At 38.9% G+C, this 62,959-nt stretch overlaps 4 protein-coding genes and 1 pseudogene across 4 annotated transcripts; 1 reads left to right on the top strand and 4 right to left on the bottom strand.

Annotated features, from left to right (window-relative positions):
• Positions 1–5,722: 5,722 nt before the first annotated feature.
• Positions 5,723–6,273, bottom strand: LOC121465062 (annotated as a pseudogene).
• A 7,741-nt stretch (positions 6,274–14,014) lies between these two features.
• Positions 14,015–15,004, bottom strand: LOC121464822 (olfactory receptor 2AJ1-like). Its single transcript, XM_041677913.1, has one exon. It carries the CDS (start codon positions 15,002–15,004, stop codon positions 14,015–14,017), a length of 990 nt encoding a protein of 329 aa, XP_041533847.1.
• A 20,615-nt stretch (positions 15,005–35,619) lies between these two features.
• Positions 35,620–36,594, top strand: LOC121465087 (putative monooxygenase p33MONOX). Its single transcript, XM_041678270.1, has one exon. It carries the CDS (start codon positions 35,680–35,682, stop codon positions 36,592–36,594), a length of 915 nt encoding a protein of 304 aa, XP_041534204.1. The 5' UTR covers positions 35,620–35,679.
• A 6,485-nt stretch (positions 36,595–43,079) lies between these two features.
• Positions 43,080–44,018, bottom strand: LOC121464823 (olfactory receptor 2L13-like). Its single transcript, XM_041677914.1, has one exon. It carries the CDS (start codon positions 44,016–44,018, stop codon positions 43,080–43,082), a length of 939 nt encoding a protein of 312 aa, XP_041533848.1.
• Positions 44,019–56,927: 12,909 nt separating this feature from the next.
• LOC121464824 (olfactory receptor 2L13-like) lies at positions 56,928–57,866 on the bottom strand. The gene has a single exon (XM_041677915.1). The coding sequence runs from the start codon at positions 57,864–57,866 to the stop codon at positions 56,928–56,930; it is 939 nt and encodes a 312-aa protein (XP_041533849.1).
• Between the last annotated feature and the right edge of the window lie 5,093 nt (positions 57,867–62,959).

Genomic DNA, 62,959 nt, shown 5'->3' on the forward strand with positions numbered 1-62,959 from the left:
GATGAGCTTGAAATCTGAGAAGGCAGAGAAGGGAGAATAAGTAATGCTACATATATATATATGAGTTGGCTATCCACATTAAATAGTGTACTATATGATTGTGAGAGAAAATACTAAAATAGTGGTACTTTTCAATGAGCACATACAAATTGACTATAAATGTTCACATAATTTACAAAAATTTTTGATACTTCAGTTTCTTTAGTGTGCCTAAGGATGGAATTGGCCTCAATAAATCAAAGGCACAAAAAACATTTTAACAAAATCACCAATGAAAACATATTTAGCAAATTTCTTTCCACTGACTAGAACATTTGACACTAGAGTCAAAACTTTAGTTTGAACAGAGTTTCTACATCTGAGAGGACAAAAGGAATAATTCATGACACAATATTCAAATAAAAATGTAAAGAAACAGAAAAAAACTAATGTAAAAACAAATTAACAGAGCTGATAAACACTCCTCAATCATAATTATTAATATTAATGGTCTCAGTCCCTCAGAAATGGAAGACTAATTCACTAGATTAGAAAACCAGATTATTCCTTTGTCTACTTCCAAAATAATACATCTTTCCACCTGAGATAGACAACACCATAGGGTAAAATCAGAGAAAAGGATATCACAAAAGGGAACCAAGAAATGAAGATGTATTATAATTATGACAAAATACACCTAAAACAGCCCCCTCCCTTCAGCTCCAGATTCCAACCTGAAACATTAAAATACCTCTCTTAACCTAATGTCAGTCTAGTTCTAGAAACCCAATGTACAGTACTGCTTATAGCCAGCGAACACTCCCTTAAGCTGGCAAAAAAAAAAAAAAAAACCCAAGTGTCAGATATTTAGTGCAGAGTTCTACCGGACCTTCAAAGAATAGCTAGTACCAATACTCCCAAAATTATTCCACAAAACAGAAACAGAAGGAACATTGTCACATTCATTGTATAAGGTCACAATCAACCTGATACTCAAAACACAAAGATTCAACAAATAAAGAAAATTACAGGTTTAGGTTAGTAGCCCATGGAATGAAACATCTTTCTGAAGTTATCTCATTCATGTCAAAAAATTCAAAGAAAATATAATAAAATGCATAATTCAGACTCTGTATATTCCATATTTATGTGGCACTTTTTACTCTATACCTTTTTAATATTTAACTATCTTTACTCCTTTAATATATGACTTTCTCTACTCTCTTAAATTAAAGGACTATTTCTTTTTATAACTTTCTATACTCTTTTTCCTCTTGATGACAAGCCTATGTACATTTTTTAACATTCTGTGTCTCATTTAGAGGTTTATTTTTGTCTGAATCTGTCTCTATTGCATATCTGTAATCATTTTCTGACCATAAATGCTATTTTTAAATGCTAAATAAGTATGGCTAGGACTAATGCTGCAGCTTTGTCTGTTGCTTCTGCTCCTTCCAGCATAGTGGGGTTATGCTAACTGCCTCTGTAAGCTATGCTCACTGTGCCAGCTTCAGACATACAGGGGATTTATGTCTCCATTAAGCAGCTTGTAGCACTCTGCTCATAAAACTCCATTTAAGTGTCCCATAGCCTGAACCCCCAGAAGAGACAGAGCCATTCATGCTGCCAGGACAAACCAGTAAGCTGTCTCTTAAAGAAGCTGCTCCTCTACTTGCAGCCAGCAAACAGAGCCTATCAGAAAAAAAAATGCAGCTACCAAGAAGTTGCACTTGGCTCCCATTTTTGTCCATCTTGAAGCCCTCTTCTTTTTTTTCATAGGTTTTTTTCCTAGGTCTTATGTGAATCCATGTCCCACGTGGTGGGCACCATTATGTAAGCAGAGGCTGCTCATTGGTTTCCCAGCTGCCCAGACCCAAATAATCACACAGAAACTATATTAATTTCAACACTGTTTGGCCAACAGCTTAGGTATATTGCTAGTGAGCTCTTACACTATAAATCAACCCATTTCTATTATTTTATATTCTATCACAAGGATCAGTCTGCTGCTCAGGCTCCAGCATTGTTCTCCTTCAGCAGCTACATGGCATCTTTTTGACTCTGCCAACTTTCTCTCTATATCTCTGTTAAGGCTTGTGGTTTCAAGCCCCAGGTTGGGCACCATTATGTAACCAGAGATTACTCTTTCACTCCTGGCCACCCAGACCTGAATAATCATACAGAAACTATATGAATTACAATGCTGTTTGTCCAACAGTTTAGGCATATTACTACCTAACTCTTATATCTTAAATTAACACATTTCTTTTCATTTCTGTTTCCAGGCTGTAGCTTATCAGTAAGGTTCTGGCATCCTTCTTCTTCTGCAGTTATATGGCATCTTCCTGACTCCACCTACTCTCTCTCCATATGTCTGTTTGTATCCCCAGTAATAGTCCCTTTGAGATAACTAAATTTCCATTGCAAGTAGTTATCAATTGGAGATAGCTTCTGCAATGGTAATGTAGATATTGGTTCACTATCTTTTTCAGTTTCAGTACTCAGTCTGGTACAGATTCCTGCTGGGCTTGTGGATTCTGACTCAAGCTCTGTGAGTTCTTCTCTGCATTGTTCATGTTTACATAGATGTCTTCCATCCCCTTTGGCACTTACAATATTTCTGTCTCCTCTTTCTCACAGTTCCTTGAACCCTGAGGGTGGGTATTTTGTTGAGACATACAATTTATGGCTGACTTTTCCAAAGTTTCATATTCTCTGCATAATCTCTGGTGGTGGGTCTTTATATTTGTTCACATAGGCTGAAGGAGGAAGCTTCTCTGATGATAGCTGAGCAAGGTGGTGCTCTATGTGTATAGTAGAATGTTATTATGGGTTCTTTTATTTCAACATTCTTTTAGTAGAATATTTTTCAGTTTACCCTCTTTTAATGGGCTCTCTAGTTTCTATATTGTAGTAATCCTAACAGTGCTATATTTGGGTTTCATCCTGTGGTGTGTCAGGAGCCGTTTTTCCCCCCAAAATTATTACAGGAACCATCACCCTGGGGAGTCTGCAGAGAACCCCACTTCCCAATTGTATTAAGAATTGTTCTATTGACAGAGCCTACCCCACACCCAGTTATCTGTTAATAGAGAGCTATCTGTTAGCGGAACCCTCCCCACATTCCAAACTATCTAGAGAACTAGGTGTGTCAACTTGTGACTTCCTGGCCTATGTGACCTGACCGGACCTAACCTCCTGGCCTACGTGACCAACGAGAACCACGCGGCAAGAGTCCAGGCCCCCGTGCCCCCCTCCAATTCCTTATCCTATATAAGCTGTAACCCTGTCTCTAATAAACGGAGGCTCTGACAAACCTAGCATGGCCTTCTTTCTCTCTCTCAGCCCATATCTTACAGATAGCACCTCTCTGGGACCCTGGAATCAGCCAGGCGGGTTACACCCCTAGACTGAGTGACCCGCCAAGGCAGTCTACAGTGGTGTGGAACTTAAGTGAAATAAAAGATGTTGGTTAGTTACTCCTTCAAGTTTTGTACCACCATTGCACTAGCATATCTTTCAGGCAAAATACAAATATAAATCAAACGTTTGTGGCTATTTAGTGTTTTGGGAGCTTGCAGGGAACCTTCTCGTACCAAAGACTCTAGTACACAATGGTAAAAGGGTGACAGAGGCACTAGACCGAATTCTCCATGTTCAGTGAGTTCTGTATATGGTATCTTCAGGAATAAGTCCTTGCTGTTAGTTTGTGGAGAGCAATCTTAATCTAGGAAAACTACATATGTAGTTTGGGTGTTCCCATTTGGCCAACAATTCCATTAGATGTAACACATCCCGCTAAACAACGCTTCATTTGGTGACAAGACATATACAGTTGAGGCTCTCTCTCCCCCATTTTCATCATCATATTACTTAATTTTGATCATCTTCATAAATGTATATATTTTAGGAGGTTCCACTCTCTTAGATTTCCATATTACCCTTCAAATATCCACTAATTTTAGCTGTTTTCCCCATAGTCCTCCCTTGGTTCACCTCTTCTTTCCCCTCCCACCTGTTCCTTAATGAAAATAAAACAGAGCAAACCCAAACCTGTGGGACATAATGAAGGCAGTTCTAAGAGACAAGTGCAGAGTGACAAGTGCCTATGTAAAAAAAATGAAGATATTTCATATCAATAGCATAATGATGCATTTAAAAACTTTAGAAAATCAGGAATAAATGACACCAAAGAGTATACAGAAAGAAATCGTTTAGCTCATGACGGAAATCAGTGAAATAGAAACAACAAAACTAAAAAAAATATAAAGAATCAATGAAGCAAAGAATTGGTTCTTTGACAAAAAAAATCCCAGATTGAAAATCTTTAGCCAGATTAACCAAAAGTAAGAGAAAGAGGGGTCCAAATTGATAAAATTCGGGATGAAATTGTGTCATTATAACAGACAATACGGACATTTAGAGAATCATAAAAGTCTGTACTCAACCAAACAGAAAAACTAAAAAGAAATAGATTAATTTATTAATGTATAAAACCCACCAAAGTTAAATCAAAATGGAATAAACAACTTAAACAGATCTATAATCCCAGTAAATTAAAAGCAGTAATCAAAAAAAAATCTCACAACTAAAACAAGGGCCAGATTATTTCATTTTTATTTAAAGATGAAGTGTATTCCATAGTGTATACAAAGTTTCCGATTTCATTTTTATTTACAGCTGGAATATTCTATCTCATCTATGTCTTGCAATTCTACTATCCTTTGATCAGCTGAAGAATATTTAGTTGTTTCCATTTCCTAAATCCTGTGTATAGAGCAGCAAAGAATATGGATAAGCAAGGATCTGTGAAGTAGGATATCCAGTATTTTAGGAATACACCGTCTCTGTAGTCGGTTGTACAGTACTTTAAGAATATGTCAAGAAGTGTCATAGTTGTATCCTGTGCCAGATTTACTTTCGCCTTTTTCAGAATTCTCCACACTGATTTCCAAAGTAGCTGCACTAGTTTCCAGAGCAACCAATAGTTAATCGGTACTCCCTTTTACTGATATTCCCTTTAGCATTTGTTGTCAAATGTTTTGTTCATCTTTAACTTTCTGATGAAGGTCAGATATCTCAAAATTGTCTTGATTTGCTCTTTCCTAATTGCTAGTAGTGATAAACAGGTTTTCACATGTTTCTAATCATTGTTTCTTCTTTTCAAGTCCATTCAGGTTGCAGGACAATTTTATGAATGAGTCATTTTGTTCATTTGTTTGTTTTTATTGTTCATTGTTTTATTCAGGTTATCTATATTTTTTCTCCCCTAAATCAATCATCACTTTCAAAGATTCTCTTCCATTCTCTGGGCTTCCATTTCACTTGACTGATAGTTCTCTCTCTCTCTCTCTCTCTCTCTCTCTCTCTCTCTCTCTGTATGTGTGTGTGTGTGAGAGAGAGAGAGAGAGAGAGAGAGAGAGAGAGAGAGAGAGAGAGAGAGAATATGTGTGTGTGTTTGGTTTTTGAAGTCCTATATGTCAACTATTGACTTTAATTCTAGGACAAATGGAGTCTTATTCAGGAAATATTTCCCTACACTATACCCTGTAAAATACTGCCTATGTTTTCTTCTCACAGTTTCAGGGTTCTGTGTTTCAGATTTAGGTCTTTGATTCGGTTGGAGTTAGTTTTTGTACAACGTGATAGATACATGTCTGATTTTATTCTTCTGCATGTGGACATCCAATTTTCCAAGAACAATTTTTTTTTTACTTTTCTCTGCATTTATTTCACGTTAAATTTATTCCCATGCCATAAGTTTTTGTTTCTTCAGTTTCTTCTGGGATATCTTTTTCTTCTGTGCAACCTCCTCTTCTGGCTTTGGAACAATCTGTTCCTTTTAGTGAGGATTATCTCAATGTGGCAGGGAGAGCTCATGTATGTGTTAATCCGGCCATGAGCTCTGTAAGTTCGTCAGGGCATCTTAGGTGCTTTGTTCACCTGGATGTGCTCAATGACCAGAGAGTCTACATCTAAACCCTTCAGTTCAGCATTGCTCTCTGCATTTTTAAGCATGGACAGCAAAAATTCAGCACTCTTTTTTGGCCACCGACCCTGTGTCCAGCCCCACTGTTTGGCCTGGGCGCACCTACAGACTCCACCATTGTACCGTCGGAATGGCACACACTTCTTCAAAGTGGTATCTTTCAGATACTTGGTGGCTTTTCAGATATGCATACCCTTGATGGCCTGGGCCGTTTCAAGGGTGTTCTTAAAGTGAACCCGAGGGTTTGATACTCTCGATTTGCATGATTTTGTAGGGTTTTCTGGGTCAAGAGAGTAGCGAACCATCTTTACGGGTCACCTCTGGCTGCTTACAGGAAGAGCTCCCAGAACAATTTTTGGTGATACTTTTTTTTCAGTTTATGTTTTTTGGCATCATTGTCAAATACTAAATTGCTGAACTTATGGGTACTCATGCTTTGGTATCTGATTTTTGTTCTATTTGTTTACATGTCTGTTTTTGTGTCAGTACCATATTGATTTCATTACTTGGGCTTTGAAATATATATTATGATATGGAATGGTAATCATTCCAGAACTGTTCTTTTTGTTCAGGATTGTTTTACCTAGTAAGGTATTTAGTCATTTTTATGAATATTAGGATTGTTTGCTCTATCTCTGAGAATAAATGGATATTTTTTTATTGGGGTTACATACAATTTGGAAATGGCTTTTGGCAAAATGGTTTCACAATTGTTCTACCAATATACAAGCATAAGATGTCTTTCCATTTTCTAGTGTCTTTCTCTGTATTATTCATAAGAGGTTTACAATTTTCATTGTAGAGGTCCTTCACTTCCTTGGCTAAGTTTATTCTTAGAAATTTTATTTTTATGAGGTGATTGCTATGAAAATTTACCTATAATTGCCTTATCTATATGTTTGTTGGAGGCACATAGAAAACTTATTGCTTTGTTTCAGTTGATTCTGTATCCTGTCACATTGCTGAATTTTTTATCATTTGTAGAAGTGTCTGGTATAATTTTTTAAATCTCTAATGTATAGCATCATGCCATCTGAAAATAGATATAGTTTTACTTCTCCATATTTCTATTCCTCTAATTTCTACCTTTTTTCGTGTTACATTAGTTAGCACTTCAAGCACAATATTGAAAAGGAGTTGGAGATAGTCAACATTCCTGTCTCATTCCTGGCTTAGGTGTGATGTCTTCAAGCTTTTCTCCATCTAGGCTACAGATTTCTCATATATGGCATTTATTATGTTGAAGGATGTTACCTCTACTCCTTTTATTTAAACATTTGTTTTTATAGATGAGATCTCCTAGATAAATTGTGGTGAACATAGAGATCAGGTTGGTCAAGTTGGGGGAAGGACAAAGGGAGGAAATAATGAAAGAGAATAAAATTAAATTTAAAAAATAAGTATTTGCTTTTATTTTGGGAATGTGGGCATGACTGTGTGTGCATGTGGGTGTGGGAATGCCACATGCATGCAGGTACACATAGAAGCCAGAAGACAACATAAGAACCAAGAAGATGGAGTTAGGCAGTTGTGAATGACCCAATGTAGGTGATAGGAAGAGAGCAAAGTCCAAATGAAGACAGTTAAGCATTCTTAACCACTCCATCTCAAAACACTTTTCTCTTAAAAAGATGAATTTTTGAATCATAATCCATAAAGCAATATTAAGCCTTGGAATAGGGAATTTAGATTTCTTTTCCAAAATTAAGCAATTATCCACTGGGGTGGGGAGTTGCACCCTAGAGTAATCATCTGTTGAAAGCCAGTCATCTTCTTGAGTAGTCAATCCCCTTGGAATGTCCTTCAGGAACTTCCCAGACCAACTTGCAGAAGGAGAATTGAGACAGGAATTGATGGGATAACACATTGGAATTTGTCTTAAGAAGCTAGTTTAGCCAGACAATGGTAGCTCACGCCTTTAATCCTAGGACTTGGGAGGCAGGTGGAGCTCTGTGAGTTCAAGGCCAATCTGGTCTACAAGAGCTATTTCTAGGACAGGCTCCAAAACTACAGAAAAACCCTGTCTCATCTGGCAATGGATGGAGATAGAGACAGAGACCCACACTGGAGCATTGGACTGAGCTCCCAAGGTCCCAATGAGGAGCAGAAGGAGGGAGAACATGAGCAAGGAAGTCGGGACCACGAGGGGTGCACCCACCCACTAAGACAGTGGGGCTGATCTATTAGGAGCTCACCAAGGCCAGCTGGACTGTGACTGAAAAAACATGGGATAAAACCGGACTCTCTGAACATGGCAAACAATGAGGGCTGATGAGAACCCAAGGACAATGGCACGGGGTTTTGATCCTACTTCATGTTCTGGCTTTGTGGAAGCCTGACCAGTTTGGATGTTCACCTTCCTAGATATGGACGGAGGGGGGAGGACATTGGACTTTCCACAGGGCAGGGAATCCTGACTGCTCTTTGGACTGGAGAGGGAGGGGGAGAAGAGTGGTGGGAGGGGGAGAGGGGCGGGAGGAGGGGGAGGGAAATGGGAGGCTGGGAGGAGGGGGAAACTTTTTTTTCTCAATAAAAAAAAATCCAAAATAAAAAAAGATCCACCTTAAACTTACAGCTTTTTTTTAAGTACCCAAAAGACAGACTAAGGTTCATCAGATTCCTCATTCTTTCCATGAATGTGGTAACATAAAATTTTCATTCTGCCCTTCATCATTACAATGTGTCTATATTTGAATATTTGACCGGTATCCAAACCTAGCTAGTTAGGCTTGTTGAAACTGAGATCTTTTCCCCATAAAGCTCAAGTGACAATGTAAACTGAAATGAATTTAGGCTAAGTTTGGTGATGGTAATTTACATGAGCACTTACTTGTAAATCCACTGGCTACCAGATAAATGATATAAAGACTCAAGTATATGTAAACAATACTTATATACACATACAAATATGAGTGTCTATAACCTGAGAACACAGATTTAGGTTGTCCCAATGTCTATGAGATAACATTTTCAAGAAATTTTGGTAGCAACAGAACAAAGTCATAAATCAACATACTTTTCAAGTATATCAGTCGACAGGGTGGCAAAGCTAGAGATGACCCAAGAGAATATTGATTTAGACTCAGGGCCTGAAACCTTTAAATCTCTGCAGAATCATTGAAATTCTGACTTACCATCCTCTTCAAGATGATCTTCTTTCGAGAAGTTTTCATTTACAAGAGACATTAAATTATTTGTAATTTGTTGTTTTGACTTTGTTTTTTGTTTATTATTTTAAGGGAACATGAAGATGGGTTGGAAGGTCAGGAGGATCTGGGAGGAGGTGGGTATAAGAAAATGTAATCAACACATACAGTGTGAATTTTTTAAATTAATTTTTAATTATTTTTTAATTTACATATATACATATATATGGATAGATAGATATGTGTATATTTTCTAGAATAGTCTTCCTAAATATTTTATGTTATGTTTCCAATCTATGCACAAAATACATAGTCAAATTCACAATATATATGTACATTTGCTATATATATACATGTATATATATATATATATACATACACACACAATTTAGGGCTTTCCATTTAATTTTTAGTTTCTCCAGCAATAGTATGTATTTCCTGTTTTGCTAATATGTTTTGCATGCTTTCTACTGAAATGCACTCATTAATATAAGGACAGGAAATTACAAGGAAAAAAAGTTGAAAATTCTACATTAATGATGGACTGTGGTGGTGCACGCCTTGAACCCCAGCACTCACGAAACAGAGGTAGGTGGATCTCCATGAGTTCAAGGCTAGCCTGGTCTACAAAGTGAGTTCAAGGCCAGGGCTGTTAAACAAAGAAACTCTGTCTCAGAAAAAAAAAAATCTTCATTGACATCACAAAATTTTATTAAAAGTGTAATTGCTTATTTTATAGCTATGTCATCAAGCATTTGAAGTTCAATTATTATAAGGTAGTTTTATAGGACATTTAATGATCTAAGTATATTTTCCAGAATATCTTTATATTTTGTGCTATATTTCCAGCCTATGCACAGTATATGACAGTCAATTTCACAATAAAATAACTTGTGCTAAATTTTACGCTATTTTACTTTTCAGACTACAACATAATGATATCATCTCCCCCTCTCCTTTCCTCCTTCCACATTATCTTATATACCTCTCCTTACTCTCATTCAAATGCCTGCCTCTTTTTTTTCCTTTTTTATTAACTTTTTGTCCTTTACTTTTTTACATACCAAACACAGTTCCCCTCCCAACTTACCTCCCGATCCCTCCCTTTCACTCCCAGCTACTCACTTCTCCATCCACTTACTCCTTCTCCTCTCCATTCAGAAAGGGGCAGGGCTTCTATGGACTTGAACATAGCAAACATTGCACAGCACGTTGTTGAAGTAGAATCGAGCAACCAGGCTTTTTTTTATTATTATTTGTTGTTCCTTGCTAAAATGTTTTGTTTCTTTCTTTTGATTTTTCTCAAGCAAATTGTTATTGATAAAAATGGATTTTTTCCTGATGTTATTTCAGAAAAATTTATTTATAATCATATTCCCTGTAATCATATTGACAATAGTTTCACTGTAACATATGTGCTTCCATAATCATTTTGCATACTGAGAGTTCTTGTACAGAAAAGGTATTTAGGCTCAGGCAGAGTCTAGCCAGCTGGGGTCCTCAAGGTCCTGACTGGTGAGAAGACAGCCATGGGCATGCTCTAATGCACCAGGCATGTGGCTTTTTATGATAATGAAATATGTGGTAGAGAAATGGGAGAGAGAAGCAGAATGGTTCATGCACTGTGGAAAATGCGGGAAGGAAGAAATGAAGACAGTGAGGAGTGAGGACAGTCAGAAGTGAGCAGATGTTGGAGGCTTGTTTGCCACCTGGGGCCATGGTGAAGGTGGTGGGGAGTAGATTGAGAGGTAGGTATGCTTTACACCTGGGACAGGCTGCTGCCAGAGGCCATATCTGGGTCCTTGATCTAAAGTAGCTAGGGTCTGTGTTAATAGCCATGGCTCCTGTTTCTGTCAGTTGCCATGCTGATTTCAGTGGGCTGGGCCGCCTACTGGGGTTGTGTTTGGGTCCACAAGCCATGCTGCTACTGGACACATACCAATCTGAGTGACTGTTGTAGCCATGGACTATGTCTGGTGGTCTACTATAACCAAGGTCTATGTTGATGCCCTGTCCCATGGTGTCAATCAAAGACCACATGAACCCTGGGGTATGGGCTACAACCTGTGGCCTTTTTGGTGTTCAGCTGCCATGCTGCTGCCAGAATCATCTTGATCTGGGTGGCCAGGGCTACCATTTGTAGCTAGGATGTCAACCAGGCCAAATTGCTGCCTGGGACTTTGTCTGGTCCTTGGCCCAGCTGTTTCTGGACTATGTGTTGAAGTCTGTGGTCCATGATGCCACTAGGGCCTAAATAGAGGCTCAGGATCTCGAAGAGAGCCTACTCTTGGTTGGAGACTAGGAGGCACACCACAGCAGAGGCCATACAGATATGAATGGCCTGTGTTGACCTGGTACCATGGTGTCATCTGTGCCCAGGCTGCTGCCAAGGGCTGTGTCTAGGTTCATGGTTCTATACTGGGCAGTGTCTGGGTTGATGTGTGTGGCTCCTGTTGCCACCTTGCCCATGAGAATGCCCAGGGTCAGATTCTCCACCTGAGTCCAGGTTGGTATCCGATAGCCAGAATGCAACCAGTGCATTGTGCTGTTATACAATGTCATGGTGAGGTATAGGCCAGAGCTGCAGCTGAGGATCATATCAGGGTCCATGGTATTACTGCAGTCAGGGTATGTGCTGATGTCCAATGGTCCTGTAACCATGGAAGGCTGTGAAGACACCTGAGATCAAGGGCGATGTTGGTGTCTCAGGTCCATACAGCCACTGGGGCAATGGTCACACCCATACCCATCTCTGCTAAGGACCATGTAGGCATCAATGGTCCTACTGGGCCTGGGGTCTGTGCTGATATCTGGGCTCTGCATTGACACCAAAGGTCACACAGAGGTAGAGGGTTGGGACTGCAAATTGAGGTGTGTCTAGGGACCAAATGACCACCAGAACCATTCCCACCTATGTGACCATTCCTTTCACCAAGAGGATATCGTCCTTGAACAAGCTGTTTCCAAAGGCCATTTCTGGGTCAGTGGTCCAGCTGAAGCTGGGGTCTGTATTAATGTCTGTGGCCTGTGTCACCTCAGAAGTCCTTAGGAACCATGTGAGATGAAATCATCTGAGGGCCATGCTGAGCCAGCTCTGTCCTTAACTGGCCCTGGAAAAGCAGAGCTTCCCCCTTGCTGAATACTACAGCAAGAGAGCTGGCCCTGCACTCAGGAGATATGGCCCCCACCCCTCCCCATAAGTGAGAGTGAATCAACCCTAAGGTTATAGATGTAGGGGAGTTGACTCCACCCCCTTGGCTGAGATCCCAGTAGCCAGACTGACCAGCTTGTCTACCATTAAGGCTCACAAACAGGCCTTGAGTTGACCCACCCTAGCATCTACCCCATATAGGACCTGCTGGAACTGGTGAAAGGGCTGGTCCTGTGGAATGATTCATGAAAGATCTCCAGGAATCGGAGCAGCACCAGAATATCCCAGAGGCATTCTGGTGAGGATCCAATGGGGATGATGTACCAGAAACCAGAGGCCTTGAACCATAGAATTTACTCACTGTAATCAACATTTGCCAGTAAGGCTAATGGGACAAAAGCATAGACTACATGGCACACTGAAGCCTCCAAAGGCACCAGGATAAAAAAAAAGGGGGGGGGTACTGTAGAAGCAGGAAAGAAGGAAAAGAAAAGAGATTGCTCTGTTGTTTTGTTTTCATTTGGTTTGGTTTGGTTTGGTTTGGATTGGATTGGTTTGGCTTGGTTTGGGGGTTTGTTTGTTTACTTTGCTTGCTTGCTTGCTTGCTTACTTAGTTTTGTTTTCTTTTGTGGGAAGCAGCAGGAATAAGGAGAGGATATGGGGGAACTGGGAGGTGGGCAGAACTGGGTTGCATGATGTGAAACTCCCAAAGAGTCAATAAAGACGTTAAATTTTAAAAATGATAGAGGTGGTATTGATGACACTCAACACAGGTTTGCGTTTTAGATTCAAATCAATTCCTTAGTAACTGTGTTGCGTTGGCAAGTAATTGAACTGTGAGCAGCAAAGCGTTCAGTCATAAAATTCTGATATAGCTCATTAAAACAGAGAGAGTAACAAATTTTTCATTAATTAAAATCAGTGGTATAAATGGCAATAATTTATCATCATCGCAAAACATATTATACTCCAATCAGAGAGTATGAATGTTAAAAGCACTACAAAGTGACAAAGGTTATTAAAATAAAGCAGTATGAAATCAACAGAATCATGAAGCTCAAAACCCCACATTGAGGTCTTTACAAAAAAAACTTCTGATACAGAGGAGGAATGTACTGCACCCATCAATCCTGGACCACACCTAACCTACAGTAGAATTATGACATGCTAAAATGTATTGTGGTCATTTTAGAAGATGCTACTGCAAAGACAAATTAGCACATTTCCAGGAATTATAACTTTATATGATGTCTTCTTTTAAATTACTTATTGCTTTTTTATTCATGCAACATTGATTATTCAAAATATTGGTTGTGATATGATTAAAATTTTCCTCAATTAAAATATTTCTACCCTGTTGCTAGTAGGAAAATAAATTAATCAGCTTTAATAGGAATATTTATTCCTTTGCTTTATTATTATTTCCTTAGCTTTAAAAATTGCTAGAATATTTAATCCCAGCACTCGGGAGGCATAGGCAGGCAGATCTTTGTGAGTTGGAGGCCAGCCTGGTCTACAAGAGCTAGTTCCAAGACAAGCTCCAAAGCTACAGAGAAACCCTGTCTCGAAAAACCAAAAAAAAAAATTGCTAGAATAGTTTGTAGACAACATATACACACCTTCTTAGATGACACATTTTGTTGTCTCATCACAGCATAGCGTGACTTTACCATGGGGCATCTGAATATGGATATTGATATATACCTGTGCACAATTACACATTTTTCTCAAGTAAATGTATGAACCAAGCTAAGAATGAGAGTTTATAAAAGACAAAGATTGCAGGTATTTTTCTATTCGTTTTTTATTCAGAAAATTATTTTGGACAATGTTTTTCACGGCCACGAGGACATCTTTATTCCTAAAGCTGTAGATTATGGGGTTGAGACTGGGTGTCAAGATGGTGTAGAATATTGCCAGAAACTTATCCTGGCCTGGAGTGTGGTATGAGCGAGGTCTCATGTATGTGAAAATGAAGGGCCCATAGTACATTATGACCACAACCATGTGGAAGGAGCAGGTGGACAAGGACTTCTGTCGAGCCCCTGATTGCATTTGGAAGACTGTGAGGAGAATTTGCACATAAGATATAGAGATGATTGAAAATGGAATCAGTAGGAAAATGATGCCACTCACATAAACTCCTCGCTCATAGCGTGCTGTGTCTACACAGGACAACTTCAACATGGCAGGAATTTCACAGAAAAAGTGATCAATGGCCCTTGAGTGACAAAAAGGAAAGCGGAGTGTTAAAGATATGTGGACTATGGAGTTAAAAACCCCCACAAGCCAGGAACCTGAAGCCAGGAACCCACTGGTGTTGTCCCTCATCAGCACAGGATAACGAAGTGGATGGCAGATGGCCACATATCGGTCATAGGACATGGCTGCCAGGAGAAGGCACTCGCCACCTAGCATAGTGAGGGACAGAAATATCTGGAAGCCACAGCCTGCGAAGGAAATAGTTCTGCTTCCTGAAAAAAAGTCAGCAATCATTTTCGGCACAATGTTGGAAATGTGCAAGATATCCATGAAGGAAAGATGGCTGAGCAGGAAATACATAGGGGTGTGGAGTCGAGAATCCCTGTGGATTAGGAAGATGAGGAGGGCATTTTCTGTTATAGTCATAATAAAAATGAAAAATATAAATGAGAAAAACACCTGACTTGTTTGGGAAGACGAGAACAAACCCAAAAGGATGAAGTCACTGCTGAAAGTGTGGTTCTCATTTTCCATCATGTCTCCTCCTATTTTACCTATAAAGAGATGGTTATTTAATTAGAAAAAAAGTAGCAAAGTCTTATGCTTACTTTTATATGTGTTTACATAAAAAATTAGTTGACATATAATTTGTATTTACTACTAGGTGTCTCATAGAGGGTCTCCGAGTGGGTATATTATGATAGGTATAAATTTATTTGGTCGAACAAATCATAATATTTAGTATGGAATGAACCTTTATATATTTTTTATCTCATAGCTACAATTACTTACATATGCTTTTCTTAAGTCCAGTCATTTCTAAAATATACCTTTTACATCTGCACAACACATGTAGGCTACACTGGGGATTCTTGTTGGTTAGATTCTCTACCAAAGCTCTGTCCAGAACCTGGGCATTGTAAAACCATTCATTAAATAACAGAAACCCAGACTTTCCTGCTGTTTTACATTCTGCTTCACCCTGATATTTTGTGTTTAAAAAAACCTGGTATCAAATTATTGAAGAAAAGAACAAAGAATAACATGTGTATAGATTGCCTAGGTGGTTTCATGTTAAGTTTAACACAATGAAGGAAATTGTTCACAATTAGTTTTCCAAACATTCAATACTGCTTTCAAATATTCTGTGATTAACCATCAGTGTGTATGTGTGTGTGAGAGAGAGAAGCAGAGACTGAGACAAAATTCTCAATATCTATAAAGTTCTTTTCATGAAAAATTATTTTGAATCTTTAACTTACATAGTATATTATTAAAACAGCTAGCCTGAGAAAGTGGCTTAGCTGATCTACATGGGAAGCCACATATATCATTCATTGTTCTTAACAATTGGTGATTCAGGCTGCACATAGCTTGTTACCAAACACTGTGCCACAAAACAGCACTACACATATAATCCTGTGTTTCCTCATTCTTCCTGAACCCAGGAGAATGTGACAAACTGATGCAGTTCTCCAGCTATAGTCCAGGAAGGTGGGAACTAAAACAGCCTACCTTTCTCACTCCCCTTATATTATGTTCCAGCACACTATGAACACATTCAAATGAAAGGTTATAGGAGCATAAAACTGTGAATTCAGACCCCAGCCAAATGAGTACATTCTCCATCGCAGGACCTGCTCCAGATCACCAACAGCAGCACCAATTATTGTATAAAAATTTAAAATGTTGTTTTATATTAATTACTTGCCTGTCTCATTGATGAAAGATTCTTATGTCTGTTGTACACCCTATAACTCCAATTAAAATATCATTGCAATATTTCCTCATACAGTAATCTTGGCTAAAAGAAAAGGGATTCTTGGAATCTAGAAAAATGCCTTTCAACTTTGTTGGTTCCATATATTTACTTTACCATAAGAACAAAAGCTGCATCAAGTGAGGTTTTGTTGCTATTTCAAGATGAAAAAACTGCAAAATACTGATCATGCACTTGGAATTATTAACATATTCCAGCTAGTGTAACAGAAAGTCAGGCTAAAGTTAGCAGAGAACAAATGAGTTTTACTGGTAAACAAGTATGTGTTTTACACAAAAAAAGATATTACACAAGTCTTCTGACTAAGAGGCTGGTAAGAATGAAAATCTTACTGAGAACAATTCTTACATAAGACCAGATGTGGAGGGTGAGCACTACAAGAAGAGCCCCACTGCCTACCTTCTTAAGCACTGAGCCTTGAACACTCTTGCGAAGATAACTTTACTGAAAGGTAAAGTTTCTTACTCCTCCAACTTATTATAATAATATACAGTCAATTCAGCCCACATTTTACTAATTCTTGGAACATCAAGAGATTAGATTTTCTACTTTGACAGCCCCTTAGATTGATGTTGCTTTAAGACGGAGAAGGTGAAATGTCTACTGTGTTTGAAGCCCAGAGATAGGTCTGGCTATCATCACTCTGAACTCTAAATGGTAAATACTCCCCAAAAGTACCATTGACAGAAATGTAGCTCTACAGTCTGTGGTCTCCTAAATGTCACATGAGTAGTAGTAGTAGTATTGACAAAGAGCAGGAACCCAAATCCAATGGCAACATCAAAGTAACATCATCATATGGACACCAGAGTGACTTCAAAAGTCCAGAAGGGCTGCACAGTTTCACCATGGCAACCAAGATCTGTGACTGTCCAACAAGAATCTAGAAATAATTGCTTTTAGGTGTAGCCGTTTTTTGTTAGAATAACAGTTTCATTAATCTTTGCTTTTCTAGTTCTATTTATTTCTCAGTTTTTGTTAACAAGCAAACACAGTGAGTAGCATTGTCGTTTACATTTCTCCAGTTAAAACAAATAAAAAATTTAAACTTTAATGTTCACATTTCTTCTAAGTTATTTCAAATAATTGTGTTTGGCTTTGTACTTATCTAAATTAAATAATTGCATTAATCAATTTCAGAAAGTCCAGGTGCTTATGAGAAAATTATAAATTAGTTTTAAAATATGTATAGTACACTATATAGATAATTATGACAGAATGGGATACATTTGTGAACAGAATTAATAGTAATAAAATATTATTAAGAAAAAAATCACTAAAGTAGGTTCAAAAGGTCGTAAGAGAATAGCTATCAGTACCGATTATAATTGTTCACTCCTCTAAACACTTGCATTAGTGCATATACTTGGATGGTTTTCAGACTGATATCGTTCTAGTCTGTTGTACTCAAACCATGTAATTCTCATTTTGATAAAGTAGAAACTAAAGATATTATATTATACAATGAATTTCCTGCCTCTGGAATCTTCACATGCTTAGTCCTAAAAGTCAACACTTCTTTTTCTTAGTATGAAAATGAGTTTTGTTACATCTTATAATTTAAAAAAATCATGGAATCTCCGGTCTTTATTTACTATTTCCAGTGAGTTATTTGTATTTTAACAATTTAAACTATGTCCTGTCTTTTCCATAGTTTCATTACTTCTCCAGAAACTGTTTACCTTAATAATTCCAAGGAATTCCAGGTTTTTTTCTAAGTTTACATTAGAAACCCGTCTTCTCATAGGGCTTTATGCTTTCTGCAGAGAAGGTAATTCTGTTCCATTCAGAAGCAGCCAACTTCCTCAGCACATGACACCCAGGCTGTAGGTGAGGAGTTTGCATGAGTTCAGTTACTGCTGCAGTCCAGGATTGGGGCTTAACATAGCATATTCTAGCACATGGTGAATCAACCCATGAATTCTACAAGACCTAGTCCTCCCTCTTGCCCTCACAACTCGGGGCTTCAGAATAGACCTGGTTTACCTCACAAAGCACACTTTATGCTGTAGGTATGCGGTATAGGGGCATCCTCACTCTGTATGCTGATCACTTGCATGTGTTAATAATAATACCTCTGCATACATGATGGACGATACCTCAATTCCAACAACCCCTTCAGATCAGCTTGAACTGAAGACTGCCTTTTGGATGCAAGGCAAAAAAAAAATGGAAGACATCTAATCTTCTTGAAGTTCTTGGTGTGTGGTTTCTGGGAGAGAAAAAATGCCATCTTTTGATTGGGGAGCATTGGGAATTGGATTCCCTAAGAGTAGGCTGGCCAGGCAAATGTGGCTTGTGTGGGAAAAATGGCTACACTGTAGCATTCCCTATGGTAAAACAGAGGGGTCTGAACATCACATCATCACAAAATAAACTATATATATATAAACTAATATATAATTTTGGTAATATCACTGATTTAGTCATACAATTATGATCAAAATTTCTTCAGCATGTTAGAATTTCAAGCAATATTATAAACAACTCTTGTTTCTTAAAGTCTTACAGGATTTCTTCTTGTTGTTATTGCTGTTAGAAAAATAGCCCAAGATTAGTAACCCAAAATTACCTAGAACACACTTTATAACCCAAGCTAGATTCAGCTTGTGACAATCTCCTGCCTCAGCCTCACAAGTACTAGAATTACAGGATGGCCACATAGAATCTTACAGCCATTATTTCACTTTTCAGAGTACAACATGAGGCCCACAGAGACTAGGCAGCATTCATTTCCAAGGCTGTCGGGCTTTCTCCTGTGCAAGCTGGTCCTGTTTTCAGCAGTTGCAGTCAAAATGAAGCATCATGTCCCCACAAACTTCGCTGGATCTTTCAGCAAAGGAGTCCATTTGTAACACCTTGTTCTTTGGAGCATGAGAGTAATCTGCTCCACTCAAGTGTGTGTTGTGTGAATGCTGCTGCATGTTGTACAGATATGTGGTTCTCTGGCTATTAAAATTGCTCTTCTTTTTTTAAAAGAAAGCCTTTTAATTCCAGCTCCCAACAAGCTGTTCTCAATTTAATTAACAGTGACAACCTGTATGCCATTGCAGCCTGCTGAGTCTGCCTGACCTGAGCTTGACAGTGCCATTCGAACACTTTAGGCTTTTCCAAGGTCAAACATGTGAGGTGCCTGAGTGCAAGGATCCCCCAAGAAGACCACTGTAGTAATAAGGGCGGCGGGGTTGCGTTCCCAGCACCCCGGCCGCCTGCTTGGCTAGCTTATGCTCCGAAATAATCACACGGACACTGTATTCTTTTAAACACTGCTTGGCCCTTTAGCTCTAGCACTTACAGGCTAATTCTCACATCCCGATCAACCCATCTCTAATAATCTGTGAGAACCGGTCTTACCTGGGTTGGAGCTTCATGCAGGGAGCGGGGCACGGCGTCTCTCTCAGGCGTCTGCTCCCAAGAGGAGAGCTGTGGAGTGTGACCTCACTTCCTCTTCCTCCCAGCATTTTGTTCTGTTTACTCCACCCACAGGGCCAAGCAGTTTCTTTATTGCTTAACCAATGAAATCAACAGATTGATATATGACACTCCCACATCAGACCACCAGGGAGCCACACTTTCCAATGCAAAAGAAAGGTTTTGTTTATTAAGTATGGGCTAGCATAGGACCTCTGCCTCACAGTCTGACACAGAAGATGGAGGGAGAAAGACCCTATCTATTTTTGTAAGGGGTTTATAAAGACAAAAACTACAAAGCAGTCACAAAGTTACAGTCTCAAAATACAAAATTACTTATCCAATATCACAATTGGCTGAAGGTGAGGTAAAGCTCAGCTGTTAGTTTTTGATAGGCTAATGATACCAAATGGAGATAGCAACAGCCACCCTTGGTTACATCCTCCGGACATCTGCTGAGCCTGCACTAACTGCAAGGGCAAAACAGTGGTTAATCAGGTACCTACAAGGACGTTTGAAGCAAGCAGATGAGAATAGATGTTGTTTGAGTACCCTGGGTGGGCCACTTTAAACAGGGTAGGCACAGTTTCTTGGGAATGTTTATGACTTTGCTGGACTGCATTCAACCCCCTAGTTAGGTCCTGTCTAAAATAGAGTTCTTTTTCTTTTTTCTTTCTTTCTTCCTTTCTTTCTTTCTTTCTTTATTTATTTAAGATTTCTGCCTCCTCACCTCCACCGCCTCCCATATCCCTCCCCCTCCCCCAATCAAGTCCCCCTCTCTCATCAGCCCAAAGAGCAGTCTGGGTTCCCTGCCTTGTGGGAAGTCCAAGGACCTCCCACCTCCTTCCAGGTCTAGTAAGGTGAGCATCCAAATTGCCTAGGCTCCTACAAAGCCTGTACGTGCAATAGGACCAAAACCCAGTGTCATTGATCTTGACTTCTCAGCAGTCCTCATTGTCTGCTACGATCAGCAAGTCCGGTTTTATCCCATGATTTTTCAGACCCAGGCCAGCTGGCCTTGGTGAGTTCCTGATAGATTATCCCCAATGTCTCAGTATGTGGGTGCACCCCTCGCAGTCCTGAGTTCCTTGCTCGTGCTCTCTCTCCTTCTGCTCCTGATGTGGACCTTGGGATTACAGTCAGGTGTTGCAATTTGGGTCTCTGTCTCTGTCTCCTTTCATCGCCCGATGAAAGTTAATCTCCAGGAGGATAACTATATGTCTTTCTTTGGGTTCACCTTCTTATTTAGCTTCTTTATGATCACCAACTATAAGCTCAATGTCCTTTATTTATGGCTAGAAACCAAATATGAGTGAGTACATCCCATGTTCCTCTTTTTGGGTCTGGCTTACCTCACTCAGGATAGTGTTTTCTATTTCCGTCCATTTGTATGCAAAATTCAAGAAGTCATTGTTTTTTACTGCTGAGTAGTACTCTAATATGTATATATTACATACTTTCTTCATCCATTCTTCCGTTGAAGGGCATCTAGGTTGTTTCCAGGTTCTGGCTATTACAAACAATGCTGCTATGAGCATAGCTGAGCATATACTTTTGTTGTATGATAGGGCATCTCTTGGGTATATTCCTAAGAGAGGTATTGCTGGGTCCAGGGGTAGGTTGATCCCAAATTTCCTGAGAAACCGCCACACTGATTTCCAAATTGGTTGCACAAGTTTGCATTCCCACCAGCAACGGATAAGTGTACCCCTTACTCCACAACCTCTCCAGCAAAGGCTATCATTGGTATTTTTGATTTTAGCCATTCTGACAGGTGTAACATGGTATCTTAGTTGTCTTGATTTGCATTTCCCTGATCGCTAAGGAAGTTGAGCATGACCTTAAGTGTCTTTTGGCCATTTGAACTTCTTCTGTTGAGAATTTTCTGTTCAGCTCAGTGCTCCATTTTATAATTGGGTTGATTAGTTTTTTACAGTCTAGTTTCTTGAGTTCTTTATATATTTTGGAAATCAGACCTTTGTCAGTTGCAGGGTTGGTGAAGATCTTCTCCCAGTCAGTGGGTTGCCTTTTTGTCTTAGTGACAGTGTCCTTTGCTTTACAGAAGCTTCTCAGTTTCAGGAGGTCCCATTTATTTATTGTTGCCCTTAATGTCTGTGCTGCTGGGGTTATACGCAGGAAGTGGTCTCCTGTGCCCATCTGTTTTAGAGTACTTCCCACTTTCTCTTCTATCTGGTTCAGTGTGTTTGGACTGATATTGAGGTCTTTGATCAATTTGGACTTCAGTTTTGTGCATGGTGATAGATATAAATCTATTTTCATTCTTCTACAAATTGACATCCAGTTATGCCAGCGCACTTTGTTGAAGATGCTCTCTTTTTTTCCATTGTATATTTTTAGCTCCTTTATCAAAAATCAGGTGTTCATAGGTTTGTGGAATGGAATCTTCTATTTGATTCCATTGGTCGACTTCTGATTTTATGCCAATACCCAGCTGCTTTCAGTACTGTAGCTCTGTAATAGAGTTTGAAGTCAGGGATGGTAATGCCTCCAGACAATCCTTTATTGTATAGGATTGTTTTAGCTATCCTGGGTTTTTTGTTTTTCCATATAAAGTTGATTATTGTCTTCTCCATATCTGTGAAGAATTTTGATGGAATTTTGATGGGGATTGCATTGAATCTATAGATTGCTTTTGGTAGAATTGCCATTTTTACTATGTTGATCCTCCCAATCCAAGAGCAAGGGAGATCCTTCCATTTTCTAGTGTCCTCTTCAATTTATTTCATCAAAGACTTAAAGTTCTTGTCAAATAGATCTTTCACTTCCTTGTTCAGAGTTACCCCAAGATATTTTATGTTATTTGTGGCTATCATGAAGGTGATGCTTCTCTGATTTCCCTCTCTGCTTCCTTATCCTTAGTCTATAGGAAGGCAACTGATTTTTTGGAGTTGATCTTTTGTCCTGCCACATTACTAAAGGTGTTTATCAGCTGTAGGAGTTCTTTGGTAGAGTTTTTGGGGTCGCTTATGTATACTATCATATCATCTGCAAATAAAGAGAACTTAACTTCTTCCTTCCCAATACGAATCCCTTTGATCCCCTTATGTTGTCTTGTTGCTATTGCTAGAACTTCAAGCAATATATTGAAGAGGTATGAGAGAGTGGACATCCTTGTCATGTTCCTGATTTTAGTGGGATGGCTTTAAGTTTTTTTTTTCCATTTAATCTAATGTTAGGTGTTGGCTTGCTGTAAATAGCTTTTATTATATTTAGGTATGTCCCTTGTATCGCTAATCTCTCCAAGACCTTTATCATAAAGGGGTGTTGAATTCTGTCGAATGCTTTTTCAGCATCTAATGAAATGATCATATGGTTTTTTTCTTTTAGTTTATTAATATGGTGGATTACAGTGATAGATTTTCATATGTTGAACCATCCCTGCATCTCTGGGATGAAGCCTACTTGATCATAATGGATAATTTTTCTAATGTGTTCTTGGATTCAGTTTGCCAGTATTTTATTGAGAATTTTTGCACAGAGGTTCATGAGTGAGATTGGCCTGTAATTCTCTTTCTTGGCTGGGTCTTTGTGTGGTTTTGGTATCAGGGTAACTGTGGCTTCATAAAAGGAATTTGACAATGACTCTTCTGTATCTATATTGTGAAATACATTAAGGAGTATAGGTATTAGCTCTTCTTGGAAGTTCTGGTAGAATTCTGCATTGAAACCGTCTGGTCCTGGGCTTTTTTTGGATGGGAGATTTTTGATAACAGTTTCTAATTCTTTGCAACTAACAGGTCTATTTAGATCGTTCACCTGGTCTTAGTTTAACTTTGGTATACGGTACTTATCTTTAAAAATGTCCAGTTCTTTTGCATTTTCCAGTTTTGTGGCATACAGGCTTTTGTAGTAAGATCTAATGATTCTCTGAATTGCCTCTGTGTCTGTGATTATGTCCCCCTTTTCATTTCTGATCTTTTTTATTTTCGTGTTCCCTCTCTGTCATTTAATTAGTTTGGATAGGGGTTTGTCGATCTTGTTGATTTTCTCCAAGAACCAACTTTTTGTTTCATTGATTCTTTGGACTGTTTTCTGTGTTTCTATTTTGTTGATTTCCACCCTCAGTTTGATTATTTCCAGTCTTCTACTCCTCCTGGGCGCGACTGCTTCATTTTTTTCTAGAGCTTTCAGGTGGGCTGTTAAGTCCCCAATGTAATCTTTCTCCGTTTTAAGTGGGCACTTAGTGGTATGACCTTTCCTCTTAGCACTGCTTTCTTCGTGTCCCATAGGTTTGACTATGTTATCTCTTTATTTTCATTAAATTCAAGGAAGACTTTAATTTCTTTCTTAATTTCTTCCTTGACCCAGGTGTGGGTCAGTAGTTGACTGTTCTGTTTCCATGAGTTAGTCAGTTTTCTGGAAGTAGTGTCATTGTTGCCTTCTAACTTTAATCCATGGTGATCTGATAAGACACAGGTGTACACTGATATTTCTCTGTATCTGTGAAGGTTTCCTTTGTTACCGAGTATGTGGTTGATTTTCAAGAAGGTTCCATGAGCTGCAGAGAAGAAGGTATATTCTTTCCTATTTGGGTGGAGTGTCCTATAGATGTCTGTTAAATCCATTTGATTCATTACCTCTAATAATTCTCTTAATTCTCTATTAGGTTTCTGTCTGATTGACCTGTTCGTTGGTGAGAGAGGTGTGTTGAAATCTCCCACTACTAGTGTGTGTGGTTTGATGTCTGCCTTGAGTTCTAGTAATATTCCTTTTACATAAGTGGGTGCTTTTATGTTAGGGGCATAGATATTCAGGATTGAGACTTCATCCTGATGAATTTTTCTTGATATGAGTATAAAATGTCCATCTCGATCTCTTCTGATTGATTTTAGTTTTAAGTCTGTTTTGTTAGAAATTAGTATGGCCACAACTGCTTGTTTCTTTGGACCATTTGCTTGAGAAACCTTTTCCCAACCCTTTACTCTGAGTAGATGCCTGTCTTTGTGGTTGAGATGTGTTTCTTGTAAGCAACAGATAGTTGGATCCTGTTTTCGTATCCAATCTCTTAGCCTGTGCCTTTTTATAGGTGAATTGAGTCCATTAATATTAAGTGATATTAATGACCAATGGTTGTTTACTCTGGTTATTCTTATTGTTTTTGGTAGTAGAGTTTGTGTGTCCCCTTCTTTGAGTTGTGCTGGTGAAGGGTCGCTAGATGCCTGAGTTATTGTAGGCAGTGTTGGCAATTTTGGATTCCTTGGGTTGTGATTTTCCTTCTAAAACTTTCTGTAAGGCTGGATTTGCAGCTACGTATTGTTTAAATTTGTTCTTATCCTGGAATGTCTTGTTTTCTCCATTGATAGTGAACGATAGCTTGGCTGGGTATAGCAGTTTGGGCTTGCATCCATGATCTCTTAGTGTCTACAGTACCTCTATGCAGGACCTTCTGGCTTTCATGGTTTCCATAGAGAAATCAGGTGTAAGTCTGATCGGTTTACCTTTATAAGTTACTTGGCCTTTTTCCTTTGCAGCTCTTAATATTCTTTATTTAATCTGTATATTTTGTGTTTTGATTATTATATGGCAAGGGGATTTTTTTTGATCCTGTCTATTTGTTGTTCTGTATGCTTCTTGAATATTCAAAGGAATATCTTTCTTTATGTTGGGAAAGTTTTCTTTCATAATTTTGTTCAAAATATTTTCTGGGCCTTTGATCTGTGACTCTTCTCCTTCTTCTATCCCTATTATTCTTAGGTTTGGTCTTTTTATTGTGTCCCATATTTTCTGAATGTTTTGTGATGAGATTTTGTTGGCTTTGCTGTTTTCTGTGATCAGTGCGTTAATTTTCTCTATGGTGTCCTCAGAATCTGAGATTCTTTCTTCTATCTCTTGTATTTTATTGATTATGCTTGTTCCGTTAGTCTCTGCTCGTTGACGTAGATTTTCCATATCCAGCTGGTCCTCTGTTTGTGTTTTCTTCCTTGATTCCATTTCGGTTTTCAATTCTTGAACAGTTTCCATTACCTGTTTGATCATTTTTTCTTGGTTTTCCAGGGTATCATTTATGTATTTACTCATTTCTTCAAACTTTTTTATACTTCTCATCCATTTCTATAAGGGCATTTTTTACATGTTGTTTAAGGGACTCTAATGCTTTCATAAAGTTAATTTTTTTTCCACTTCTTCTGTGTTAGGGTGTTCCAGGCCTTCAGTTGTAAGATCATTGGGTTCTGGTGTTTTCATGTTGTTTTTCAGATTGTTGGGTGAATTTTTGCCTTGGCGCCTGCCCATCTCCTCCTATCCATGCTATCTAATGAGTCTTTTAAAACAGGATCAGGTATCCCTGCTGGCCAGGGCCCCCTCCCACCCCACCCCCGCCTCCGCTTAATCCCTCTCACCACTCAGAAGGGTCTTCAGGAGCAGGACCAGTCTCCCTGTTCACCAGCGACCTCATCAAGGAAAGGTCTACCTCTCTGCAGGCCAGCCACCAAAACAAAGAAACTCCCTGAACACCTGACCCAGCGCCCAAACAGGCTGAACTGGGTGATCCCGCGGCCCCGCAGAAGGGAGGGAGAATGAAGGAGGCCCTAGGCGCAAGCTGGGTTGGGCCAGGGAGAGAGAGGTCACAACAGAGGAGTAGCAGCCCCAGCAGAGGGGGGAAGCCCTCACAGACTGACCCGGGAGTCGAGGGGGTCAGGGAATGTCTGCGCTGGTCTCCCCTTGCCGCTGTGCGGCTGCGCGTCTGCCTAGAGTTCTTTTTCAAAATGGAGTTTGTTTTGCTTGACCAGTATGGAAATTCCACATGACCCTAGACAGACTGTTCTACATCAAAACTCAAAGATTCACCTGGGAAATATATCTTTGTGTTGTCCCAGACAGGTGTGGAATTTTACCTGCCTACGTTGACAGCCCTCAGGCACAGCCTCATACTCAACATGCATGCCTTACTAGCTGGATGAGACCCAAAGAACCTAACCTATCCTTGCTATCCTTATACTTCCAGGCAAAGCTTGGATAGCACAGCATCCACATCAGTCCCAGCATATCAGCTATTTGTCCCATTTCTCTAATCCAAACTCAATGTCAGGTATCTGAAAAACAGAACTGCCAAGTCCTTATACATGATCGGAAATTCATCAAGCTTCGACAATAACAAAAAAAGCAACATTCCACTCAGCAGAAGCAGCCTATAATCTCACATTAAGCACACAACCAGTGAAAGAAGTCCTTATGACCAGATATCAACATAAACACGTAAACAATGTAAAAGGCAAAGATGTTCTGTCTCCCACAAAATCCAGCAGTCCTATAAAATGTCTGACAAGAAAAGACCCACTACATTGGATTGTATATCACCTACATTAGAAATACTGTCACAGCAGAGCTAACCTAGGCTTCACAGACCATATAGATGAGCTCTAAAAGTACGATAACAACGCATAAATAAAGGCAGATGAAGGTAAAGAGTTTGCTCAGATTTTCATTGAATTTAAACAGATATTAAATAGACCAGAAAACAAAGAAGCACAAGCTGGTGTTGGGACTAAAGCTGAACAACAGAAGTAGAACACCAGCTATTAATGTAAAAGTCCATGATTTCAATCAAGTCTAAGACTCACACCCACACAACCAAACCACAAATGATATTTAAGGGTGCAGGAATGACTAAATGCCTAATCTTGCTATAAAAGAATTATCTAGTATCAACTTGATTAATGGCTGCTTTTGTTATATGGTTAACTAGAACATTTTCAATATGTGGGGTCTTTGGCTTAACATAATATAACTATAACCACCATTTAATTTTTATTCCTGTGATAACTACTAATTGTGAAGCCACAAATTAAACTTTCATTTTCTTGACACCATTAAATAGAAGATTGGCTTGAAAATGGAAAGAGAGTGGAGTTTTCATGATAACAGAGAAGAGAATTCCTGTACACAATGTTTAGAAAGGTGTCCAAACCTAGGAAGGATAAAAATGTTCTTGTGTCAACATCAACCATCAGTTTTTCTTATGATTCCTAATGGAAATCCAGTCCCCCAACTTTGGGGTCTCCCATAATTGTGATGAGAGTCCATGATCTAAGGCCAAGAGAACTGAATGTCACAGGTCATTTATTAAAATCATAAAAGAGTTTATGTCTACCCAACCACTCCTACAGATAAAACTCAAATCAAGACTTCAGACAGAAGAGGGGAATAAATTTTCTACTTGGATACATAAAGAAAACTAATACAGATACATTTATTCTGATATAAAAGGTTACTAAGCCCAGAGTCGCACAAAGGCAACAAATGACAGTGAAATTTAAATATTAATGAATTCAACACCAAATCAAAGACAAAGTTTAGACAAATAAATTAAGAGGTAAAAATGTATTTTTTATTCTTTAACTCCAAGAGTTGACACCACTCTATACTGAAAGAATAGAAAGAGTATCAAAAACAAATTGGACCAGGAAGTAAACAGGCAGACAAAAATTATCCTAATATATAAAAATGTAGAAATCATACAAAATTTAACAAGAACACATAGAGACACTTGATTCTAAACAATGAAACATTACAATCTTAGATTTATATACACCAACCTCAATTCTGTAAAAAGCATAGTAATAGATTTTAAGATTCAGATTAGCTGCAACTCAGTAATAATAGTTGACATCAGTACTTACTGTGGTGATTTGAATAGCTGTGACTCCAATAGACATCACTAGGAAGTCTGGCCTTGTTGAAATAGGTGTTTCCCTGTTGGAGGGAGTATGTCACTGTGAAGCTAGCTGGCTATGTGATCTTATCTACTCAAGCTATACGTGGCATGGGAGACAGTTCACTTATAGTTGTTTGTTAATCAAAATGTAGAACTTTCAGCTACTTCTCCTACACCATGTCTGCCTACATACTGCCTTGCTTCCCACCATGACAATAACAGACTAAACCTCTGAAACTGTAAGCCAGGCCCAATTATATGTTTTCCTTTATAACATCATGGTGCTTTTTCACAGTAAGAGAAACCCTAACTAAGACACCCACTTTTTTCAACTGACATTTCATTTAGATTCTAAAAAATTAACTGAAAAAGAACAAAATTAAATGACAAAATACACTGAATGGACTTAGGAGACAAATAAAGCTATTCCATGCAAACATCAAGGAATAGACATTACATTTAGTTGCCTGTGGAAGTTTCTCTAAAATATAAGAACACATACACAAAATCACAGTAAGTACAGAAAATTTTAAATAACTCCTTTGCCACAATGCAACAAAACTGGAAATCAATGCCAAAAGTACCTTGTAACATGAATTCTAGTTGGTAGTAACAATAAAACCCAGAGTCAGTATAGGTGTAAACACTGAAGACCAGAGAAGCTGATCAGACAGCCCCTAGAGAGTTCTTACATCTACCAATGCTCAAACCAAAGAAGTGATCCTATTCTCAAACTGCCTCCTCAGATTGACTGCCTCAGATGGCACTGCTCCTGTAGTCCTCTCTCTGCCCAGTCATATTATTCCTGTCTCTACATCCCTAGTACTGGGATCAAAGGCATGTGATCCCAAGTACTGGGAGCTTCTTTATGTGAGTTCTGTTTCTCTTTTAGACTGAATCAATTTCATGTAGGTCAGGTTGACAATGAACTAACAGAGATCCATCTGTCCCCTGAGTCCTGGGATTAAAGGTGTGTCCCACAACTGCCTGACCTCTAGTGGCTTAGTTCTTCACTCTGATCTTTAGGCAAGCTTTATTTGTTAAAATACAAATAAAATATCACTAAAGAATCTTTATAAATTAAGCATACTTGTGAAAAATGAACTTAATAAAAAATAAAAAAGAATAAATCGGAATGTAAATCTTAAAAATTGCTAGAAATAAATAAAATGAAAAAACAATATATCAAAATATCTAAGACACTTTTTTTTAGTTTTTTGAAGAAGGGTTTCTTTGTGTAGCCCTGGCTGTCCTGGAACTTGCTCTGTAGTACAGGTTGGCCTCAAATTCACAAAGATCTGCCCTGGCTCTGCCTCCCAAGTACTGGAATTAAAAGTATGTGTCACCACCACCTGGATTTTAAAAAGTCTTAATAGAGAAATCTATAAATTTAAGGGTATACATTTAAAAAAAATCAGAAAAAGTATAAATGACCTGATGATGTGACTTAAGAGTGTTGCAGGAGGTCCTCCCGTTCCTCCAGCCTATAGCTGCTGAAATACCAGCCCATTGGGGCGTGGTCTCTCTCCCTTTGAAAAAGCAGCCACTTCCCTCTCCTCTCTCTCTTCACTTCCTGCTCCGCGGGCGACTAGACTCCCTTCCTGGTTGTGTAGAGGGCTGTTGCCTGGGACAGTGATCTGTAAGTTTTTTCCCCTTTAAATAAATACCACCCTATTAATCATAATTCCAAACTGGTGTGGCATTGTTTGTGACTTACGCCTTCAGTTGGCGCCCAACGTGGTGCTTTTATGGGACTCGATGTTTGTGTTCCCGCTTGGGATCAAAAGGAGAGTGCTCTGAGACCGTGCCAATGGCTCAGCCGCAGAGGCCACAAGCAGCTCTGCCATGCTAATGGTGCAATGTGCAAGGGTCAGAGGCATGAGTGGCTCCGCCATGTTGGACTGGGCGGGGCCAGCAGGCAGTACCTGTTTTTGACCTAGGAATGTCACAGTTTAGATTCTTAAGCACCTAGTGATTTAAAGGCGCAAATCAAAAGTGCTCCTGGATAGTAAAAAATTGCAGAATCACAATAGGACAGATTCAGACCACTAAATGAGTCACACTGTTGGATGAATGTACGTAGGCTTGGTAGAGAGAAGAAAAAGAATGTAGAGAATAAAGTTAATGGTTTAAAAAAAAAAGGTAAAGTCTTTAAAGAGACAGAGTACAGATAGTTAAGAGATTAAAAGAAATAAAGAAAAATAAGCCACGTAAAAATGGAAAATTCACAGAGAGTCTGGATTCTTTGTATTATTGTGCTTTCTTTAAAATTTTTGACTGTGAAGGAGTTAAGTACAGAGAGACATTTCATTATATGGGCTGCCAAGTGGAACCAAAATGGATATCATGGGGGTATGACTTCAGAATTTGGGTCTAAGGATATGATGCTTTGGAAAGGGTCTTCTTTTATTTTCACAGAGGACCAGACCCTGTGGGTTGCATCTATCCCAATTTGGTATGATAGACCATGACCTCCCGAAAAGTTGCTGTGAATGCCCTCAAAAAATTACTTCACTCAACTGCCAACTGAGATAAACCTGGCACACAGGTTACACCCTAAATTCTCTGATTAACAGCGCCCCCATTCAGCAGGAAGCAATTTGGAGTGAAAAAACTGTGCCCATGTTCCCAAAATAATGTTTATAAATGTTCTTTTACATTTAAAGGGGGAAATGATATAGGTATGAATAATTTGTATTGGTATGGATTTTACAGTCAATTTTGTTATATGTATATGTATTTCTGATCTTGAATAAGGTGTTGTGATTGTGTAGTTCATTTTTAAAATGTAATGTATAATAGGAAATAGAGGTTGCTAATGGATAATCATCGATGATGGTAAAGTTTGTAGTCATGTTACTTAGATTTTCTAGATGTATAGAGATATATTTCAGATAGGCATTCTTCATATCTCTCAAAGGCTACTGAATATGGCATTTAAAATATTTTAATAACTTAGGACTTTTCATGACAATGAGACATGTCTGCTCCTGGTGGCACCAATCTATTTCAAGAGGAAGATGAGCATTGAAGAGGCTCATTATGGAGTTTGATAGCCATTTGGGCAAGAAACTGCTCTTGCCTGGACTGATGCATAAACTGGACACAAAGAACCCGCAGAGAGAGGACTGCTGAACTTGCCTAAAGGTGAGATGGTCTTTCGGGGTTCATGACTCATGAAAGAGTCTGCGAGACATTCTGCAGGACACAGCAGATAGTGACTGAACTGTCTTTGGAATTTCCTGCTTCATGGAAATGTCTGCTGGATACTTTGGGCCTGAAGGCTGAAGATGGATGCCCCAACGGTACAAAAGAACTTTGGGTGACTGTCCAGGCAGCGAGATGTCTCTGTCATTTCTAGAGTTTTCTTATTTCTTGTTTACTTAGGTAGTATTATACCCTTCTGGAGTCTTTGATGGAGTTGAAGAATGAATAGATAGTTATAGTTTTCCTTAGTTATGATAAAAGATAAAATAGATATAAATATTGTAACTGTAATTCTTGCTTGATAACTGTTTTGCTATATGTAATTTTGCTATGTTAAAGTTAAAGCCTTCCTTTTTTTGTTTAAACAGAAAAAGGGGAAGTGATGTGGGAGTGCCATATATCAATCTGTTGATTTCATTGGTTAAGCAATAAAGAAACTGCTTGGTCCTCATAGGTGGGAGGAGTAAACAGAACAGAAGGCTGGGAGAAAGAAACTGAGTCAGGAGTCGCCATGATTCTCCCACTCCAGACAGACACAGGTTAAGATCATTCCTGGTAAGCCAGCTCGTGGGCTACACAGATTATAAGAAATGGGCTAGTCCAGGTGCGAGAGTTAGCCGAGAAAAGGCTAGATATAATGGGCCAAGCAGTATTTAAAAGAATACAGTTTCTGTGTAATTATTTCGGGTATAAAGCTAGCCGGGTGGCGGGAAGCAGCCCTGCCACTCCTTATTACAACATAAGAGTCTTGAAAATCAATAACAAACAAAATCCATATTCAATGTACACAAAATAATAAAATTATTTATTACATATTTATAATAAAATTATTATTCTATAATAAAAATTATGAAAACATTAATACAATAAAAACAAGAATAACAAAAAATAGTTCAAATTATTTAATCTAAGATCTGGTTTTGAAAAATGCAAGGAAGATTGATAGAAACTTTACTGGATTAACCAAATAAAAGAAAGGGATGGCAAAAATTAACAAAATCAGAGATAGAGAAACATTACAATAAAAAACTCAAAGTAATGTAAGTGAATACTTTAAAAACTTGTATTCCAATGAGTTAGAAAACCTAAAGGAAATGCATTAACTTCTAGATTCATCCAAAACCACCAAAGTCAATAAAAAAGAGACAAACACTTTAAACTGGCTAAACAAATAAGGAAATTGAAACAGAATATACAAAGAACTCAGGAAATAAAATCAGCCAAACAAAGCTTACTCCCCTCCCTTAAAAACATTGAGAAAACAAACGAGCCAACTAAAAACTAGGCTAAGGATCTGAGCAGACAGTTGGCAAAAGAAGAACTAAAAAATACTAGGAAATAACTTTTAAAAATATTCCATATCTTTAACCCATGGAGGATGAAAATTCTAACCATATCAAGATTTCGTCTTACCCCCATGAGAATGGGTAAGATAAAAAAAAATTATCTTGATAAATACTGATGTACATGTAAGGGAGGGGGAATACTTAGTCATTGTTGACAAGAACACGGAGTAGTACAATCACTGTGGAAATCACTGTGGGGAAGTCTCAAAAACCTGGAAAGTGATTTGTCATAGATCTGTACTTCTCCTTGGAATATATCGAAAGCACTCCATATCGTACAGCATATATACTTTCTCTGTCATGTTCATTGCAATCATATTCACTATAGCTAGAAAATAGGAGGAGCCTCGATGTCCTTGAAATGATGAACAGAAAATGAAAACGGGGTTTGTATATAGCAGAATCCTATACAGCTGTGAGAAAACAATGAAATTTGGAAATAAATCGATGGAACCAGAAAAATGTAATACTGAGAGAAGTAACCCAGATCCAGAAAAACAAAGATGTCATTTATTTGTCAATCTTGGATCCAAATTTGTACATTTGAGAATAGTTTGAAGCAACTCCAGATACCAGGAAATTAGAAGGGGAGCTTGATGGGAGGGGAGAATGGGAACTATAAGGGCAGAAGTATAACAAAGGGGAAAGGGAGAAATGCGGGCGATCTTAACTAAGGAGTCAGGGGATGAAGGTAACACAGAGGAGATGGAAAAAGTGGAGTCAAATAACATAAAGGATATATTTAAAGAGTCATGTTAAAAATTTATATGAAGCATTTACCTAAAATATGTGTTAAAGCCCCAATCCCCATGGACTTCTACTACTCAGGTGCAGATCACAGCAGTAAGAATAGGTAAGTAACCCACCTGCCAGCTGCACTACCCTAGTCTCTAGATTCTGTTCCCAAATTCCCATGCCACTACCAACCACTCCCACCTCATCACAAGCCTTGAGGTCTGTCCACACCCTCAACCACAGGGAGCCCCCATTGCTCAGATACAGGCCACACCAGTCATAAGAATGGATCCAGGCCATATAGGTCAGAAAAATAGATACAGGCCCTACCTATCAGAAAAACAGTCCTCCTGCTGCACCAAGGTCAAGATAACTGACAAAGGACCAGCTCCTAACTTGGATAGATATTCTCTCACAGGCCTGAGGCAGTGAACTCCATAGGAACAGGACTGAGACAGCGAACTCCACAAAAGCAGGACTGAGCCAGTGACCAGAGCAGGCCTGGGACAATGAACTCCATGTGAGCAGAAGCAGATCCAGATCAGGAAAAATTGCAGAAGCAGGACTGGTCCAGCAACCTAGGCCAGAGCCAGCCTACGACAGAAAAACTTCACAGAAGCAGGTACAGGGGAACAACCGCCAGAGCCAGAGATTGCTGCTGGTACAGGCATGAATCTGGGACCTCCAAGGGAGTAGACATAAGCCAGGTTCTCTACGGATCTGGGCATGAGTCTGGGACCTCAGAGCAACTAGGCCTGAGGTAGGACCTCTGTGGGTCTGGGTGTGAGTCTGGAACCTATGAATAAAGATCAAATTGAAGGCCAAAATCAATAAAATAGAAACAAAGAGAAAAATACAAAGAACTAATGAAACAAACAAGTGGTTATTTTAGAAAATCAACAAGATAGACAAAACTAACTAAAAGACCAAGTAAGAAAATCCAACTTAAGAAAGTTAGAAATGAAAATGAGGATAAAACAATGGGCACTGGGGAAATCCAAAGAATGATAAGGACGTATTTCAAAAACCTGTACTCCACAAAATTGGAAAATCAGAAACAGACAATTTTCTTGATAGATACCACTTACCAAAGTTAATCAAGATGAAATAAACAATTTAAATACATCTATAACCCCTAATGAAATAGAAACAGCCATTAAAATCTCCCAACTAAAAAAAATAGCCCTGGGTCATATGGTTTTACTGCAGAATTCTACCAGACATTCAAAGAAGAGATAATACTTATGCTCCTCAAATTATTCCACAATACAGAAACAGAAGGAACATTGTCAAATTCGTTGTATGAGACCACAGTTATGCTGATTCCCAAACCACACAAAGATACAAGGAAAGGGAATTACAGATCAATTTTCCTCATGAATAATGATACTGAAATACTAAATAAAATACTTGCAAACTGAATCCAAGAACACACCAAAACGATAATCCACAAAGATCAAATAGGCTTCACCCCAGAGATGTAGGGATGATTCAACATATGAAATTTGTCAATGTAATTTACCACATGACCGAACTGAAAGAAAATATCCACATGATCATCTCATTAGATATTGAAAAAGCCTTTGACAAAATTAAAAACACTTTCATGATCAAAGTCTTGGAGATACCTAGAAAACAACAGGCAGACCTAAACAAATGATTACTGGGCTGAGAAAGAAATCAGGTCAACAAGCACCCTTCATAATAACCACAAATAACATAAAATATCTCGGCATAACTTTAACCAAGCAAGTGAAAGACATGCATTATAAAAACTTCAAGTCTTGGTCGGGAGAGTGAATTGCTTTGCTCAGCTCCTCAGCCTCTTGGGCCATTTGGAGCCTCGGAGCCTCTTTAGCGCCGGAGTTCGGGCCGCAGGCAGCTGGCGAGCAGAGCCTCTGGATGGAGTCTTCCTCGGAAGCTTTGCTAATTTGCAGCAGCTGGGCAGTGCTCCTCATTACCATCTGTCTGTCCGCATAGTTCAGCGTCATTTCATTGTGGTGGCAGGTACTCTGCTCCGAATTCTGTATAGAAAAAGCTCCTGGATCCCAGTCTTTCAATGGCTTTGAGACAACCAGAAGTGCCTGCTCTTGCGTCCAGTGGGCCTCTAGGCAAGATGTCCCTGCCCATCGGGGTGTGCCGCCGGGCATTCAGCTATGATGATGCCCTAGAGGACCCTGCGCCCATGACTCCTCCTCCATCGGACATGGGCAGCATCCCCTGGAAGCCAGTGATTCCAGAACGCAAGTATCAGCATCTTGACAAGACAGAGGAAGGAGCGGCCAGTGTCTCTTCCCTTGCTGTGACTTCATCAACAGCCACTGACAGTTCAGACAAGGCCCCTGTGGTGAAGGCCAAAGCTACCCATATCATCATGAATTCCCTTATCACAAAACAGACCCAGGAGAGCATCCAGCGTTTTGAGCAGCAAGCAGGACTGAGAGATGCTGGCTACACACCCCACAAGGGCCTCACCACTGAGGAGACCAAGTACCTCCGAGTGGCAGAAGCACTCCATAAACTAAAGCTGCAGAGTGGAGAGACAACAAAGGATGAGAAGCAGCCTGCATCGACCCAGTCCACCCCGAGCAGCACCCCTCACTCCTCCCCTAAGCAGAAATCCAGAGGCTGGTTCCCCTCTGGCTCTTCCACAGCTTTACCTGGCCCGAATCCTCAAACCATGGATCCTGGGAATGGAAATGACAAGAACTCAGTAGACAAGTGGAGCCTCTTTGGACCACGGCCCCTGCAGAGGTCTGACTCTGCAGGTTTTGCCATCCAGGCTTACAAAGGTGCCCCGAAACCCTCTCCTATGGAGCTAATGCGTGCCCAAGCCACACGAGTAGGTGAAGATCCAGCAACCTTCAAGCCGCCTAAGATGGATATCCCAGTGGTAGAAGGGAAGAAACAACCACCTCGGATCCATAATCTCAAACCCCGTGACCTGAATGTGCTCACACCCACTGGCTTCTAGAATGCTTTCTGTCCAGGGTCTGTGGTTTTCCCTGGGCTCTGATATAGGAGTTACATAGTTAACTGGAGGCCTGAGTGACATTGTGCAGATTGTCCTTGTGTGCAACCATTTTGCACTGCTTTTAGGTTGGTAGAATATGTCAGTGGTGCTGAGTGACCTCACCTTTTTTTAATCACTTATCCTAGGGAAGGACTTTGACCCTTGCTCTCCTAGATAAATAAGTGCTGGTGTGCTGGATTCCTTTTCCTTGATCAACATGGGCAGTTACAAATCATGATAGAGGTGCCCACCAACTCATCTGGACAGCCATGGCTTCCTGACATGCTTTTTTAGCCTTGTGAGTAGGCCTGGACTTGTCTGAGAGACCACACTTGGCAGGACCACAAGTTCTTTGTCTTGATTAGTCCGGTGTACACTTTGTCCTCCTGGGCCCCCGTAGTTGAAGGCCTACTTACTTGCTGTGTCACAGAACAAACACTAGTCTCACATGGCCTCTTTTGCACTTTAACAGGAAATTAATTGAACTGAGTCTACTGGTTTCATACTGATGATTTCCCCCTCCACCCCACTGGAGATTGAATCTAGGGTCTTGCTCTACCAAGTTAAGTTTCACCCTAGTTCCTGGATCTTAAGCTTTTCTTAGTTATGTGTGTTTTGTTTTATGAGACAGGGTCTCGCTATGTAGGCTTGGCTAGGCTGGAACTCACTCATTAGACTCAAAGAGAAGATCTACTGCCCCTGCCTCCCTGTGCTTGGATTAAAGGCATTCACCACCACAGCCAGCTAAAACTTTTGTTAGAGATGATAAGTACAATTGGATTATAGTCTTCAGGTTCACCTGAATTTGGTGTCACCTTATTCTGGTAACTTTGAGACCATTTTCCACCAAGTTAGCCTCATCTGTTCGGTAACGCATCTTACTGAGGAGAGGAAGCAAGAAAACTGCTTTTCTCTCTTCTCATTGTCCACAGGTCTGCTGGTCTTGGACACTGTCACAGCTGCTTGCTAGATCATTTTAGATAGTAGTCTGTTTACATAATAACCTTCTCACAGGGAAGCTCTGGAGTCTCAGATTGTTGTAAAAATTAATTTATTTGTGTTATCTTGTATTGACAATAAAAATCTTTACTACTTTCTCAAAAAAAAAACTTCAAGTCTTTGAAATAGAAAATTGAAGATAATTTCAAAAGATGAAAATATCTTCCTTGTGCAGACACCAGTAGAATTAACATAGTAAAAACAGCCATCCTACCAAAAGCAGTTGACAAATTCAATGCCACCCCATCGAAATACCAGTATAATTTTTTACAGAACTTAAAAGATCAATATTCAACTTTATATGGGGAAAAAGAATTGCTAAAACAATCTTATACTGGTGTGAGAAGTCCTTATGTATATGTGTTGCTTTTTTAAATCAATTGATAAAGCTGTTTTAGCCAGTGGCTTAGCAGAATGGAGCTAGGTAGGAAAACTAAACTAAAATCTGGGAAAAAGAAGGCAGAGTCAGTAAGAAGCCATGTAGCCCTTCCAGAGACAGACACCAGATGGAACTTTACCCAGTAAGCCACAGTCATGTGGCAATATACAGATTAAAGAAATGGGTTAATTTAAAATATAAGAGTAAGACAGAAATAAGCTTAAGCTATTGGCCAAACAGTATTGCAGATAATATAGTTTCTGTGTGATTATTTCAGGTCTGAGCTGTCAGGAATGAACAAACAGTGTCCCCCAACACTATGCAATAAAAGAACTCTTGAGGCATCCCTGATTGCAAGCTATACTACAGAGTTGTAGTAATAAAAACTGCAAGAGGTATAAAAACAGACATGTTGATCAATGGAATCAAATAGAGGGTCCAGACATATATACATGCAACTATTGACACTTGATTTTTAATAAAGAAACTGGAAATATACAAGGCAAAAAAGAAAACATCTTTAACAAATAGTGCTGGTGTAACTGGATATCTGCATGTAGAAGAATGCGAATAAATCTGTCCTCGTTGCTCTGCACAAAACTCAAGTGGATCAAAGACTTCAGCATAAATCCAGGTACACTAAGCCTATAGAAAACAAAATGGAGAATAGCCTTGAACACACTGACACAGGAGACAACTTCCTAAATAGAACATGAATAACACAAGCATTAAGAATAGCAATTAACAAATGGGTCATTGTAAAACTGAGAAACTTCTGTAAGGCAAAGGGTGTCATCAATTAGAAAACACAGCAACCTACAGAATGGGAAAATATCTTCATCAACACAACATCTAACAAAGATCTGATCTCCAAAATAAGTAAAGAATCCAAGAAATGTGATGTTCAAAAAACAGATAACCCAATTAAAAATAGGGTACAGATCTAAATAGAATTCTCAATAGAGGAAACTCAAATTCCCAAGAAACTCTTAAAGAAATGTTCAACATACTTAGCCATCAGGGAAAGGCAAATCACCTTACACCTGTCAGAATGGCTAAAACCAAAAACACATGTGACAACCCATGCTGGAGCAATGGAGGTGTGGAACATGGTGGACACTCCTCTGTGGAGTCCCAAAAATGTGAGCCTATTTCCACCTTGTCTGATGGTAAGAGAGTTTGGAGGTTGCTGAAAATTATTGACAACAATCAGAGCTACAGGATGTAGTTACTTGGCTCTTTTGACATTAAGATGGCATATACAGGTAGATCTGCTCCATCCTGACAGATGGTCAGGATATGCAAGCATATTTCTGCTCTTTCTTTTCTAATAGGAGGTTGCCTGGGGAGTGGCTGCTTTTATGACACTTGGTTAGTATGGCTTTAATGCCTAACAAACAGAATACCAATGACTTGATCTCTCAAAGTGTTAAAGCAATTAACTGTTTGAGTTATTCTATCATATTAAAGAAGTCTTCTGTTGCCTTCTTCCTCCTTTTGCATTGGAGTATAAAAGTGTATGGAAAAATTAAACACGAGTGATTTCAGTTTTCACTGGAACTCCTTCCAGATACTATCCTATGATTCAGTTTTTATTATTTTTACTCGTGTCTCTATATTCTTTACTAACTTTTCTGATCCTCATGTCCCTACCCTTGCCAGTAGTATTTTTGTGGAGAATGGTCTTCTACACTCCTCAACTGCTGGTGGAAGTGCATACTTGTACAGCCACTTTGGAAATCAATATGAGAGTTTCTGAAAATATTGGGAATTAATTTACCTGAAGATACAGCTATACCACTCCCAGGAATATACCCAATGGATGATCCATTCTATCACAAGGACACTTGCTCAACTATGCTCATAGAAGATTCATTTATAATAGCCAAAAATGAGAGACAAACTAGATGTACCTTTATTGAAGAATGGATAATAAAATATGGTATATTTTCACAATGGGGTGTTACTCAGTTGTTAAAAACAAGGTCATCATAAAATTTGCAGGCAAATGGCTGGAACTTGAAAAAACTCCTGAGTAAGGCAACCCAGACTCAGAAAAAAAAGCATGCCATGTATTCACTTATAAGTGGATATTCGCTGTAGAATAAAAGATAATCATGCTACAGTCCCCAGACCCAGACAGTCTAAGTAACAAGACACAGCACTCTAAAGGGACATGTGGCTCTCCCAAGAAAGGGGAAATAGAATAGATTTCATGCATGGTCAGGGGAAGGTGTGGTTGCAAACAGGAGGGGTAGGTGTCCTTCCACTTGGGGCCTTGCCTGGTTATAAAAAATGAATAGTTCAGGTTATGTATCCCCCACTAATAGTAGTGTTTGTTAGGATATCTCTCACAGATTCCATAGAGTTTCCCTTACACTAGGTTTCCAACTCAACCCCCCAAATACCCCCAAATTCCATTACCTGGTCCCCATAGGCTTGTAACAATATCATAATGAAAAACGTGTTTATTCCAACTTCAAAGGTCCCCATAGTCTGAACACATGATTTCTGACAAAGAAGCCAAAATTATACAATGGAAAAAGGAAAGCATCTTCAACAAATGGTGCCATCATAACTGGATGTTTGCATGTAGAAGAATGCAAACAAATCTGTCCTTATCACTCTGCACATAACTCAAGTCCAAGTGGATCAAAGATCTCAACAAAATTTCAGTTACAGTAAACCTGATAGAAGAAAAAGTGGTAAAGAACCTTGAATGCATTGGCACAGAAGACAACTTCCTGAATAGAACAACAGTTGCACAGACACTAAGATAAACAAGTAATAAATGAGACCTCATGAAACTGAAAAGATTCTTTAAGGCAAAGGACGCTGTTAATAAAACTAAACAGCAAGCCGGGCGATGGTGGCGCACTCCCAGCACTCGGGAGGCAGAGGCAGGCGGATCTTTGTGAGTTCGAGGCCAGCCTAGTCTACAAGAGCTAGTTCCAGGACAGGAACCAAAAAGCTACGGAGAAACCCTGTCTCAAAAAATCCAAAAAAAAAAAGAAATAAAACTAAACAGCAGCCTAGAGAATGGGAAAAGATCTTCACCAACCCCACATCTGGTAGATGACTGATCTTCAAAACGTGTAAAGAAGTCAAGAAACTTGATATCAAAAAACATATAATCTAATGAAAAATGGGCTACAGATCTAAACAGAATTCTCAATAGCAGGCATAAATGTCTGAGTGACACTTAAAGAAATGTTCAGCATTCTTAGGCATCAGAGAAATGAAAATGAAAATGAGTTTTTGATATTCTGTCTTATACCTGTCAGAATGTATCAGACATAAAACATAAGTGACAACTCATGCTAGAAAGGATGTGGAGCAAGGGGAATACTCCTCAACTGCTGATGGGAGTACAGCTGCTTTAGAAACCAATCTGGAAGTCTCTCAGAATATTGGGAATCAATCTACCTCAAGACCCAGCTATACCACTCAGACATATATCCCAAGGATGCTCAACCACACCACAAGACCCTTTCTCAACTATGTTCATAGCAGCATTATTTATAATAGCCAGAATCTGGAAACAACCTAGATGCCCCTCAATCAATGAATGGCTAAATAAAGTGTAGTTCATTTACACAATTGAGTATTACTCAGCTGTAAAAAACAATGTCATCAGGAAATTTGAAGGCAGATACTGAAAGTAGAAAAATCCATCCTGAGTGAGGTAACCCAGACCCCAAAAGACAAGCATGGCATGTACTCACTCATAAGTGGATATTAGCTATAAGGTAAAGGACAACCATGGTATAATCCACAGCCTCAGATAAGGTAGGTAACAAGGAGCCTATAGTCTACAACCCCAGAGAAGCTAAGTAATAAGAACCCTAAGAGAAACATACATAGATTCCCCTGGGAAAGGGAAATAGACAAGATCTCCTGAGAAAATTGGGATCAGGGAAGTAGAGGAAGAAGGAAGAAGGGGAGGAGGAGGAGAGAAGGGGATGGGGGAGAAGAACTAGAGGGAACAGGATAGCCGAGATGGGGGAAAGAATAGAGATGAAAAACAAGAAAAGAGATATTGTGATTGAGGGAGCCATATCACAATGATAACCCCAGCTAAGACCCTAAGCAATAATAGAGAGGGTGCCTAAACTGGCCTTGCCCTGTAGTCAGATTGATGACTATCTTAAATATCACCATAGAGCCTTCATGCAGCAGGAACTGATGGAATCAGTTGCAGATATCCACAGCAGAGCACTGGGCTGAGCTCCCAAAGTCCAGTCGAAGAGTGGGAAGAGTAAGAATACAAGCAAAGAGGTCAAGCCCGTGATGGGGATGCCCACTAAAACAGCTTAACTGAGCTAATGGGAGTCCGCCAACTCTGGCCTGACAGTGAGGGAACCAGCATGGGACCAAACTAGGCCCTCTGAATGTAGGTTACAATTGTAAGGCTGGGGCAGGCTGTGGGACCAATGACAGTGAGACCAGAATTTATCCCTGCTGCTTGTACTGGCTTTTTGGAACCTATTCTCTTTGGAGGAATACCTTGCTCAGCCTAGATATAGTAGAGAGGGCTTTGGTCCTGCCTCAAAGCAATGTCCTAGACTTTGTTGACTCCCCACGGGAAACCTTACCCTCTCTGATAAGTAGATGGGGGTTGCAATGGAGGGAAAGGTTAAGGAAGTGAGAGGAGGGGAGGAAGTGGTAACTGGGACTGGTATGTAAAATGAGAAAAGATAGTTTTTTAAACAATTAAATAATTAATTAATTAAAAATAGAATGAAGGCAAATATTTGAACAAAACAATAAATTCATGTTAATTTTATAGAAACATGCCAATATCAGCATATTACAATAAACACAGGAAGTATATCTCATGTTGTGTTAGTATACTAATTCATTGTCTAATAATTGTCATTAAAGTAATTGACTATAATGTTATAATTAAGCATGTGAATAGTAATACTAACATCTAATGAGAAATGTATTATTTAAACTTAACTAGTAATGAATCACCAGAAAGGTATGATATGCACGGCACACATAATATTTCCAATAGACAGCCCTTCTCTATAACATTCTGCTAAAAGGAGTAGAAAGGAAATGATCAAGTTTTGGTGGAGGAAATTGTCCCAAAGACTCTTGTCATGGCTCCAAGGACCTCCTTATTCCTCAGGCTGTAGATGATGGGGTTCAGCATGGGGGTGAGGATAGTGTAGAAGACAGCCAGAGTCTTATCTTCTGTGGGAGAACGGAGGCTCCTAGGTCGAAGATAAGTGTAGACAAAAGGTGCATAGTAAAATGTCACCACAGTTAAGTGAGTTGAACATGTAGTGAAGGCCTTTTTCTTTCCCTCTTTTGAGCGCATATGGAAGACAGCAAAAAGAATACGTCCATAGGAAGCTGTGATGCCAAGAAAAGGAAGTAGGAGAAACAGGCTTGTGCTCACAAAGACCATGTACTCATAAACCCAAGTGTCCATACAGGCCAGGGGAAGCATGGCTGGGACATCACAGAAGAAATGGTTAATGGACCTGGAATGGCAGTAAGGAATGTGAAGGGCATAGACTGTATGTGCTAAAGAGTTAATGGAGCCAAGTGTCCAGGACCCTATAATCATCTTCAGGCACATCATTTGGCTCATGCGAATGGGATAATGAAGAGGGTGGCAAATGGCAACAAAACGGTCATAGGCCATGGAAGCCAGGAGCAAACCCTCGGAACCTGCCATAGTCAGAAAGAAAAAAGATTGCATTCCACAGCCTAGGAAAGAGATGGTTTTCTGGCCAGAGAGGAAGTTGAATGCCATCTTGGGAACAGTGGCAGAAACATCCATCAGGTCCATAAGAGAAAGTTGACTGAGGAGAAAGTACATGGGGGTGTGGAGCCTGGGATCCACACGAATGAGGTGGATCATTGTTGAGTTGCCAAGCAAGGCCACAAGGAATATGGAGATGATGAGCAGCAAAAGCAGAAGGCCTGTTTGGTTTTGTGGAAACAACCCCAACAAAATGAAATCACTTGAGCTCTGATTCAATTTCTCCATGAAAATATGTTGCTGTATCTTTCTTGAAAAAGAAACTTATGAGCAAAATATACTTATCAGATGAAATAGGACAAGAGACTAAAGAGGAACGGTCTTGTAGTGAATGCTTGCACCGAATTGCTCTTCCTGCAGCACAGCCCTTCTGTTGAAATGATAAAGTGGTTGAGAAAGAAAACAGAGAAATATCACCCTTCACAATAGCCAGAAATAACATAAAATATCTTGGGCTAACACTATCCAAAGAAGTTAAAGACCTGTACTACAAGGACTTTAAGTCTTTGAAGAAAGAAATTATTTTGAAATCTGAACTGAATGTTCCTTGCATCTTGCCTCTGGCCAAATTCTCAATTCAGAAATATCTCTATGGCTTTATCAAGGGTGGCAACATGAGTAAAATAGCTCACAACCTTCCCCCTAGACAACTCTATGCAATGTAGATCATCAACTGACCTTATAAAACTAAGGAAGCCTCTAACTTTTGTATCACATACTTTCTGGCTCTGTTCCCATAATTGGATATACTGCAAACAGATCTCTAGGATCTGCTCCTTGGTGCTCTTCCTCTCAAATTCTCTAATAAATTGTTGCCTTTCTTGAAAACTCTCTCCACTCCCAATTCACTGTTCTGGTATTAAAAGGTTTGTGTGCTCAGATCCACACTAGTGATAAGATGATATTTGTGTGTACTTTCTCCATAAGTAGTGCTTTGATTTTTGCAAATTTTACAGATATTAATTGAATACACACTCCTGGAGGTCAATGGCAGATGGCCTGGTATTAGCCACCCTTGGGGCATAGACGGGTTTTTAGATTAGCTGACTATGCAGGATATGGGATTTGTACAATCTCTTTTATAACAATGATATTCTTATATCTACAAGACAAGGATTATCTCTTCAGGAACAGCTCCGAGATAGGAAAGCACACTATGGGAATGTATAAGACTACAGCAGAACCTTTGTCTACACGGGGGTGTATGACAAGCAAGGGAATAGATGGGTTAATGTTGACGGACAAAGAATGTTATCTTATACTCTGAATATTATGAATAGGCTTGCTAAATCCCAACCCCCATGGTGTCTGCTGCATAAGAAGGTACAAAAAAATATATTTCAGCAGGTGCAGAAGCTGTTAGTCATATTTGGTCACTAGATGAGATAAGGAAAGGGTTAGAAAGAGGAAGGGCCATGATAGCGATAATGAGATAGAAACTTTCTCTTCCTAAGATGAAACCACTTGTCTGAGGCTTACGTTCCCAAGGAAAAGATTTTCTCTTCTAAGGATGCTTTATGTCTAACACCTGTCTCTGATAATATGCTTTTCTTATAAATTGCTGATGTGACTAAAACAGGATTTCATACTGTGCCAACTACTGATACATGACCTTATTATTTTTTCTTTGTTTGAATACTATATAAAACATGAATTCAGTAAAATCACAGCAGATTCCAAGCACTCTCTTGTGTGTTGTGTCCGTCTGTCATTTGCCGAACTTGTGCCTTCCTGTGTACAAAGCCCCTGCTTCTCCCTTTGTCTGAGTGGCTCCCCTGAGCTAGTCCGTGGCAGGCAGAAAAGGAATTGGGATCTGATCTGAATAAAATGCTAGAACAGGGAGAGTTATGTGCTCTTAGATTCTAGACCTCATACCAGATGCTCTTGTTCAGAAGGGTGCCGTGAGTACCGTGCAGAGAAGACTAGTCACAGGGAATAAAATATCTGGCGACGTATCTGAATTTAGAAACAGAGCCAAACATTCCACAAAACCACTGACACCTGGGTACATTAGGACAGTGCAATACCTACCTGGTCATAGGTTCCTGTCTGATGATTCTCTGATGTCTACACCCTGGTACAGCACTTACGCAGAGCAGACTCTCAATATGTGTACCTGTTGAAATGAATAAAGGATTATCCTTAGAGATGATAGAATACAATTGTTCATACTGAAAATATCATTTTAAAAGTCAATCTTCTAGATTCCCTTAGGGGCACTTTCTTTACATCCTTTATCACAGGTTTAGCTGGAGAGGAAGGAACATTCCAGTCATCCCATGGGGAGATGTTTCCAATATCCAGCTTTGGCCACAGAATCCGCACTAAACTTACACATCATAGGTTTGATTTCTACAAAAGGAATGCACAGATGTGTGCTGCCAGATCACTTTTCAATAGTTCATAAACATCTTTGAAGACAGTTAGAGCAGAAATTATTTTGTTTCCAATGTTTAGAAACTATAATTTAGGCATTAGATAATAGGAAACAGCTGTTTTCAGGAGGCCAGATACCTGGAACTTAAAGTGTAAGATCCAAGGTCAGAGCTATTGGTGACAAGATGATTTCAATATTGGGTGTGGACTTTACTTAATACAGAGTCACAGAAAGAATTTTTCTATTGATTATATTGTAACTTTAAAATCTTGGAGTGAGTGCAAGGCAGATATAATGTGAGTCTAAAAACCATAGAGCTACTTAAAACTCTGTCATGAAGAGTTCTGTTATATATGACTGCTACAAATTCAGGATGCTAATTAATTTTGCCAAAGTTATAGGTATATAAACACAACACAGACACACACCAAGAAGTGTGCAGAGCACAAGAAAAAACAGGGAATTGAATATCAGAGTCTGTGCTTAGTCTTAATACTTCCCCCCGGACACCCAAGAACACGAAACTCAGTGAACTGTCTGAATTCCGTACATATTAGGTCCTCCAAAGGTGTCCATCTCTTTCCTCCATTCCACATCTAACTTTTCAGAAAACTCAAGACCACAGAAATTCAGTCTCTTATATTTATGGTCATAACTTCTAAAAATAGCACATTGTAGAATTCAAACATGTATACATCAGTTCTCTTTGTATTTTAGACTAACATGAAAATCATAGCTCTAGAATCTTGCCTAACTATTCCAACCTAAACCAACTATGCTCATAATCTCTTATGGAATCAGCTTATACATGTATTTTAAGTTAGTGTTTGTATTAGTAAGAAAAGGTACCTTTACAATTACAGCCATTCCCTGCAGAATGTCTCTGTGGGTCTTGAGAAGTCTTCAGCTCCCCTCTTTGTTCACATTCCCTACCAGTTATACCACAAGATTATCTCCCTTTGCAGTGGCCCCAACTGAAGGCTGAAAATCCGCTTCTTACACAAGAGCCCCTTCTTCCACCAAAATACCAGGAAAGAAATTTTCAGGAATTATATACTAGTCATAATTCACGATGAAACCATGAGCAGATCATTAAACCCTTCTGAAATATGTACAAGCTCATTGCTCAGGTAAAACAGCATTTCTTGATAATTATTTTTAAATAAAATAGAAGAGATTTTAGATGTATTTCAAATAGATTATATTGCTGAAAAACAGAATGGCAAATGCTGTATTTTATATGCACAACCTTGAATCACCAAGCCTTAGATGTTCTTCTTTTTCCTCTAATTGATCCCTCATGTCTAAATCTACAGAGACAGAGCCTTGGCCATTCCTCCTGACTTGGATGCTGTGAGGTAGCTCAGTTCTGAACTTATAGAAATAATTACATGGCAATCGCCACTCCTACAATCACAAGATGCTTGAATTAAGGAGAACATGATTTCAGAATGTGACTTGAGAGATGGAAAGTTAGAAATGTAAAGAATTTTATATACATATAATAGCCCCTCTTTATTAAGTGTAGGGTCCCAAAGGGATCCAAACTGATATACTGAAAGATGGATCTAGATCGAAATTCTACTTTAGTCCAGGGCTGATGCAGAGATCTTGTAGTAAAGTGGATATTAAGACACAGGGTCGTCCAGGCTGACAGATCCACCACTGATTAAAAAACAAGTTGATCAAACTTCAAAACAAATGAAAGATTGTGACCTAATCTTTAAATTTTCTACTATTTGAGGGATGTTCCAGGAGCTAACAGGGGGAACATATGCTATTTGCATGCAGAGTGTCTGCAGAAGCAGGAATGAGGTGATGCGGTCTTACTATCCTACTCAACCCATAGTAGGGTGATTAAGGAACATTTAGATTATTTAAGATATTATCTGTGCCCCAGGACTCATTATAGAAATAAATGAGTTTGTTATTTTTCAAACTTTCTTTATATTTATACCTTGTCTTTCACATCATGCATCTCAATCCTATTCATTTCCTGTCCCTTTGTTTCCACCCTCTGCCCTTGCGTCCTCCTACTCCCAAAAAAATAAAATTTAAGAAAAAACAAGAGAAAAGTCTCATCATGGAAGCTGTAGTGAGACACAGTGAGTCATTCAGTAAACCTTTTCATCCATATATCTTTACATGAAAGTCTTCATTGCAAAGAGTCATTGTTCTGGTTTAAGGCCTCTGGCTTCTGATACACTGTTGATCCTGGGTCTTCCCTGGAACTCCTCTTGGCTATTGTGTTGTTGCCCTGTATCATACTTCACTTTAGATCTGCAGGACTGGTCCCTTCACATGCTCCAGCAGATCACAAAAGGGGTGGATTTGTGGTAGGCCAACTCATAACCTTGGTTCTTAACCTGGGTAGTTTCAGGGTTAGTCAGCCCACCAGCTCTCCCCCAGCATTGACCACCAGGGTGAGTTCTCCAGCAATGCCCTGGCTACTTTACCCCTTGTAGAGATGAACTGGAAATAAGGCCAATTCTCCTGCTTTCACCACCTCAGAGTCAGCTCTACCACACCTACACCTTCAGAGCCAGCTCTACTATGTTGCCCAGGTGGGGGTCAGGACCTGTTTTCCTCAGTAATATGGCTGGTAAGAAAGCGGTTCAAATCCCTTGTCTGTCACAGGCAGCAAGGGGCAAATGATAAGGGGGCATCTTTCCCCCACCAAGCAACCACGTGACAGTTAAGTGGTGGGGACAACCATCGCATGCTCAAAACTTTGGGGCTGGCTCACTCACACCTCCGCCAACAGGGTTGGCTCTCTTATGCAGCAGAGCCTGCTCTGCTAAGGACTTTGGCTGGTAAAAGGGAGGGTTCAGCTCCCTTGTCAGTTGCAAGTGGTAAGGGCAAGAGGGGAGGGTATCTTTCCCTCAACTCCACCATCAAACTGCAGACATGGGAGGTGGGACCAGCTATCCCACTTTTATGCCCTCAGGACTAGCTCAGCTCCACCCTGTCTACAGGATCAACTCTATTGTGCTGCCCATGCAAGGCGCAGGGCCCTTTCTCCCAAGTTCTGCAGTTGGTGAAGGGTTGGGTCAAGTCCCCAACATGCTGCAGGTGCCAAGGTGTGAAGAGAGGAGGGCCTCTTTCCCTCACCCATACCACCACATGACAGATGAGAGGGAGGGACTCTACCTCCTCTCCCATCCTCACCCACCCCAGGGACAGCTGGCTCACGCTCCTACAAACAAGGTCAGCTCTATTGTGCTGCCCAGGTGAGGTGTAGGACCCTCTCTCCTGAGTGCTTCAGTCAGTGAGCAGCAGGAGCAGTTCTCTCTAATACTGCAAGGTAGTGAGGAGCAGGCTCAAATTTGTATGTCCCTATCCTCTCAGCCTTTGGTGATATCAAAAGCCATGAACATTAGGATAGTAAGTGGCTGCATCAGGGCCATGAACACAGACATCAGCCCCTAGTAGCAGACCAGGCCCAGATATTACCATGGCCCTGTATGAGATTCAAGCCACCCACCTCATCCCACTCATCACCACATTCACCTCTTCAGATATGCCTTTGTTTACAGGAAATGAACCACTCTGCCTCTCTTCTCTCTCTGTCTCTATCTCTCTGTCTCTTTCTATCTCTCTCTGTGTGTCTCTCTCTCTTTCTCCAGTACCATATATAATACACACTCATCATAAGAATGCCTGTCTTCCAGGTGCCACAAGACACCAGACTGGCTCATGCTTTCCCCTTGGAGCCCAGGACAGACTGCCCTGGGCCTGTGTGTGGATCTCTTTTCCCACTCAGTACTTCATGGCTCTGGGCAGGACCATGCTTCCTCCTCAGAATTTGTTATTTAATGACTTTGTACTTGATAAATATTATTCATGGGAGTGATGGGGTATAAATTTTTACCAGTTACTTCTAATCTTTTGATGTTACTAGTGGGAAATTCATAAATGCAAATGAATGTTTATTATTATCTTTTATGGATAACTTCTATACCTCCCCTTTATGCAGAGTGGTACTGATTGTGTTGCCTAGAAAGTCCACACAGACCAATCAACTCTCAGTTTCTTACCATGCATATATGGTCTGTATGTAACACTGAGATATTCCTGGAGAAAAGGTCAAACTTGGATGATAGACCTTACTTCCAGTTTGTAGTCTATAGTAGTTCTTGTCATGTCAATGTTTCTGTAGTCTAGAAAGGAATTTCTATAAATTCTGGCAACTTTTATCTCATCTACACATCAAGGTACTTTCTTATACCTTTATTCACCCACAAAGGAGTAAATATGGTAAGAAATCATTGCCAGAGAGAATTCTTGTTCTGCTAAACTAGGTATCAGTCTGCATTATTGTAGTAGTGGGGGTGGCAGGGCTCTTTCCCGCCACCCGGCTAGCTTTACCCAAAATAATTACACGAAAACTGTATTCTTTTAAACACTACTTGGCCCATTAGTTTTAACCTCTTATTGGCTAGCTCTTACATATTGATCTAACCCATTTCTAATATTCTGTGTAACACCAAGAGCTGGCTTACCAGAAAAGATCTTAACCTGCATCTGTCTGGAGTGGGAGAATCATGGTGACTGCTTGACTCAGCTTCTTTCTCCCAGCATTCTATTCTGTCTACTCCACCTACCTAATTTTCTGTCCTATTAAAGGGCCAAGGCAGTTTCTTTATTTAACCAATGAAATCAACACAAAAGAGAAGACTCCACATCACCTTATTTTGCACTGTTCAGCACTGTGTGTGCTAATTTTGGGGGTGGAAGCTTCACCTCAGCACTTGGCATTCATATATCCAATGAGTCTGAAATGTTTGGATGAAAGCCACAGCCCAGTTCTTGGCATCCATCTATCTGAAGAGTCTGGAATGTTTTGTGGAAGACACAGTCCAGTTCCTGGCATCCATAAATCCAAAGAGTCTAGAATGTTTGGGTGAATCCACTCCAATCCCTCTCCCCTGGGAATTATCTCAGTCCAGACTCCACCCCTGAGAAAGCCCACCAAATGCTGACCCCTCACCAAAAGTGCTCAAGACTACTATCACAGGGAATTTAAACTGCCCCACCCCCAGAGAACAAACACATGGTTTTCTGGTCTTCCTTTCTTGGCTCCTCTCTGGGGAGCTGGAAGGCCATCTGGGAGCATTGGTATCCATTAAACTTGGGCTGTTTCTAATTCAGTTTGATTTGGTCTGATTCAGATTATTTCATTGGTAGAGAAACTTATCAGGGTACAGAAATTTTTCATCTGGAGGTCCCATCAAGGGACTGTTTTTCTCACTGGCCCAGGGACTTGGGAAGAGACAGCAAAAGTAGATCAGAAGCTAAAAACCTGACCAAAGAGATGTGGGCTTCTCCCCATCTACTGGCTTTCTCAACTTATCCCATCCCAGTTTGTACCCAAGCACTCCTTTCAATTTGTGTGGTCTTTAGATCCACCACCACAGCATATTTCAGGAAGGAGAGGATCTGAGAGCCAACTCCAGTGCTGAGGGGACCTAAGAGAAGGCAGAACAAGAAAAGAAAAACAAGTACACAGTTAGCCACAGGAAAGATCAGACCAAGCAATTGAGACTATCCTGGCCACATTTAAAGGAAGAGATGGGCAGGAGCCAATGCAAGAATTCCTCCAAAAGCTGAAAAGCAACATGATAACACCAGAATCCAGTGATCATGCAACAGGAAGACTTGAACACCATAATCCAGAAGAAGTAGAAGAAATTGACTTTAAACATAACATTATGAAAGTGATAGAGACCATTAAACAGGATGTGAAAAACTCTTTGAAAGAAATGAATGAGAAGATTAACAAAAAGTTAGAAGAAATGGATAAAACCTTCAAAGATACCCAAAGAAAAGCAATCAAACAGGTAAAGGAAACAGTTCAAGACTTAAAAACTGAAATGGAGGCAATGAAGAAAACACAAACTGAGGGTTGGCTGGATATGAACAATATGGGTAAATGAACAGGAACTACAGAGACAAGTATAACCAACAGAATACAAGAGATAGAAGAAAGAATCTCAGACACTGAAGATACTATCGCAATAATAAACACACTGATCAAAGAAAACAGCAAATCCAACAAATTCTTAACACAAAACATTCAGGAAATCTGGGACACCATGAAAAGACCAAACTTAAGAATAATAGGGGTAGAAGAAGGAGAAGAATTACAGCTCAAAGGCCCAGAAAATATATTCAACAAAATTATAGAAGAAAACTTTCCCAAACGAAAGAAGGATATTCCTATGAAAATATAAGAAGCATACAGAACACCAAATAGACTGGATCCAAAAAAAAAAATCCCCTTGCCATATAATAATCAAAACACAAAACATACAGAATAAAGAAAAAATATTAAGTGCTGCAAAGGAAAAAGGTTAAGTAACATATAAAGGTAAAAATGTCAGAATTACGCCTGTCTTCTCTATGGAAACCATGAAAGCCAGAAGGTCTTGGATAGATGTGCTGCAGAAACTAAGAGACCATGGATACAAGCCCAGACTACTATACCCAGCAAAGCTTTCTTTCACGATCAATGGAGAAAACAAGATTTTCCAGGATAAAAACAAATTTAAACAATACATAGAAACAAACCCAGCCTTACAGAAAGTACTAGAAGTAAAACCACAAACTAAGAAAACCAACAACACCCATAATAAAACAGACCCTCAACCAGCACAACTCAAAGAAGGGAAACACACAAACTCTAACCCCAAAAATAAATAACCGGAGTTAACAACCACTGGTCATTAACATCACTTAATATCAATGGACTCATTTCACCAATAAAAAGGCACAGGTTAAGAGAATTGATACTAAAACAGGATCCAACATTCTGCTGTTTAGAAGAAACACACCTCAACCACAAAGACAGATATTATCGTAGAGTAAAGGGTTGGGAAAAGGTTTTTTAATCAAATGGGTCTGAGAAAGAAGCAGGTGTGGCCATACTAAATCTAACAAAATTGACTTCAAACTAAAATCAATCAGAAGAGATTGAGATGAACACATTATACTCATAACAGGAACAATTCATCAGGATTAAGTCTCAATCCTGAATATCTATGCCCCTAATATAAAAGCACCCACATATATAAAAGAAACATTTTTTGAACTCAAAGCACACATCAAACCCCACACACTAATAGTGGGAGATTTCAACACTCCTCTCTTACCAATGGACAGGTCAACCAGACAAAAACCTAACAGAGAATTAAGAGAACTAATGGAGGTAATGAACCAAATGGACTTAACAGACATCTATAGAACATTCCACCCAAATAGGAAAGAATATACCTTCTTCTCAGCATCTCATGGAACCTTCTTGAAAATTGATCACATACTCAGTAACAAAGCAAACATCCACAGATACAAAAAAATTTTAGTAACCACCTGGATTACAATGGAATAAAGTTAGAATTTAACAACAATTCTCCCCCCAGAAAGCCTACAAAGTCATGGAAACTGAACAGTCAACTACTGAACCACCCCTGGGTCAAGGAAGAAATAAAGAAAGAAATTAAAGTCTTCCTTGAATTTAATGAAAGTAAAGACAGAACATACCCAAGCCTATGGAACAATATGAAAGCAGTGCTAAGAGGAAAGTTCATAGCTCTAAGTGCCCACATTAAAAAATTGGAGAAAGCTCACATTAGAGACTTAACAGTCCACCTGAAAGCTCTAGAAAAAAGAAGCAGACTCACCCAGGAGAAGTAGAAGACTAAAAATAATCAAGCTGAGTGCTGAAATCAACAAAATAAAAACACAGAAAGCAATCCAAAGAATCAATGAAACAAAGAGCTAGTTCTTTAAGAGAATCAACAAGCTTGACAAGCCCCTATCCAAACTAATCAAAAAACAGAGAAAGAACACACAAATTAACAAGATCAGTACTGAAAAGGGGGACATAGCCACAGACACAGAGGAAATTCAGAGAATCATTAAGTCTTACTACAAAGGCCTATATGCCACAAAGATGGAAAATGTAAAAGAAATGGACTTGTTTTTAGATAAATACAATATACCAAAATTAAATCAAGACCAAGTGAACAATTTAAATAGACCTATAAGTCATGAGGAAATAGAAGCTGTCATAAAAAAAAAAACCTCCCAACCAAAAGAAGCCCATGACCAGATGGTTTTAATGCAGAATTTTACCAGAAATTCCAAGAAGAGCTGATACCTTTACTCCTAAAGGTGTTTCACATAATAGAAAGAGAAGAGTCGTTGACAACTCTTTTTATGAAGCTACAGTTACCCTGACAACAAAATCACACAAAGACTCAACCAAGAAAGAGAATTACAGACCAAACTCACTTATGAACATCGATGCAAAAATTCTCAATAAAATACTGGCAAACCGAATCCAAGAACACATCAAAAAAAAATCATCCATTATGATCATGTAGGCTTCTTCCAACATACAAAAATCTATCAATGTAATCCATCATATAAATAAATAGAAAGAAGCATTTCGAAATACCTCCTACAATGCTAGTATTACTTTACTGCCAAAAGAAGGTAAAGATATAACAACAGCTGGGGAAAACAACAGACCAATAGCTTGCATGTACTGGCTTTTTGGGACCCTAGTCTATATGGATGCACAGCTACCTAGGCCTGGATATAGGGGGGAGGGCCTTGGACTTCCCACAGGGCAGGGTTCCCTGCCCTCTCTTAAGGAGGGAGGGAAAGGGAGGAAGGTAAGTGGGAGAGCAGGAGGGGAATGGGAGAATGGGAGGAAGTGTAAATTTTTGAATGGAAAAATAAATAAATTAAAAAATAATAATAACAAATATTTTTAATTGATTTAAGATGACTTGGGTATGGGACTACCAAGCACAGCCTGTTCTGGGCCAAGGTATATTTACTCTATAATTACTCTATGACTTTCATCATGAACATGTGAAATTTTGTCAAAGGCTCTTTATGCATGTATTGAAATGATCATTTGATACCTTTTATGTCTAACTATGTGATTTATTACATTCATTGATTTGGGATGTTGATACATTCCCATGTTTTCCAAAATAAGTAAAGAGCCTTGGCATGATGTAAAAAAAAACCAAACAATACCAATATCACCCAAATTAACAGAGTTATTACTGAACTTGGAAGCATCACAAGATATACCATGGCAATCCAATATGTTATAAGAAAATAATTGGAAAATCTATAGCCTGTTAGATTGAAAATGTATAAAAGAAATAGAGAAATAGATAAATTTCTAGGTACATACAATGTACCAAAGAATCCACAAAATTTAACAATATTAAGAATCCACCAAAATTTAAACACACCCATAAAAATGAGGAAATTAAAATAGTAATAAAATCCTCCCAACCAAAAACAAGTTCAGTGCCAGAAAGAAGCACAGAAAAATATCTACTGGAATTCCATTGAACATCTCTAGTCAAATACTTCAAAATTTATAAAAAAAAATAGAAAGAAGCATTTCAAAATACCTCCTACAATGTTAGTATTACTTTACTCTACTGCCAAAAGAAGGTAAAGATATAACAACAGCTGGGGAAAACAACAGACCAATAGCTTGCTAAATGTATTTTTTAAAATATTCAATAAAATACCTGTAAAACTGTAAATGACTATATATCAAAAAGTTTATCCACTATAAACAAAAAAGTTTTAATTAAGTATAATGTATATAAATAACATATACCTTGACTGTCATTTCATTTCAATGTTTTATGGAAACTAAAAAATTTCTAAACCAATTAAGATCCTCTAGAATAGTCTTACACAAAGACATTAGAAAAAGATATCCAGAATATGTACTCTATATGATAAATTATTCATCCAAAGATAAGTTTACGTATTTATGAGGTACAATGTCACTTTTCATACATGGTGAACACTGTACATGGATGGAAACATGATAATTAGTCAATTTATACTTAAAACTTTTTACTTCCTTTGCATGAATACATTCAATATCCTCTCTTTTGATATTATGAGGCATTAAGTTTAACTATATTTATTCACCTACAGAGCATAACAGAGCATATTCTGGCCAATGGGAAAAGTACTTCAGTAAGTGGGGGGGGGATGTCTTTCAAACGCTTAAACTTTATTCTATTCCAATTTAGACTAATAGGGGGAGTTGACAAATTCCATAATTTTTTCTTTACATTGGTGGGAAAACATACTCTTCCTAAAGGACAGTGTTAATTCACATCTCAATAAACTGTGGATACTAGTTCCCATACTTCTACTCACAACAGCATTTCACCACCCTTGTCTTTTTATAATGACCATTCTACCTGGGATGAGGTAGTACTTTGTACTGGTAAAATTGGATCTTCTTAAAACATTTCAAGACCTTGAGATGGCTCTTTGAGATTGTTCTATTTTCCTACATAACAGACACTGTCCACATGTAAATATTAGTCACTTGAATGAGAAAAGTAGAAACTGCAATGTGTTGTAAATACTCAATACACACAGGCTTTTAATATTGAAAACAATGAAGGCAAAGAACTTGAGCAAAGCAATAATGTAGGTTAACTTTGTAGAAACAATTCATCAATATCAGCACAAGTCATATCCATATTACATTACACTCAAGTATATCTCAAGTTGTGTTAGTATATTATTCCTTTGTCTAATATCTGTCATTAAAATAATTGACTGAAATGTTGTGACTTAAATATGTTAATGAATCACCAGAAAGTTATATAGAACGTGTGTCAGACATTACATTTCCAGTATACAGCACTGTTCCAACATTGTCCAGGAGAAGGGAAAGAAGAACAGTTAGGAAAAGATCAAGTTTTCATGAAAGACAATGTCCCAAAGACTCTTGTCATGGCTCCAAGGACTTCACTATTCCTCAGGCTGTAGATGATGGGGTTGAGCATGGGGGTGAGCATAGTGTAGAAAACAGCCAGAATCTTATCTTCTGTGGGTGTACGGAGACTCCTAGGTCGAAGATAAGTGTAGGCAAATGGTGCATAATAAAATGTTACCACAGTTAAGTGAGTCGAACACCTGGTGAAGGCCTTTTTTCTTCCCTCTTTTGAGTGCATATGGAAGACAGCAAAAAGGACCCGGCCATAGGAAGCTGTGATGCCAAGAAAAGGAAGTGGAAGAAACAGGATTGTGCTTACAAACACCATGTACTCATAAACCCAAGTGTCCATACAGGCCAGGGGAAGCATGGCTGGGACATCACAGAAGAAATGGTTAATGGACCTAGAATGGCAGTAAGGAATGTGAAAGGCATAGATCGTATGTGCTAAAGAGTTAATGGAGCCAAGTGTCCAGGACCCTATAATCATCTTCAGGCACATTGTCTTGCTCATGCGAATGGGATAATGAAGAGGGTGGCAGATGGCAACAAAACGGTCATAGGCCATAGATGCCAGGAGCAAACCCTCGGAACCTGCCATGGTCATAAAGAAAAAAGCTTGAGCTCCACAGCCCAGGAAGGTGATGTTTTTCTGGCCAGAGAGGAAGTTGAATGCCATCTTGGGAACAATGGCAGAGACATCCATAAGGTCCATGAGAGAGAGCTGACTGAGGAGATAGTACATGGGTGTATGGAGCCTGGGATCCACACGAATGAGGTGGATCATAGTTGAGTTGCCAAGTAAGGCCACAAGGAATATGGAGATGATGAGCAGCAAAAGCAGTAGGCCAATTTGGTCTTGGGGAAACAACCCCAACAAAAGGAAATCACTTGAGCTCTGATTCCATTTCTCCATTAAAATATGTTGCTTTATCTTTCTTGAAACGAGACCTAAATGTAAAATATACTTATCAGATGAAATAGAAAAAGAGCATAAAAAGGAACTGGCTTGTAATGAATGCTTGCACTGAATTGTTCTTCCTGGAGTACCATCCTTCTGTTGATCTTATTTTGAAATATGAGCTGAATGTTCTGTCTTTCTTGCCTCTGGCCAAGTTCTCAATTCAGAGATACCTGTATGGTCAATTTAAAATCAAGGGTGGCAACATGAATAAGATAGCGCATACATTTTCTCATAGATAATTCCATGCAAAACCATTACATAAGATCATCAACCCACCTGATAAAACTAAGAAAGCCTCTATCTTCTGCAGCACTTGCTTCCTGGCCCTATTCCCATAACTGGCCATATTGTAGACAGATCCCAGGGATCTGCTCCTTGGTGCTCTGCCTCATAAATTCTCTAATAAATCATTGTTTTTCTAAAAATAATTACCAATTCACTGTTCTAAAACTAAAAGATTTTGTATATGCTTAGATTCACATTAATCATAAGATGCTATTTGTTTATACTCGCTCCGTAAGTGGAGTTTTGGTTTGTGTAGATTTTACAAATCTCAACTCATACACAGTTACAACTGAAGCATTTATACAACAAAATATAATAAATATGATACATTGCATAATATGTATTTTTTATAATTTATAATTGTGAATAACGTACAAATATTTCCAAATAGTATAAATGTTGCTTATATACATTGTCTTCTCCTCTTACTCTGAAATTCTTAAAAACTTGTTCATTGGGGAAGAAAATGCATGAGTAGTAAATTCTTGACTTTCTACTCACAAATATTTTAAAAATTGTTACATTTTTATTCATTTACTTATGTGTATTTGGGGAGTATATCCATACCATGGTATTTGCATGGAAGATAAAATGTCATTGGAAGGGTATGTTTCCTTCTTCCATCCTGAATATCAAACTCAGATAATCAGATTGGAGGCAAGCATCTTTACATGCTGAGCCTTCTCAGTAGCCCAAATAACAAAGTAATGGCTTGGTTTTTTTTATTAATTGTTTATGTCATACATATTTTACTTACACACTTTGGATTTATTTAACTAAGGAAAATAAAACAGAAGTTTTAGCCATATTTAGAATAAATAATTAAAACAAAAATTAAATTAATAATTGGTGCACATACATATGTCTATAGTTATATATTTCTAAATATATAAACACAACATCTTCAGTCTACATAATGATTCAGGTATGTATATGTTTACAAAAAAATGATCATTTTTGCATGAAACAACAAATTGAATTTACAAGAGAGCAAGAAAAGTACATGGTAAAGCCTGGCCTGAGGAAATGAAAAAATGAATCTGATATATCATAATCAGAAATATAAAAATGTTATCTACAAAGGATAAAATGAATGAATGTTCCTGCAGGGGAAATGTTGCCTACTTTTCTATGGCCAATCCTCAGTGTAGGAATTGTTTCAATAACGGTGTCTCCTACTGCTGTTATGTGTCCTCTGATTCTTCTTCACGCATTAGCAACCATTCAAAATCCATATCTCTCTAATACATGTTATCTTTCTTCTCTTACCTGTCCTCAGAATAAAAGTTTGTGCTTTACATATGTGTGCCCTTTTATTTAGGAGATATACTGACAACACAACCTGACAAGGTTATTGGCCTCAATGTTAAAGTTGGGTTACTGATAATGTTCAGCAATAAAGAAAAGTAAATGGTACTTTATGAAAACTACTAACATGTGGTAATAGATCACTTAGCATTCTATATGTCCATGATGAGCAAAGAAGCAATGTAAATCAGAGCATGTCACAGAAAAATAGAAATGCAGTTCTATACTTAACTGAAAAAGCAATATTAATAATGAGGAATGCTTCTATTGGGAGCTCACCAAGGCCAGCTGGACTGTGACTGAAAAAGCATGGGATAAAACTGGACTCTCTGAACATGGCGAACAATGAGGGCTGATGAGATGCAAAGGACAATGGCACGGGGTTTTGATCCTATGTAATGTGATGGCTTTGTGGGAGCCTAGCCAGTTTGGATGTTCACATTCCTAGATATGGACGGAGGGGGGAAGACCTAGGACTTACCACAGGGCAGAAAACCCTGACTGCTCTTTGGACTGGAGAGGGAGGGGGAAAGGAGTGGGGGGAGGGGGAGAAGGGTGGAAGGAGGGGGCGAAGGGTGGGAGGAGGGGGAGGGAAATTGGAGGCTGGGAGGAGGTGGAAACTTGTTTTTTTTCTCCTTTTCTCAATAAAAAAATGTAAAGAAAGAAACATAAAAAAATAATAATAATAATGAGGAATGCATGTGCAAGAACATGCCAGATGCCACTTTCTTAGAACCACAGAACTATTTAGCATAGATTAAATATGACAGCAGAAGAATCCTATGTCTCCTTATTCCTTTTCAAGCATAATGCCTATAAACTGATTGATAAGCAGCAAGTATAAATAAAAAAGTCACCAACTTTATTGTATACCTTCAAAATACCACCAATGTTCCTAGATGTCTGCAAGCTCTGTTCATTAAGCCATGCAATGTCGTGTAATTTATAGCACAAATAAAGAAGGCGATGCCAAAATAGAAAAACACACTAAAGTATATGACCTGTTGTTACATGGTAAATCCTCCTAAAAGAAAAACATAGTACACAAAGGAAAAGAAACAGATGGACTGGAGCCTGCCCCCAAGCCACTATGTGTAGGCATTATGTAGGCAAGGATCTCTAACTGATGAACAAGAGAAAGGCCTGGGAGGAAAAGTCAATGAGGACAGAAACAATGACAATATTGGTTGTGAAGGGAAGGTGCAAGGGCAATTGTATAGGGGAAAAGGACTTGGATTCTGATCTGAATAAGATGGTAGGCCAGGGAGAGTGATGTGCCCTTAGGTACATTCCTCACCATATCCAGAATGTTCTTATTCAGAAGGGAGCTGTGATGCAGAGCACAGAGAGAATATTAATTAGATAGAAGAAGAACTTCTGGTTAGTGATCTGGATATGAGAAAAAGAGCCACAGGTCCCAAAAAACCACTCACACATGGACTCGATACAGCAGTGGGCTGCCTACCTGAACATAGGCTCCTGACTGATGATTCACTGATGTTTACTCCCTGGAACAGCACTTAGTTACAGCATGCTGTCAGCCTGTGCACCTGTTAAAATGAAAAGAACATCACTCTTAGAAAGGATAGATTACAATTGCTCATACAGACAAAGCTGAAAACAGTTAATAGTTAAAAAATCAGTCTTCTGCATTATAACTTGTAAATAAAGAAGAACCTCATACAGGTACTTTCTTTTACAGCCTTGAACAAAGATTTAACTGCAGAGGAAAGAACATTCCACAGGTCCTTTCAGGAGGCATTTCAAATAGCCATCTTTGAGCATGGAGTCTGCACTAAACTTATATTTCACACATTTGTTTAAAATAAAAGGAATATACATGTGTATGCTCTTAGATCATTTCTCACTGGTTCATAAACATGCCTTGGAAAAGAATTACAGCCAAAATTATTTTGTTCCCAAAGTTTATAAACTGTCATTTTGGCAGGTAATTTTAGGAAACCTCTATTTTCAGGAGGCCAGACACCTGGAATTTAAGGTCTAATATCTAAAACATTGAGTAAAAGCCAATGATCTCTACATTGATGACAAGACAATTTCAGTATTTGGTGTGGGATTAATGTAATACAGAGTCATTGAAAGAATTGTATTTTGATTACTTTACCTTTATATCTTCCAGTGGCTGCAAGGCAGATGTAATGTTAGTGTGTCTCTTGATCATTCCAAAAGACATGAAAAACAGAGTTCTTTAAAGTTCTGTCATGGAGAGTCCTATTATGCAGGAGCCCTACAATTTCAGAATGATAGATTAATTTTGTCAAAGTCACAGGCATAAAAACATAACAAGGACACACAGTTAGCAAGACATCTACAGAGCACAAGACCAAACATGAAATTGAATATCAGAGTCTCTGATTAGTCTTAAAAACTCCAGGGTACTCCCAAGAACATGAACCTTAATGAGCATATATTATGACCTCCAGAAGGGTCCACTTCTTTCCTCCATTGCACATCTTAGCTTTTGAGAAACCACAAGACCAGAAAAATTTAGACTCTTACTTAGGTCGCAACCTTCAGAACCAGCACATTGTAGATTTCAAACACGTTTACATCAATTCTCTCAGCATTTTAAACTAACGTGAAAACCGTACACTTAAAATCTCCCATAGCTATTCCTACTCATTTTAACCTAAATCAACTATGTACAATAATGTCTTTTAGACTTAGTTTATCCAAGTGTCTCACACTCGAGTTTGTATTTGTGAAAAAATGTATATTTACAATAAAGCATTTCCCTTTGGACAGTCTCTGTGTGTCTTGAGAAGTCTTCACCTTCCCTGTTTGTTCCCATCCACTGCCAAGTTCCCCACAAGATCATCTCACTGTGCAGAAGCCTCAACTGAAGGATGAAAATCTGCTCCTTAGACAAGAGCCCCTTGTTCCACCAAACTATAAGGAAAGAAACTTTCAAGAATTATCTACTAGTCAAATATTCTCGATGAAAGGAAGAGAAAATCATTAATCCTGAAATACGTACAAGCTCATTGCTCAGATAAAGCATCATTTCCCACTAATTATTTTTTAAAATGAAACACAGGAAACATTTTAGATTCATTTCTCACAGACTACATTAGTGGAAGACAGAATGATAATGCTATATTTTATATGGACATCCTTGGATCAGAAATCCAGAGATGCTTCTCTTTTTTCTTCTAATTGATCCCTTGTCTCTAAATCTACAGAGACAAAGCCTTGGCCATTTCTTCTGACTTGATTTCTCTGAGGTAGCTCAGTTCTGAACTTAGAGGAGAAAATACATGACAAATGCCACTCCTGCAATCACTGGATGCCTAAAAATAAACTAAGAATCTGCATTATTCAAGAAATGGAATTCCCAAAAATGCACTGCAGTATTCCAGACTATGATTTAAAACCTGCAAGAGATGTTAGTCAATATGTATTAATGTCTCTCATTGTTAAAATATGAGCCC

This window comes from Microtus oregoni, unplaced genomic scaffold, assembly GCF_018167655.1.
Source record: "Microtus oregoni isolate MIOR12 unplaced genomic scaffold, Mior012 000029F_ref0000214, whole genome shotgun sequence".
Lineage (NCBI taxonomy): Eukaryota > Metazoa > Chordata > Mammalia > Rodentia > Cricetidae > Microtus > Microtus oregoni.

Excerpts from the sequence above, each read along its gene's own strand:
- LOC121464822 (XM_041677913.1), bottom strand. The coding sequence starts at position 15,004 with ATGATGGAAAATGAGAACCACACTTTCAGCAGTGACTTCATCCTTTTG.
- LOC121465087 (XM_041678270.1), top strand. The coding sequence starts at position 35,680 with ATGGCTTTGAGACAACCAGAAGTGCCTGCTCTTGCGTCCAGTGGGCCT.
- LOC121464823 (XM_041677914.1), bottom strand. The coding sequence starts at position 44,018 with ATGGAGAAATTGAATCAGAGCTCAAGTGATTTCATTTTGTTGGGGTTG.
- LOC121464824 (XM_041677915.1), bottom strand. The coding sequence starts at position 57,866 with ATGGAGAAATGGAATCAGAGCTCAAGTGATTTCCTTTTGTTGGGGTTG.